Raw genomic sequence first — 72089 nt, forward strand, 5'->3', positions numbered from 1 at the left:
CAACCTGCATCCCCCCAGTCAACACTGAAATATGCAGGCCATGTGACTCATCACAGGAACTTTTACCTTTTCTGTCTAATATTGAACCAATAAATAGATAAATAATATGTTTCACACCGAACAAGAGAAGGATGAGGATGGGCAGCAACAGAAGAGTCAAAGGGAAGCAGTTGTCACAGCATTCAGTAGATAGGATACATTTGAAACCATTGTGGTACCCACCACTGTAGTAGTCCTGATTGACAGAGAATGAGTGATCATCCCTCCATCTTTTGTTTTGTGTCATTACCACATAAGAACTTGCAAGCCCTTCTCTTCTAGCTCATCTACTGGATTGACCTTGTCAGGTTAGCTTTCATATTGATTATGAGACCCTCATTGTTTTGGATTTTTGTCCTCCAGCAGAACCAGCTGGGTGACGTACTACCTGTAATTAACAGGTATGTCTGCATTATACAAACATGCACTTGCATGTATGTGGAAAGTTGAAAGAAAGAAATTATTTCTGCTCTTTCCCAATTAATGTCAATAACCATGTACAATTCAAGTGTCTAAGAAATTTTAACTCATTAATATTTCCTCAAAAAATACTGTAAGCAGGGCTGGAGAGATGGCTTAGTGGTTAAGTGTTTGCCTGTGAAGCCCAAGGACCCCAGTTCCAGGATCAATTCCCTAGGACCCACGTTAGCCAGATGCACCAGGGGGTGCACGCATCTGGAGTTTGTTTGCAGTGGCTGGAGGCCCTAGCATGCCCATTCTCTCTCTCTCTCTCTCTCTCTTATCTATCTGCCTTTCTCGCTCTGTCTGTCGCTCTCAAATAAAAAAATGAACAAAAAATTTAAAAAAATTAAAAATATATTGTAAGCAATACTGAAATTATGGTAGACAGATGCTCTTTGAGTAACAATAGTTATGTGAAGGCATAAACTGAAAAAATGTCAATGAAAAGTGTACTTAATAGAGGCTGTGTAGGAAAAAACCCCCGCAGGGGGTCCCCCACGCTCTGCCCAGATAAGGCGACACCCCAAATCACTCACGAGAAGCGGTCTTGATGCAAACTGCAAGAGGATTTTATTCCAAGCGCGCTGGGGCCCACAGTCGTACACCTCACAGGGGTAGAGGACTGCAGAGCCCCGAATGCAGGAACAGGGCAGTTTTTATAGGGTTTCTAACAAAGCCTGTGTATTAGACCAATCATTATTTAATATCAGGAGCCCCTGCAGGGTGTTAGCCAGTCAGTTTGTGCCACCCCACAGTTCCTAAGCCAATTAGTTTACTTTGCTCAAGCCCCTCATGGACCAATCACTCTCTTATGACCTTGGTCAGCGTTTGCACAGGTCCTTAGGTGGGAGTAGCAGAGTGTGGTACCAGTCTCCTGTGACCTTGGAGGTCAGCACTTGTGCAATTCCTTAGGTGGGGGTAACAGAGTATGGTATCAGCCTCCTATGGCCTTGGTGGTCTGAGGCAGGCTGCTACAGCTTATGGTGCAAGTTACTAAGGCTTACAGTGTGGGCTATTAAGGCTACTAAGGCTTACAGTGTGGGCTATTAAGGCTTATGGTGCAGGCTATTTACAGAAACTAAATAAGTGGTTTACTTTATTACTTATTTCCCATCCTTGAGGGCTATCTCATGCCCTTTTTACCTAGTTTTATATTAGGAGTGGGCTCTGATATAATGAGAAGAGGGATTCTTTACTTGCTTCTAACAGAGAGTAAAGCCTGGAGTTTGAGATATGCAGGGGGCCCGCTTAAGCTCCCTTTGGAGCGTGACAGTATTTCTGAGCTTCTGAATTCTTGGGCCTTTCAGCTGCAGAGATAAGTGAGTTGTCAAAGTGCTCTTCTCATAAGCATGAAGACCTGAGTTCAATCCCTAGTACCCATGTAAAAATGGTGGGTGAGGGTTGTGCATCTGTGATTCCAGGGATGGGGAGGTGGAGAAAGTGGATCTACAGGGGTCACTGGACAGTTATTCTAGTCTAATTGACTCATGATAAACCATGTCTCAAAGTGAAATGGACATTCATGATCCAACATGTACATATACACCCCCATACACACATATGGCTGCACACACATGGGCACGAGTACATGTTCCCACATACACACATGTACCACACAAGCAAAACTGTACTTAGTATACCTTAGTATACCTTGATATATATGGTATCTCAGAACACAGGACACTTGAGGTCATGAAGCTGACTGGGAGCTATAGCTCTTTGCTACTGTCTAGCATAATGAGACAGTTTTGTGCGACATATTACTGGGCTGTGAAAAGATCAAAATTTAACCAAGTACAATTCCTATTGAATGTGTATTACCTTTATAGCATTCTAAACTTGAGAGCTCATAAGTTAAGCTATTGTAAATCAGATATCATCTGGATAAGCCACAAAGGGCTAACAAAAGGCCTGTGTGTCATGTTCACCTTAAAGATGTCATGTCTGGGCTTGGTGGGAGAGTTAAGGGGACACCAGAGGTATTTAACCCAAAGCCAGTGTCTGTAAGGGGGAATGTATTTGGCATGTAGTTGTCATATAGCAATGTCCTAGGCATCCAAGACACCACCCACTCATAGAATGCTGCAGTGTTATGGCCTCAGGCTTCTGATGAGGCAAGCTGACCTCTGGCTGGGAGCACTAACAGGAGATGCTCAGGCTGGTGTCAAATCTCACATGGCCTGGGCAATATATGGAGAGTTCTGGCTGTTTCCTCAGCTACACAATGGGCTTTTTACTCATGAAAAGTACGTGAAGCAGTCATCTTCATGTTGCTGGTGTAAACTTCCAGACCAGGCACAATTGAGGGAGGAAGGGATTTATTGAAATTTGCAGATAAAGGGGAAGTTATATAATGGCAGAAGAATCTGGCCCACTTTCTGAGGTCCAGGTGGAGAGAAAAAACAATCACCACCACCATCATTAGTAAGCACACTTCAGGAACTCATTCAACACTCAGATACTTCTTTGCACATCTTAGGTTGGAATTCAGATCTGCCCCAAAACATACCTTAGGGATGGACCCCAGGATCTGCCCACAGTGACTGTAACAGACAGCTTCAGGTTCACTGAGATGGACTTTCAGACCAGGCACAGTTATGGAGGAAGGGATTTATTGAAGCTTACAGATCCAGGGGAAGTTCCATAATGGCAGAAGAAGCTGGCCTGCTTTCACAGGCCCAAGCAAACAAAGAGAGAGAAGCCCAAGTCAAAAGCCAAAAGCCACAGCACACTTCAGGAACTGCAGCTAGGCACACTTTGCATATCTTTAGATTGAGATCAGAAACCCATTACCACAATTTAAGATCCACCCAGTGACATTGCCTCCAGCAAGGTAGCCAGCAGATGCAAACTACAAAGAACTGAATATATTGGAGGCCATCTATTCTATTCAAACCACCACAGTGACACATACATGGCCTCCAGCCAAGTGGCTGGAGATCTAAATTGCAACTTTTAATAAACTCCTGAATCAATTGGGGATCATCCATTCTAACCACCACAGAATGTAACCCAATGCCTGGCACATAGTAAGTACTCAAAAAATGATCGTCATTACCAGCATTGTTGCTATGATTGTCTACTATGTTTCTCTCTTTATTAAGTTTTAGGTAATTATTTTTTAATTCCTTTTTAATATACTTCCATTATCTTGGAATAGGTTTGCTTCCTTTTGAAATGTGAGGATTATAAAAGTATCTCCTATTTTCCTTGGCTGTAGGAAATGAGGTGAAATTTGGCCAGTCAATATGTCTTTTTCTTCTATGAATGTTATATTCCTTCTCAGTTTGTATTTCCCTCAGTAAAATATAGATAGATAATAGATATCTAGATAGATACATGATAGAATATAACAAGTTGAATTTCAATAAGAATAAGGACAAAACTTGTATAGGGGGCGGGAGTGGGGATATAGTCTAGTGGTAGAGCACTTGCCTACCGTGCATGAGGCTCTAGGATCAATCCCACATTTTACACACACACACACACACTCACTCACTCACACATGCAGGGGATGCTGCTTTCTGTAAAATCTTAATTCATTCATGTGTTAGAAGGGTCTAGTATCTACCGAGAACCAAAGGCTTCCTTTGCACTTTGTACTTTATAGTAAGATGTTCTGTTTCTATAGTTTAAGATTTTCTCTTTGTCTTTTTTTTTTTTTTTTGCAGTCTGAACGAGGCATGCCTATATAAACTTTCTGAGGCTTGATCATGAATTATGTGGTTGGATATCTGTCATCAATATTAATTTTGAAAGCCAGGTGTGGTGGTGCACTCCTTTAATCCCAGGACTTGGGAGGCAGAGGTAGGAGGTTGGTTGTGAGTTGTGGGCCACCCTGAGACTCCATAGTGAATTCCAGGTCAGCTGGGAATAGTGCAAGACCTGACCTCAAAAAAACATTAATTTTGGAAAGTGATGAGCTACTACTACTTCTAGTATATCTTCTGCTCATTTTTCCTCTTCCTATAACTCAAGTTATGTGTACTTACACATTGTCTAAGTTTCACAAAGTTCTTGGATATTCTTTTCTTTTTCATTTGTCTTTGCATTTTAATCTGGAATGTTTCTACTGACTGTTTTTTTTTTTTCCCAGTGCACAGGTTCTATTCTCAGTCCCATAAAATCCTCTTCTAAATACATACTAACATAGCTGGGAGATAGAGTCCCACCAGGACATATGTAGAAGTCATTGTCCCCTGTACCTGGTTGGAAACAGTGTCTTTGAGATATAATTAAACTAGGGATCTTGAGACGACATCATCCTAGATTTAGGAAGTCCCTAAATCCAATGGCTACTGTTCTTATAAGGGCAGGAAAGGCATAGACAGACACAGGGAACAACATGGGAAGGTAGAGCAGAGACTGGAGAGAGGCTTCCAAAATGTGTTGGTATTCCCAGATGCTAGAAGCAATGCATGGGAAAGACCAATCACAGCCCAATATTTGATTTTGGATTTCTGGTCTCCAGAGTTTGAAAATAAATTTCTGTCATTTTAAGCCACCAAGATACATTTTATAATTTGTTAGAAATTATCAAACTAACACACAGGATTTTATTTCTAGCTTTTAAGACGTGATTTCTTCAAGTTTTCATCTCTTCACTAATGTTACTTGCCAAATTGGTGCAGTATCCTGGAATTACAGACTGGCTGACTCTTGGATTTGTTTACCCAACAATGGTCTGCTTTCTTCCTAGAGCAGAGCCTGAGAGGAGAAATGCTAACTCTTGGGTTCTTTAAAACAAGAGTAAACCTGCTGTGTGTGCGGCTGCTGCTGCTTCTGATGTTCTTGTGTCTGATGCTTCCTTCTGCTGACAGGAGCTCATCTGGTGTTTCCACTGAAAAGCAAAAATAGCCATATGTGAGTGAGTAACAAGGAACAAAAAAACTTTTAAATTCCCCCCCCCCCCAAAAAAAATTCTTTTAAACTTTTGTTAAAGTGAGGGATTTAGGCCATGATTCTGGTGATCCAGGGCACACACAGTCTTCACAAATGCAGTTTCTCTAAGCCCTCTTGTTTCTGTCAACATTTCTGTAGACCAGCTGTTGCTTTTAAGGCACATGGCTTCCATTGGGGTGGTCATCACATCTCAGCATGTACAGTGTTCTGGGCCAGGAGCACAACCAAGTCACTGAGGAAGTCGGGCAAAAAGCATGACTCAAGTTCTTGTCTGCCTTTCCTAACATTCCTTGTCAATAGTGGTCATCTGTGCTGTTCAGGGCAAGGACAAACTGAGGTAGAGGAAATCCCATTCCAGTAACTAATATTTGCTTCAGTGACAGGGCAGTAACTTAGCAAAAAAAAGCAGCATCTTGCAGAAATATTCTTAGAAAAATTACTTGTAAGGTCTTAGGAAGTACTCCCACGGTTCTTTCCCATAGTTAATTGTCATATTGTACTCTCACAGTTCCTTCTTATAGCTCTTTCCAACAATTTACTCATCTATTTTTGTAAATTATCTAGTTTTTCCATTTGAGCTCTTCAAACATTAATCATGATCATGGTGATTTTTGATTGCCAGGATGACAAATTCCAACATCTGTGTCATGTTGGAGTCTGGTTTTGCAGCTAGCTTTGTCTCTACAGACTATGAGTTTTTCCTCTTTGTTTTTTAGCATGAGTTGTAATATTTCTGTTGAAATATCAATGTGTTGAGTGATAGGAATTGAGAGAGACAGGTCTTAATTGGGAGATTTGTGGGTCCTGATAAGCTGGGTAAGGCTCATGTTTGTCGGAGTTGAGGCACAGCTTCCATGTCCTTTGTGTCCTGGTTTCCTTTCCCTTGTAGGCTTTGGGCTTACCTCAAGAGAGTTTTCAGTCTGAGACACTTTTAGCTGTGTATTCCTATCTACGAACACTATTCCTAACCCTTATGGTATAGTGACAAGGTATGGAGGAAGGGAAACACCATGTCATTCCATCATTAAGTCTTTTATTGGAACTATCTTAGTACTATGACCTTTGAATTATTTCTTAGCTTTTCCCCAACTATTGAGGTGAGTCAGGACAGCAACAAAGAGTTTAGGCAGGAAAATTGCACTTCATCTAAGTGGGATAAGCCTCTGGCAAAGCCCCTTCTGCTGGTCTGTTTTACAGAGAACACTAGCAGTGGTTCTTTCTGGCCCCTCTTTGCCAGAACTACCAGAGGGTGTGTCTCGGCTCTTCACAACCTGGCAGGGCTCCAAGGATGTTAAAATGAAGACAGTGTGGATAGTTATGGAGTCTGTGAGCATAGGAATTTCCTCGTCCCTGGGCAGTATCCTTATCCCCCAGCATTTCCCTAGTATAACCATGTAAGTGCTCCTATCAGCTTAGGACTCCAGAGGCTTCTCTTCCAGGTAGACACAGCTATGTTCCAACAATCTCCATTTATTCCCCTCTCAGATTTGGGGATGATGGTATTTTATGAGACTTCTGTTCCCCAAAGCATCTAGGAAAACAAAAAAAAATTGATTTTTTAAAGTTTTTTTCAGCTTCATGTTATTGTAATTATGGGAATGATAACTTCATTTGCTAATCTTTATTTGTTGAAGCTGAAATTGGAGATCTCCAAATGTAGAGCTCTTTGTATGCTAACTGCAAACTATATAGCTCATGAAGCCAAATACTTTTTTTTTTTTTTGCTATATTCAAGGACTCAAATTTTACAACCCTAGAGTTAATATATATTTTTCCCACAGAAAAATATATATGTATATACATATATTTAGAAAAGTTAAAATGTAGTTCAGTTTTTTCATAAGATAATGTAAGTATAACTGTTTTCATAGTACTCCCATTAGGTACAACTAAAATTCTCAGATGTTACACATAACCATAGAAAGACTACAAAGGATGGAGGAAAGAAAACAAGACAGCCAAACCCACAAGACCCACTTTTGCTCCATAGGCTTTTTAACTTGGAATGGAAAAAGCTGATAACCAGTAATATGAATAGAAGCAGAAAGAAAAAATGGTGAGCTTAAGTCTACTGTTACTAGCCCAAGGATGAGAAACAGGGAACCCAAGAAAGACAGATAAATTTTTAGATAATATCTGCTTACCCAAGCAAGATGCCACAAAACAAGGTCCGTGCTAACAACAGCCAGCATGGGAAGTATAGATTTCACTTTAAAGATGCTGATATAGAAGAAGGTATTCCTCTAGGATGGTGTCAAAGGAGGCCAAATAGCACAGACCACACTGGTCAAGGAAGCCAGTGCCATGAGCAACACTCCTTTCTTCAGATTTGAGTAGTACCAGTGGAAGCCTCATGGGGGCGCTGCAGTTCCCACCCGCACTGCAGTGTAAAACATCCCCCTCACCCTTATTTTGGTTGGAGCAGTGAAAATAGGAAATCTGGACTTTTGTTCCCACCTGATAGCAAGAAGGCAGTATTCTCATTTGCAATTATTGCTTTACCTATAAAGAAAGAAAGAAGCATTAGAAAGGAAGAGTTGGATATTCTAAAAATATAAACCAAAATTGAATTTGAAATGTCATTTTTTTCTCATTGACGTATAATTAACCAAATTTAAGATAGTTACAAACAAGAGGGTCCCCAACCATTTTATTTTTGAGTTGGTATAACCACCACTGTCAAAGACTAGAGCTAACAGCTATATTTTAATATTTTACTGTACTAAGGAAAATGTAGTTAAATAGTTGTTGTTTAATTCACATTCACTAAATTTGGAAGGGCAGCTTCCTCAATGTGAAATTTAGGGGCATTTCCTAATGGAGAGATGATATATAATAAGGATTTCTGGTAGTTTATGTATAATACTAACTCTTTTCATGTGCTTTTTAACTCTTAATTACTTGAGTTGGTGGTATGATGGACATAAAATAACATATGTGAATAGGAAGAAAACCCCTCACTAATGCTTAGAACATGAATGGCAAAAAAGTGCATTTTACATGCCATCTCCAATCAATCATTAGTAGCTTGTTACTGTATTGAGATGTATTATGAAGCCACATCTGGGATTGATTGGTTATGCCTCTAAGGCTGACAATACACAGGATAAATGTCATGTTATTTATGAGTTTTGGTTTTGGGGAAACCACATGATACTATGGTATAAGCTGATTCTGACATCAGATTCCATATCAGTTTCCTCATTTGTAAAATGAGAGTTATTCTAGATAAATGGTTTTCAGACTGTGGTGTGAGGGATTTTCCTGTCATGGGGGTAGACTGAGAATAAGAGGGAGTATATTCTGGGCCTCCTAATCCCCCTTCATCCAGAGCAGGTCTATTTTGCTTGTTTCTAACATATTGGTTTCCATGTCTGTGTTTGCTTGAGCTAGAGTCCTTTATCTAAAAGTGGCTTTAAAAACAGAATCTTAAGATTCCACCAATTGCTCTGTTTTCCTTTCTCTGTTTTGCCCACCCAGTGAGACACTTGGCAAACAGAAAACACTTTTTGGAGGTATAGCATTTAGCCCTGATGGATAAGTATGAGTTTTGTGTGAGATATAAGTGTATGGTGGTTTAGTATGTTAATACATTGGCATTTATAAATGGTATATAAGGCCAAAGCCAAAGAATTATGACTGAAAATTCCAAGTCACTATGGGTTGTTCATCTTGGTTGTCAATAGATTCATGTAGTTTAGTAGGCTTATAAAACCCTAAAGTTATTCTAAGATAATGAATGGCCCAGGCTGTCCTAAAGTCAGTTGCATTGACCAAAATACAAGTTTGTTAAATTACAGAGGATATCGTACTTTTTAGTTCCTTGTTTACTCAGAACCATTTCTCAAATCTTTGGTACGAAGTTGGTACCAGAAGTCTATTTGGTGAGCAGGGGATGGATGTTTTTCACAGAGACTTCACTGGGCTATTGCAGGCTTGTAAGTCTCCCTGCGTCAGGACAGTGGCTGCAGTTCTCCTCTGCCAGGAACTCTCTGTGCCCTGGCTTGAATAGCTAAATCCTCATCATTACCACCTTTTGCTGTCATATCTGGATGCCCAAGACTGCTTTCTTTAGCTTCATCCTCCTTTCTGTACTTGTCAAGATGACAGCTTTCTTTGCCTACAATCCAGGGCTGGGGAAACCCACCTTCTGATGACTTTTGAGTGCTTCCCGAGCTCCTGCAGCTGGGTCATTGCTTTGAATAGGACCGAGCAATCCATCCTGTGTTACTTTGACCGACTTCACCCCAGCACGGTGGTTTTATCTCTGTATCTGGGAGGCCCTTCATTGTTCCTCTGCGTTTGGTTCTCAGTCTTTCATGTTGCCCTGTTCTCCCTTCTCTGTGGAAAATCAAAAGTCAGCTCTGATCAACCGGCATGTTCATGTTCCTTTTCCTGGAAGCCCACAGAGCGCTCAGTCCCACCTGTGGTTCCAGCCGAGGAGAGATTGCATCTGATGGTGGCTGGAGGGTATCTCTGCTACCCTAATTGTTCTTGGAATTCCTGAACACCCCCTTCTGTCTCTCAGGAAGAAAAAAAAAACAACTACTCTAATTTGAGTGGTTAAATCCATTTAAAGTCAGAGATGCCTTATCAATTTTGATGGGGCTGTCTTTTCAAGGAGCTGTGTGTGACATATGTTATAAGGTGTAATTATGCAATTCTGGAGTTTGGAGCAAAAACAATAACTACCAGTTAAAAGAGAACAAGAGGCGGCTTGTGCTTGGCATAAGGCATTCTCTGACTGAGACATAGAAGACCCAGTTGGGCACTGAATAAAAAGGCTGCTTCCATCTGGAATCATGCTCAGCCCACGGTTCCTGTGGGATATTGACACCTAGCTCCATTTACTAAAAACAGAATTTCAGGCATGGTGCTGATATTGCGAAGATTCAGATAAATCAGATGGGTGTCTTCTTTTTGTGGCTCTGTGTAATGAAGGAAGTAATTTAAATAATGATTACAGTAATAATAGCTGGTACATTGACCTAATGTGAACTGTGGAAATGTATTCAGAAATAAACTCTCTTCTCTTCCTGCAACATCCATTTATACCTACTCTGTGGGGCTAATTTTCCTCTTCTTGGATGAAGACCAGGGAAAATTTTCATGTGTTTTTGTTGTGCTAAAAAGCCTCCCATTGCTTCTGGTCAGAGAAACAAGCTCAATTATTTTAACTTCTAAAGTATAATGATAAATATCCCAGCTTCAATTGACTTTGATTTTTTACTATTATTTTAGTTTGTTTTCAACTGATACACAGAAGCATAAGTTATACATATTAATGGGGGTATCACATAATGTTTGATATGTGTATACATTCCAAAATGCTTAAATCGGGTCTAACATGGTTATCTCCTCGAGTATTTATCATTTCTCTATGTTCAAAACTTCCAAGGTCATTTCTTCTAACTTTAAAAAAAAATGAACAATACATATAAAGATTAGCTTACTGGGTTTGGGCTGAGTTAGTCCAACATTGGCCTGGCTGCATTCTAGAGAGGCTGAGAACACAGTGGCTTCTCAGTTCATGAGGCTGGAGCTACAGCAGTCCAAATATGAAATCCTGAAGGAATCAGGGAGAGCTACTGGTCTCCAGTCCATGTTGTCAAGTTGAAGAAACTGGGTTGGGTTTTTTGTGGCAGGAAATATGGAACAAGAGCATAGATGTGCTCATCAGCAAGGGGCAAAAGCAGGTAGACAAAAGCAACACTGCTTGTCCTGGAACCTCTTTATATGTTGGCTGCCTCTGGAAGGAATGCCCACTTTGGGGAAGTGTCTTTCCTCCTTAGCATATAAAATTAAAAATGTCTTCACAGGGCTGGAGAGATGGCTTAGCGGTTAAGCGCTTGCCTGTGAAGCCTAAGGACCCCGGTTCGAGGCTCGGTTCCCCAGGTCCCCCGTTAGCCAGATGCACAAGGGGGCGCACGTGTCTGGAGTTCGTTTGCAGAGGCTGGAAGCCCTGGCGCGCCCATTCTCTCTCTCTCTCCCTCTATCTGTCTTTCTCTCTGTGTCTGTCGCTCTCAAATAAATAAATAAATAAATAAAAATTTAAAAAATGTCTTCACAGACCTGTCCAAGATGTGTATGTTTTTTTTTTTACTTGCGTCCTGATGCAATCAATAGAGATTAATCATCACATCAGCTTTCCTTTACTAAAACAAATTCCCAAAGTAATCAGCTTATACAAATAAAAGGTTTATTTTGATTCAGTTTTGGAGGTTTTACTTCATGATCAGCTGACCCTTTTGATTTGGGCCTGTGGCAAGACTGCATGGTAGAGAGAATAAAGTACTCACCTTGAGGCCAGGAAGCAAAAAAGAAGGAAGGGGGCAAAGGCCCTCCATCTGCCTCAGGAACATGTCCCCAGTGACATGAAGACCTCTCACTAGACCCTATGTCTTCAAGGTTCTACCACTGCCCAACACTGTCATCCCAGAACCAAGCCTTTAAATATACATTCAAGATCCAAGTTATAGTACCAGTCTAGACCTTCTCTTTCCCTCGCTCAAACTAGGGCTATGATACCTCTGAGGTTGGATTTAAAGCAAAGGTAGGGGTTATGGGTGAGAAGATTCATATTTATTGAGGAAAGTGTAGGGAGCTAATGCAGACGCCATTACAAGATAGCGCTGGCTTCCTGCCAGTCTTGAGGTAAACAATTCCTTATTTAGGCAGCGCCTTGGCGCCAACCTCGCTTGAGGTTGCGCATGCGCTTGACGCACCTTGTCCCGCGCCTATCCCGTGGCTCCTGTGGGCGGGTGAGCCTATGGCAGCCAATCAGCAGGTGCCTCGTAGTATTCTGCCCTATAAAAGCAGCTACACTCCTGCGCCCCTCGCCCCTTGCCATCAGCTTTCCTGTTAACCAAGAGTCTCTCCAATAAAGTGTGATCAAGAAGGATCTTAATCTGGTGGTCGTTCTTCTCCTGCAGGACAGGGGGCTCGCCCCAGGAAAGCACAATAATGATGGCTACAGCCTATTCCCTGAAACCTGTGACTATCTTAGGGTACATGATTGAGTAGAATTATGTTTCTGGATGGAGTTAAGGTTGCCAATCAGTTGTCTGAGATGATAAGCTCATCTTGGGCTACCCAGGTGGGCCAATGTTCTCACAAGGACCCTTATGCATGGAAAAGGGATGCAGACAAGTGGCAATGTGATGAGACTAAACTCACTATTGCTGGGTTAATATGGATGTGGGACATGAGCCAAAGTTGTTTTAGAAATTTAGGAACTAGAAAAGGCAAGAAGAGCTGCATTCTTCCTTAGAAGCGTCTAGAAACGAAGCAGGTCCTACTGACACCTTGTTGTTAGCCCACTGAAAATCATCATAGACTTCTGACTTCTAGGTTTACATATTGATACATCTGTGCTGCTTTGAGCTACTAAGTATGCAGTGATTTGTTATAGCAGCAGTACAAATTCATACCCTAATTCTGACGCAAGCTTGCCTGTGTTTGCTGCTTGGGCTTCAAGGTTTACAGCGGAGTCTTCATTTCACGGAGCTGCTGTCTTGTCACTTCCTTCTCAGATAATCTGCCTCACCTCCATGATACTGCCTTCTCCAATCCTCTCAATAAACACCTTAATTAAAGATTCCCTTCTTTCCCCCCTTTGAGCAGAGAAATGTAACTAGTTACTTGTGGGCTCCTCCCTCAGCTTTCAGGTATTTACAACTTATTTACTTGAGGTCGTTCTTATTTATTGATTGCCTCAGCCCATCTATTTGTCTGTCCTACATGTGGCTTAGACATGGTCAACAAGAAACACTTCAAGAAACACACAGGATACAGGCTAATCTGGTGGTGTCCCTCTGCACACCTCAGAAGAGAGCAGGCAGATTTTGTTCTCTTGTTGTTTCTCAGGGGCAAAGGACACACTCAACTCCTCCATGTGGTGGTCCTGCTGAATGCTTCCCCTCCAGCTTGAGGTGAATGATACCTTTTCCACTGGGAAGGCAGATTCAAAACACACCCCAATTCTCTAAACAGAAACCTTTTCCTTGGTAATGGCTTTGTTATAAATCCATCCTCACAGTGGGAGAGGCTGTTTGTAGTCTCAGTATTGGCTTGGGAATTCCTGCTCAGTGGCCTCAAAGTTCATTTTGAAAAGTGCCTGTGGTTTAGTTATCCTCTTTTTGTTTGTGCACACAGAAATAACAAAAATGGTAATACTAACAGGACGGTGAATATAACTCACACCCTGTGGTAATAACTCTCTCTCTTTTTTATTTTAACATGTGGATGTGCCAGTGCATGTGGAGGTGAGCAGGCAAGTCAAGGGTCTTCCCTGATCGCTTTCTATTTTATGGGTTTCATCTGAACCTTGTTTGCCAGTTCAGCTTGTCTAGATGGCCAACCTGCTCAGGGGCTGCTCTGCCTCTGCCTTCTGAGCACCACGCGCAGCCAGCCTGAATGTGGATACTGAAGATCTGAATTCCAGTTCTCGTGCTTGTGTGGGAAATGCCTTATCCACTGAGCCACATTCCTAGCCCAGCACTAACTCTTTAAGAACCACCTCATATAGAGCGTACTACAGCACTAAGGGTAGCCAATCACAGGCAGTTAAGTAAAAGGAGGCACATGGAGGCTGAACAACTTTTCCAAGGCTATGCAGTGAGTAAGAGACAGAGACAGAACAATGTGGGCAGTAATCACACTCCTTGCTTCTTCATGGTGAATGTCTGTTCTTCCCCTTCATTAGACGGACTCTGTCCTTCAAGTCCTCATCCAGGTTCGTGTTTCTCCTTAGAATCCTCCCTACTGACTGGAACACATGCTTTGTTCCCTCCCTAAACGTCTCTCTCTGCACGTCTGGACAGTTTGCTAATTGCTTTGTGCATATTAGTCTGGCCTCCTGACTTCAAGTGTTAAGTGCAAATAAGATTAAATACATTCCTGAACAAGTGATGGCCCACAGCCCCCATCCTCCTGCATCTAAAGGCAACAGTGAGCTGCCGCTGTCCAAACCTCAGGCCCAGTGAGGAATCGTTGTGCCCAACTCACACAATGGTTATGTCACCATAGAGAAGACCGGGCTGCACCTCTGAATGTCTGTGTGCAGGTGAGCGCGACTTTATTGTTTTCCTCAAGAAAAACTGGTGGATTTCTTGGAAAAAGATGCTTTGCAAAAAAAGCTATTTAATTCTTGAAAATTGCTGAGGCAGAAAACCTCCTGGAGTTTACAAATATGTTCCTCTTGCCCAGACCTCTGCTTCTACCGAGGGCTTTGTGTGATATGAATGGATATCTCCTACGCATGCCAGAGGGACTGTTAGAGAGGACACCCAGCAGCCTGGGCCCCACAGAGAGTCAAGGAAATTGGATTCCTTTGCCTGGCACAAGGCTCCTCCTGGCATCATGGCCTGGTGTCTGGAGAATGGCATTTTTGCTGGAGTCTTTAAATCGCCCCTCTTCCCACTGCCCCCTCAGCAGAGATATACAGCCATGAGAGAGCATCTTCCTCCTGGATAAAACTCTTTTTTACCTCCCCATCTCTGTTCCTGTGATGACAGAGGAGGGTTCTCTTGCCTTCCTCCCTCCCATTCCCCCACCCACAGCCCAATTTCTACTCCTCTTCCACCTTCTCTGGAACCTGATGCCAAGGACAGTCTCATCCCTTCTCATTTCATCCATTTCCCATCCTAGCAACCTTTCCACCGGCTTGGGAAAACAAAAAAAAAAAAAAAAACTTTTCTAGCATTAGGGGAAACCCCACAAACATGCCAGAGTAACAGACTAACAATAAACAACAACAACAACAACAAAACACAATTCTTTCTTGACCACGGCATTGTGCATCTAGTCCTGCCTTCCCCATGGAGCCCTCTCTACCCTTGTCTGGCTCCTGTCCTTAATCTCCACATCCTTCAGAGCGCTCTGTCTTAAGACCTCCATGCCACTCTGTCCAAATGATCCCCTGTTCCCCATCTTCCTTGACTTCTCAGCCCCGTGAAACTTTCCACGTCCTTTCTGTTCATGCATTTTTGCTGAGATGCCTATGGTCCAGTGTCCTGATTTTCTCCTTCCCCTTTTTCAGGTGGCCCTTCTGTTCTCAGCCAGATTTATTTGGGATTGTCTGTTTTCTGCCTCTTCTCTCTCCATGCTGTCTCATTCCATTCCCAAGACTTCTGTTGCCACTTACTTCATCAATATGTCATCATCCTAGAACCCTCTTGTGAGCTTCTCTATATCCAGTGTTCTAGTTGAACTCTCTACTTGAAGGCCTCAGGTCATCAATATACCCAGAAGTAAATGGAAACTCCTTCACTTTTCTCTTCCCATCCAAACAAATTTGTTCTCACCAGAGACCCCATCCTGGGTAACAGGCCACCACTCATTCACTTGTGTAACCTAAATAATCCAGTAGTTATGTGTCTCAACCAACTTTTCAGCAGGGAGAGAGGTCTGGACTGGATGGCTTGGGAACAACAGTATTTATCTCTTACAGCTCTGGAGTTTGGGAAGTCCAAGATTAAGATATTGGAAAAGTTGACATCTGATGGGCACATTTTCCAGTTTCACAGATGGTACCTTCACCCCGTGTCCTCATTTGGTATAAGGGGTGAGGAGTCTCTCTTTTGGCTTCTTTGGAAGGGCACAAACCTGTTTGTGATAGTTTTACCACAGTGAACTAGCCACTCCCCAAAGGCCACACCCACCTCTTAATGCCATCACTACTGGGGTCAGGAATCCTCCTGTGAGATCTGGGACATGTAAAGTTCTGTCCATGTCAGTGTCTTGTATGACTCCTTTACCATAACTCTTCATGACCAGTCTTGGAGCAAATGTGAGGCTTTTACCCTTGACATTTCTCTATCTCTGCAAATCTTTCCATTTGTTTGTCACTCTCGCTGTCATTGTGCCAATCATTTCTCTCCTGATTTTCTCCAACAGCCTACTACAATGTCTTCTTAGCCCCACCCCCTTGGTTATGCTCACATCACCCAATGGTTATCTCATTTCTTAAATGCACATGTAGTTATGCCATTTCTCTTATCTGTGCACAGGAATCCATTCCCACATCACCCATACTTAAACTAAGAACACTTCAGCACATGTTCTTATTCTAGAGTTTACAAATCCCCATATTGCCAGTGGGGACCCTGCGAGGTTGGTTTAGTGCTGAGGCTCATGTTATTTCAAGGTCTTCTTGCTTACAGTTCCTTGGATGTATTGCACTCCTCCCCTTTCTACACTCAGCCTTTACACTCTCCCTTTTCTGCTATTGTGTCTTCCTTTATATCTATGCACCACTTTCTCAGAATCCTCTCTACCTGTATCAGATCCTCCAATTGTCCCTTCCAAAAACTCATGTAGCTAACAGCATTTAACTGAGTCATTATATCCACTTATTTGTTCATAATTAATTGTCTCTACTTATACTTTGAACTCCTCCAGGGCAAAGATTGAGATGTGTTGTGGTGTCATATTATTTATCTCGAGTAGTATTTGTTAAGTTTTGCTAAATCTGTAAATGATGACTGCCACTGGTTATACCAAAAGAGAAGGGATAGATGCAGGTTTTGGGAGCTTGAATTTGGGATGTCCTTTTAAAGAAATGTAACAGATTATTGGACTTAAAAATGCCTGCATTCCCCTTGAGAGAAGCCCCTGACTCTTCATGCAAAAGTGACTGTTGGCTTAGTTGGGCTGGGTTCAGTTGCTGAGAGAGGAGGGCTTGGGAGATGGATGTTTGCAGAGAAGGGAAGAATTCTGTCTATGGATCCCAGCCAGCTAGGGATCATGGGTTAACACATAAGGATGGCTATTTGTGGCTAGAAGTGTCTTGACTTGGCTCCTGGGCAGGCCAGCCTCCACTCTGAGTGAATGGATAGCATCAAGCAAAAGGCCAAAGATGCTCTTTTAAGAGAATATTGGTTGAAGCTGAGAATTAAGTGCATGTGGTACTGAAGACCTTAGATCAATTTGGAGCCTCAAGAGCTGTGTTTGCTTCTTTTTTTGTCATAATTGCAAATCATTTAGTCATTTGCATACTCTAGTAGGTTTAATCATGGTCCTAAATGATATGTCCACATTTAGATCCCAGTAACTTGTGTGACCTTACTCAGAAAAAAAAGTTCTTTGAAAATGTGATTAAATTAAGGATCATGAAATGAGATCATCCTACATTATTGAGCTGGGCCCTTAACCTAACAACCAGCATTTAAATTATTCTCTTTGTGACTCCAGCACAGGACCAGGTATGCACTCTATAAAATAGGGTGTGTGTTAGGATGAACTGCCCAGAAAGCAGAGGAAGATGGCATAGGGAAGAGAATACAGAAAGCATTGAAGAGAGCTAGAAGTGTGTCCATTCTTTCACAATTGCTTTCACTATGGGGTTACAACAGCAAACGGAGACTTCTCTACCACACTGACTTAGGTTCACTGGAATCCATCTTCCTGTTGTTTAAACTGGCGCATCTCCAAGTTCAGTTCAGTGATGCGGTACTTAGCGCAAGTGACTCCATTCTGGTTTTGTGTGGTCTGCTGAGGTCTAAAGACTAATGCAAACCATGACCTCCATGTATTTTTCTTTTTGCATTTTTTTTTATGATGGAGAGAGAAAAAGCAAGAGAGAGTATGCATGAGTGCGTGCACAAGACAGACTTGTTAGCAGGGCCTCCAGCCACTGTAATCAAACTCCAGTCGTGTGCACCACTCAGTGCGCATGTGCAACCTTGTGTTAGCATCACCTTGTGCGTCTGGACTGGGAGGGTCAAACATGAGTCCTTAGGCTTCACAGACAGGCAAGTGCTTTCACTGCTAAGCCATCTCTCCAAGTTCTTCATGAAATATTTTTAATGCAAGTGTCACTGTACCTGGCTGTGCAGATGGAGGTAGAGACGGGAGTGTTATAGCCATAAACCAAGGAGCGCGGGAGCCCACTCACTAGAAGCTCCGTTTCGCAATAGAGTTTCTGGAGGCAGCATGACCCTGCTACACTTTGGTTTTAAACATCTTACCTGCAGAACTTCTAGAGAAGAAATCTCTCACCGTTTAAGCCAACCCAAGTGTGGTCATTTGCCATGGTAGCCCTTACAACATGAACACTAGAGCGTCTTAAATGCCAACTTGTACCTACTGTTAAAATTTATCTCTCAATCCTCATTTTTTTCCAGCGCATAAAGTAAATGCACGCGCTTTAACAAGTAATGCAAACAGTGGCTACTTTATACTTTTCATTCATATTTCATTCATATCAATCACCACTCCTAAAAGTTATTTTCCTCTGCACTCCTGCGTTTGAGGAAGAAACATTTACAGTATGTCATATAGAAAGTAGATATTCCCAGGAAGTGTAAGTTACCTGTCGCAATTCTCAAATACATACCCTGGTACTTGGGAAACACATTATCATTAATATTAATTAATTAATACCTATTAATATTTGTCCTATATTATATTATTTATATCATATATTATATTTTTATAATATTTAATCATAATTACATATGAATTTTTCTCCTATGTAACATTTGGCAATTACTGACATAAGCAGTTTAATTGCTACCTAACATGCATTTGGAATGTTTTGGCTTAGTTGGACATTGGGAACATGGTTCTTATGATGTGAAATGAGAAGATATAAACTCCTTTTGGGGGAGAAATGTGTCTGTCGAAGTCAAGATGTGAGACAGGAAACTCCTTCGTTTGCCTGTCAGGACCAGTGGGGAAAGAATGGTGATAAATCACTATAATAACAGTGGCTCTGGCTTGTCAGCTTGGTGAGGGGACCCGGATGGATTTCTCTTTTCAAGTCATCAGTTTTATGCAAATGAAAGGCCTCAAGCAAGGAGCAAAAATAACGGCTGTAAACCAAGAGCATGACTAGAGATGGGAGATGCTAATGGGCAGTATTTCCTTTTCTTACTTGCTCTTCAAGGATGACTAGATGCTGTAAAACCTCATTAAATCAAAGGTTTTACTTTTGTGGTTTCTTTTTTTTGCTCCAACAAGGGAAATGCTTGGTGTTCCTTACTTACTCTTGCTTCCCCAGCGTCTTGCATGCAATACCCATAATGATAATGACAACAGCCATCAACATATGGTGCAAGTTTACCTTCACTTATCCTTGCAACAATCCCAGGAGGAGGGTGGTCTCATTACTTCCACTTGCACAGAAGGAAAATGAAGTGCAGTGAGGCGGAGCCAGCTGTCTGAGTCACACAGAAGTGGAGGCGGCTTTGAGCCTAGGTGACCAAGCTCTGGGATCCCTGCCTTAAACAGCTTAACAAAGATCAGAAATGCTGGATGGGTGATCACAGAACATGCATTGCGCATCACTTTTTCATATCTTAACTCATTCAGTGTTAGTATCCCGAAGTTCTTAACTTTAGGCACTCTTGTATGCTTGACTTGTATGTAAGAAATTGAGCCACAGGCACAAGAACAATACACAGAGAAATGACTTCTGTCTACTTAGTGTCTCACATGGTATTAGACATGTTTAAACCATTGTGACTTTAGGAGGGAAACAGTATTGTCCACAACCCAAAGAAACTTTCCAAGGAAGCACCGGCCCCAGTTCACAGTGTAAACCCAGGTGTTTCTGAATCCAGAATCACTTTTCTCACCACTGTATATTATATTTGCTTTTCAATTTGATTTATTGAATTTGTGCTTTTTGTAGTTGATTTCCATTTTGTTGTAGAGAATTTCCTGGGGTTTATTTCTTTTCCTAATAAGGTAAGTTTTATAGGAAACTGAAGATGTAGATTGTTGTTATGGTCTGGAGAAAGGGGCTTCTTTTTTCCTAGTTATGTGTTTATCTATCACTTAGAAAATCCTTCAAGAAAAGAAAATCACCTTAAAGTTGACAAAATTAGGATAATTCCTGAGCTTGTTGAATTTTTCTTATAGTTTGTTTTTCTTTTTAGCCTCACTTATAGTCATAAGGAGCCTATGCTATATGATTTGAGGGATACTAGAGACATTTGATGGATTGTCATAAGTCTGAAAATTTTTACCAAGCCTCTGTTATTTCTCTGTTAATGCCAACATATTGCACTAAAGGTACATCTAATGCCATAGTTAGAAAAATTTATTGGCTAGGGCTACCTACTAGTCATTGAAAAAAATGAGAGAGGAGACAGATAAAATTCAGTGAAGTTATACATGCACTTTCCAATATAGTACTGATAATCACATGCAGCAACTTAAAAACATAAAATGTGGCTGGCTTGAGTTGAGACATACCATTTGTAGGTGGAAAATACACATTGGGTTTTTATAACAAAAGAATATGAATTAGTTCATTAATTGTTTTTATGTTAAAAATGTTATATTGGTTATAATGTTTAAATGGCACCAGTTTGGTCATACCAAATTACATATAAAATATTATTAAAAGCAATCATATCTTTTTTTAACTTTAACGTGGCTGTTAGAGTATTAAAAATTCCATGTGTGGCTTTCATTGTGTTTACATTGGACTATACTGCAGGTAAGAGGTAAGCAGGCAGACATACAGGCCGAGCATAGAGAGCAGCAAGGCTTGTAGAGCTGTGGCAGATAGAGTATGGAGGAAAGCAAAGAAGTAGCAAAAAAAAAAAAAAAAAAAAAAGACAAGAAAAAAGAAGTTCCAGAATTTTGTCCTGTTTCACATTTTTGCTACTTGTACAACTTATTTTGCCCCAAAGGCAAAAGCCCCTGTTGCGAATACAACCTGGTATTGAGAAATACCTTGTGTTCTTTTCTGCCATAATTAGCACTCAGACATCCCCAGGATGGAGCTTACATTCTAGCTGACAGTTAACCAGAAGTCTCATAGCCCCTTGCTAGCTGCCATGGTGTTCTGGCACTGAAAACGATGGCTGGGAACACACTCTCTCTCTTGAGGCCCTGGAGGGGCTTCTCGGGTGCAATGTGACTGCTGTTCTGATGTGATGGATGTGCTCTGGGCTGCTGAGTGAAGACTGAAGAGCTGCCTGGCCCTGGCACCCCCCAGCTCTGTGATGGAGGGCAGAGGAGAAGGCCTGGTTATGATAGCCCTGGCTTGGAAGGGTCTGACTACTGTTCCCAATCTCTTGAGTGTTCCCTGGAAATCTTTGCAACTGCCTGCTGGGACTGATTGGGACTGAGTCAGAAATGCTACACAAATTCTTGAAATAACCTGAGCTCTGCAGTTTGGGTGTGTTTGGGGGATTTTCAACAGCTTTCTGGAAGCTTTTGTCTTTCTTGGTTTTATCATAGTCATGTACTATTTGTTTCCATAAGGATAAAGTTAGGTCATGGCTATATGTGTGAGTATGTATACATATATATGTATGTGTGTGTGTGTTCTATTTAAGGAGAGATGAGGTAAGGAGATTATTATTTTCATTGACTGGTGATTACTTTCCAAAACTTTTTAATTTTATTTCTCTGACTTGAGAATTTTCATACTTGAACATAATGTAATTTGATGATGATCTTCAAGTAATACTTTCTTTTGCTCTCCTTCCCTTCTTCCCTTCCACTGGACTCCTCCCTTTCAACTAACCCATCTTCTGTTTTGATGACTATTTTTTACCTGTCTCCATCATCTGTACTGAAATGTTGATGAGCTCAATACTGTGGCGGTCCTATAGACGTAATGACATCAGTGTAAACTTATGAGGTAACAGACATGAAGACAGAAGATAGTGCCCTTAAGTCTTCCTCTCTATTAATTTGATAGCTAGGCTTCACTTAAGTAATGAAAGGTTTAGGTTCTTTTTCCATCTTCCAAACATGAGTTCTGTGTTTATGTTTTTAAATACAAGGACTGCCACAATTTGCTTTTACCCAGCACGCTGCCCACAACACCTCTGTTCTCTCCTGGCCTCTGGTGACTGTTTCCTGTTGTTGTGGATATCTGCTTGCCACTCTAGAGCTCTGGGACAAATGCTTCTGCTGATTGCCTTGCTGTTTTTATCATCCTAATGCAGCACAGAGTTACTGGGACCAAGGCCTTCCGGGTCTACCGTCATTCCTCTCAGGACCCACCACTGACTGTAAGGAGGCTGTGTGAGAGAGACTTTCAGCATGGTCAGGCGTCACACAGATGACTGTGTGGCAGGAAGCTGTCCAAGCAGTGCCTGCTAGCTCAGTTCTCCCCCTTTATCTAACCCAGGGAAAGTTCTGTGTGGTCCTTTCTTTGCTGACTCCTTTCCAAGTGGGTGAATGTCCACATTTTTATAATCCTCTATGGTACTCTCTGTTGTCTCAATATCTAAAACAATTAAACAGATAATAGGTGTTAGGCAGAAAAACATAGATAAATCCATGGTCATCTGTTTGTATATTAGATTGTTGGGGAATTTCCTTCTTTTTGCTTAGCTGGGTTTATTTTTATACAGCAATATAACATTTTGATATATCCGAAATGGAAAGATGAATTTTAGTTACAAATCAGAAAGCACTTTAAACAGAACACCCTAATGACTAAGATGTTTAGAACTCTTTTCCCCTCAGATTTATATTTCTCATTACTTCCTCTTTGTCTTTGACAGTGAGCACTTAGAATGTAGGGTGACACAAGTCAGTGTAAATGCCTTAGGATTTTTTTCCCAAACTTTCAGAACATGTCATCAGAGTAGGCCCTAATGAAGAAATAAGGACTGAGCAATGTGCAGGCATGACACATTGCACAAAGCAGTAGAATAATCAATTTAGTTAGGAAGCAACTGGAAGAAGGAAAGAGTTGAACTTCTTGGCATGTGGGAAAGGCAGAGATTGTACTCTGGAGGAAAAAAGCAGTGTAGGAATCATCTGTGGAAGAAAAACGATGTCATCTTTGTGTAAGATCCTCAGGGACTTCCCACTGGACACAGCTCTACAAACACAGAACACAGACTGAGCTCTACTTGAATCAAGAAAAGGTCTGCTTGTAAAGTTGAATGTGATATCATATTACATAGCCATTGAACTTGAAATGACAAATATAAAAGCATAGGAAACATAAGTATATGCCCTCAAAACACAACAAAACGGGCAACATTGTTGCTCCTTCTCCAACACCTGGTTTTTACTTGCTTCTTTGCATATTAATTTTTCCACCTGTGGATAAAAATGATTGAATGAAGCATGCAGAGGCATCCTAGTTTAAAGCATGCATAAATACTATTACATGCTCACTACTGTGCTGTGCACTTCTCCACAGGTTAGGAATACTTACGACAGCAGCAGTAGCAGTAACCAACCATCTACCGAGTACCCACTGGGTTCCAGATGTTGTGTTCCGCCCATGCATTCTTAAAACAACAGGCCAAACCCATTGCCTCTTATTTTATAGATGAAATAACCAACAGAAAGGTTAAGTAATTTGCCTAAGGCTACATAGCTAAGAGGAAGCCATTCTAGGACATTAAATGTAGCATTAAAATCTCCTTACCCATAGTCCTGAGATACTTCCATTAACTTCATGGTGAAACCTTCTTGATTCTGAGTATCAGATGTGCCTTTTGATCTGAGCAAATGATTTTTGCTGTCTTTCATTTTGATTTTATACTTGAGAGCCAAACTTTGGTGTAGCTGTGGTAAAAAACAACTGCCATGGATTCTGCCTACAATGTTCTTAAATTTTCCTCATCTGACATTTGCTACTAAATATCTGATCTAATGCAAACATATGCAGTGATTTTCACTTATAGTGTTTTACTACATATTGGATTTCCCCCTCTTGATCCTTGAGGGAAAGGCTGTGAAAGAGCAGCCCTAGCAGTCTGTTAGTGAGACGAAAGCCCCTGGAGGATGGATGTGAAGAGCCAAGTGCGGATTCAGGATTAGTCTGATATTTTTTTTTCCATCAATAAATGATACCACAGGAAACAAATGCCAACCCCCCCTCAGTGAGACACCCAGGGAAGCTCAGTAGAGAGCAACAGAAATGATGAAATATTTGAAAAACAAAACCCTAAGGAAAAAGTAGGAGAATCGAGCATGCTCAGCGGTTGGGCAAGAATACTTCAGGGGGAAATGAGTCAATCAGTAGGTGCTTGGCATGGCGGGTCAGGTGAGAGGAAACCATTCAGATTACAAGAGAGGACCATTGTAAATATGTGTTATATGAATAGCACACAAGTATATTGGTAACTTCTTTCTGGTGAAAATTCTTAGGTTTCTGACTTGATAGTAGTAACAGCTGACATTTATTGGACACTTACCACCAAACATTGTGGTTATAAGTGCTTCCACTATATTTATTTATTTAATTCCCAACAATATTCCTGTAAAGTAGGCATGGTGGTTTAAATATAAAATGTCCTGTATGGACTGATGTGTTTGAATACTTCATATCCAGCTGGTGGCATATTATGGAAGGCTGTGGGACCTCTGGGAGGTGGATACACTTTCTTAAGGAAGTGTATCACTTGGGAGTGGGCCTCGGGGCGTTACTGCTCAGCTCCGCTTGTTTCGACTTCCTCTCTGCTGGTGCAGAGCTTCGACATGGGCTTCCTGCTCAACCCTGTAATGCTTTCCTTTCTTAAGCTGCTTCTGGCCAGGTATTTTTTTTTTTCTCAGCAATGAAAAAGTAACTGATTAGTAACTGACTAGTCAGGGGTTATCATGATCATTTCTGCATACTAAGCCAGGTGCTGGTTTCCTCCTGTAAGAAGTGTGTTTGATGACCCTAACTAATGTGAAACGGTTATAAGTACTGAGGGCATGGAATCCACAAGTGCTACATACCCTGTCACGCATGGGACAGTTTCCTGAAAGGTAATGTTGGCCGGCTGAAAATGCCAGTAGAGTCTAGGCCATACCAACCTGAACATGCTTGATCTCATCTGAAAGTGTTAGCAGAATCCTTCAGAAACATTGCAGCTCCAACTGAAGAACCGGGCTTCTGAGAAGCACCATAGCACTCTTTCAGCCTGACATGGAGGCATTTCTGCTAAGGCACACCATTTGGATCATTCCAGCACTGAAAGAATGACCTTACTCACTTAGTTCCTTACCAATCTCAGTGTCTAAAATGTTAATGACATAGAAGTTCATTACTGAAGCTAAAGTGGCTTGGGTTTTATTTATAGAGCAATACTATGGTACTCAGATCTGACATTTTAAGAATTTCCTAGAAAATCTTGAAGGACACAAATATCTGAGTACCGGCCATGGAGAATCTGACCCAATAGGTCTGTAGTGAATAGATATTACTCCATATGAATGATTGTCCCTGATTCTTTGTGGGGACCACCAGTCCAGTCCAATCTCTCCATTATCTACTTACAAGCAAGAATGTGAGTCCTCAAGACTGTAGAGCTAAGCGTAGCCTGTTCTTTTGCCAGCCCAGAATGCTACTCATTGCTGAATGCTGCTTTCTGAGGTTGGAGTCTTCAGAGGAGACAAAAGTAAGTAAAGGATGTCTTGAATTTCCGAGATAATAGTCACATGCTGCATCCTCTCTCACAGGTCATTAATTGTGCATTTCAATCTCTGGCTCCTAGGTTTTAATGTTGATAGTTTAGACCCAAGAAAGATGACAGGCACAGGTGGAGTTTTCCACCGCCCAGGTCATTAAAGCTCATGAAATAAAAATACGGCTTCAGTTTTTGTTCTTTGTTTAATGACTAGGTGGTCTTACGACTGTCAGGAAGCAAAATGAATAGTTCATGTTTCGTTAAGGGGTTAGGTGATGTGAGAATGGTAGAAAGGGTCAGAGGAGCTACTTCAAGACTAAACCTAATGTCAACTTGAGGTAAAGGAAGTTGGTCTAGCATTTTCTGAACTCCTGAATAACTGAAGGCAGTATTAACTCAACAGGTGCTATACTGTGTGTAGTGTACTTGTATGTAGTTATGGGCATACACACAGGTGATCGGCTGGTTCTATAATCTTAGGGTGTGTGAATGACAATTTAAGAGACAAACTTGAAATTGGATATAGAGTTTGTTGCATTAAAAAAAAAAAACATGGGGGCTGGAGAGATGGCTTAGCAGTTAAGGTACTTGCCTGCAAGGCCAAAGGACCCAGGTTTGACTCCCCACAACCCATGTAAGCCAGATGCACAAGGGGGTGCATACCTCTGGAGTTTGTTTGCAATGGCTAGAGACATTGGTGTACCCATTTTCTCTCTCTATTTGCCTATTTCTGTATCTCTCTCTCAAATAAATAAATAAAAACAAAAAATCTTAAAAAATAAGGAGCATGGGTTGGAGAGATGGCTTAGCGGTTAAAGCGCTTGCCTGCAAAACATAAGGACCCAGGTTCTACTCGTCAGATCCTGTGATATCCAGATGCACAAAGGTGAGGCAAGTGCTAGGTCACACACGCCTACTAGGTGGCAAAAGCTTCTGGAGTTTGATTGCAGTGGCTGAGGCCCTGGCATGTCAATTCTCTCTCTCTCTCTCTCTGCCTCTTGCTCTCTCTAAAATTATATATATATATATATAATCCCAGCATGTGGCAGCTTGCTGAAAGGTACGGTCTACTAGAAAGATGCTAGTTATAACAGTTGGAGGAATGAACAATAAGGCACACAGCTGGTCAGCTTATAACATATACAACAAGAGGTTAAGCAGCTTGCCTAGATGAAGAGCAGGCATGGGATTTGACCCAAAGTTATCTGACATCTAAGCCTAGACTCAGAATGGCCATTTCTTCTGCCTATCCTAGCAAAACTGGCAAGCCAGGGTAGAATAAAGGGCCCATCTAAGGGCATGCAGTCTTATGTGAAGATGAAGGCCATCAGCTTGCACCATAGAACTGGGTCCTTATCTGTAGTTTCCAGACCAACCTTATTTCACGGCCATGATTTCTGAGTAGCATTTCCTTGTGCACACATATATTAATCTTCTGTTTTTGTGTAATTCTTTTTTTAACTTAATTTAATTACTTTATTTATTTGCTTGGAAAAAGAAACAGAGAGAGAGAGAGAGAGAGAGAGTAAGGAAGGAAGGAAGAGAAGGAGGGAGAGAGGTAGAGAAAGTGAGAATGAGAATGGGTCCACTTGGGCCTCTTTCCTCTGCAAACTAACTCCAGGCGCATGTGCCACTTTGAATGTTTGGCTTTATGTGGGTACTGGGAAATTGAACACAGGCTTTACAAGCAAGTGCCTTTAACCACTGAGCCATCTCTCCAGCCAGCTTTTGTGTACTTCTTTCGGCTGGATTCTTTGTCTTCCTTGTCTTGTGGGACAAAGGAAATGAGGACTTTTGCCACTGGAGATTCCCTTGGGAGTTGCTTTGCAGCCATAAGTGTCTTCACCAGGGCGAATCAGAGCTGTTGGGGAGAGTTTCTACACTGACCTCATAGTGCAGGACTTCCCTGCTCAGGCTTGAGTAATACAATAGCCACTGCTCTGATGTCATAAAGTAGCTACAGTTTTGGCTTCTGAGTCTTGTGGACTGAAGGCTTTAAGAAACTCATCAGCGAAGGAGAGATTATCAGCATAAATGTACCAGAGAACTTGGCTATGGGGACATATGAAGGGAGGAAGAAAAAGAGGCTCAGCTTTATCCTGGGCAGCTGAGGAGGTTGTCAAACACCCCAGTCATGTGTGGAGGGACTAAGGAGACAGAAAGAGCCTCAAGCCCGATGTTCTCATCTTCCTCATGGCCCCAGAATAGAGGCGGCTTCACTGGAATCCAGAAGAAGGTGCTGAGGTAGCCTCACCCTCTCAGCTCAGCATACTCCAGCAGAGCAGGGAATCCATGTTGTCACCCCCTGTCTCAGAAAGAGGAATGTTGGAGGCCAAGGGGCCAGACACAGTGGAGATGCTCCTGACTCCAGCAAGATGCAGGAACAGTGAGATCTCCCATTTCCTGGGAGGAAGTCAGGAAGGAGCAGGACCCAGACAGGACTGGCATCAGGAGAAAGACAGGCTGAGGCTACATTTATTCCTGAGGGTGGAAGACCACGTGGGGACAAGGACATGTTAGGACCCAGGTACTCTGGGTATAGTCTATGCATTTCTCTCTCTCTCTCTCTCTAACACACATGCATGCATGCATAAACACAGCCCACTCAGCTGTGAAGAAGTAACAGACCACCCACAGCTGCACCCTTTTTCCCTCACAGCTTTCACAAAGAGCCAAGTGCCTGCCTACTCTGCTACATCTTCCAGGGAACAGGTCCTAAATGGAGAAGGCTGCACAATCTGGTAAAAACACACTAAGCTCACCTCTTCTCAGGCCTAGAGACAGTCCTGACCAAAGTCACACCATATAAGTAACATGACGAGTCTCACCCAGGTGCACCTTATCCAGGAATGTCCTTGGGACTTTTCCAACATTTGCCTCAACCAGCTCAAAGTCTAGATAGATGATGTCAGCTGACCTAGGAGACAACACCTCCTTCCCCACTCTCTTACGAGGGTCCTTAAAAGAATAGACGGCTCTCCCTGGGTGTACTGAAGTTTTCCTTCAGAGCCGCAACTTTGTTATAAAGCCTTTGCCTGACAAATGATCTGACTCCCTGTCTCATCTTTGAACTAGGCTTTTGAACTGTAAAACCTAACAGACATAACTTACGCCAGAATTTTCTACTTATAACACCAACTTCATGCCAAGACAACACTGAGTGGAGGAGGGGCTTGGGAAGCTAAACCATGAAGTGAGTGAGATGATTTATTGAGGAAGTTAAGGTGATTTTTAAAGTCAGTATTTTAGTTTTGATTTTTGCAAATACAATACTCTGAGTGGAGAAGCTGTGTCCTCTTGCTCTGAGTCTTACTTTATTATAGATTTCATCCCAGAGAGCCCTTCTTTGACTTCCATCCAGGGAAACAGAGATTTTTTTTTTTTTTTTTCTGAGCTCTGGGCCTATAGTTAGTATTGTCCTTTCCTCCCATTTCTCAGTCAATGTCTCACTAGACCTCTGCCTCTCATGTCTGCTTGTGGGCTGATAGGACTTTATCTCTGCACGATTATCCTGGTCATTATCACTCCAGTTTATCTGGGGGTAATCCCAGCATGTGGCAGCTTGCTGAAAGGTACGGTCTACTAGAAAGATGCTAGTTATAACAGTTGGAGGAATGAACAATAAGGCACACAGCTGGTCAGCTTAGCATTTGACTGACAGGTATACAGACGAGAGAAATTACCGTGGCTGGATTCTCAGGCTTCAGAGGAGTTCAATAGGATGAGAAAATGCTGAGCTGTGAGCGTCCCTGGTTCAGTCAAGTTAATTGACACCAATTAGCTATTACTTGTTCAAGCCTGATGGAGAATCCATATGTACCAGGTTCTGGATCACATGAAGAGACATGGGATAGACCTATGCAGTTTGAGTGCTTAAGCTCATATAGGAATACAGGGTGATGGGATAGGAAGGTTCATTTAAATATCTATTTGAAAACTACTGAGTAGTTATTCTGCACCAGGCTGTATGATTGGCATCTGGGGAAAAATGGACAATTTCTGACTTTTAAGGAGCTTGCTATGCCTAAGGGGGAAGGAAAGACAGGTGCTTTTTTCTGGGTTTTTTAAAAGTTCATCTAATTCAGTTAAACCACTAGTCTAGGGCACTATGGCATGTATATGCATAAAGTCTATGAATGATCCCTAACAGGAAGGCTCCTGAAATATCTCTCCAGATTATCTCTAATTTTGCATTCTAGGTTATGCCCACTTTCTCCTGATTCAACCACATGAGCTTTCTTCCCTTGGTAACTTTTTATTTATTTATTTAGAGAGAGCAAGAGAGGCACCGAGAGAGAGGAGAGATAGAGAATTGGTGCATCAGGACCCCAGCCACTGCAATTGAACTCCAGATGCTTGTGCCACCTAGTGGGCGTGTGTGACCTTATGCTTGCCTCACCTTTGCGTGTCTGGCTAATGTGGGATCTGGAGAGTAGAACATGGGTCCTTAGGCTTCGTAGGCAAATACCTTAACTGCTAAGCCATCTGTGGTGTTTTGATTCAGGTGTCCCCCATAAACTTAGATGTTCTGAATGCTAGGTTCCCAGCTGATGGATATTTGGGAATTAAAGTCTCCTGGAGGGAGTGTATTATTGGGGGTGGGCTTATGGGTTTTATAGCCAGTTTCCCCTTGCCAGTGTTTGGCACACCCTCCTGTTGCTGTGGTCCACCTTATGTTGGCCAGGGGGTGATGTCCACCCTCTGCTCATACCATTGTTTTCCCCTGCCATTGTGGAGCTTCCCCTCGAGCCTGTAAGCCTAAATAAACCTCTTTTTCCCAGAAGCTGCTCTTGCTTGGGTGATTTCTACCAGCAATGCAAACTGGACTGCAACATCATCTCTCCAATCCTTAATTTTTTTTTAGTTTAAATTTTTTTTTTTTTTTTTTTTTTTTTTTTTTTTTTTAGAGAGGGTGCGAGAGACACAGAGAGAGGAGAGAGCTCCTGGTAACTTTTAATTTCTTCCAACAAAATTCATTAAAATCACTTTCATGTATTAGTACTGACTATATATTGGATTCTCAAGGTGACCCTTTCCCCATATTATTTCATATAAACTTCACACACACACACACACAAAATCTAGTGAGGGAGGAATTACTGTTAAGATACCCATCAAGGAAATGATTCTCTGACAGGTGAGTTTGTTCAAGGTCATCAGTCAGGAGGAGAAAGTGTCAGGCTATGGCATTTGGTCTTTTTCCCTCCAGTACTTAGCTGCCTTGAATGTGCCCGATTCCATACTCTGTGCTAGGCACTGCCCCACAGCATCCCACACCTTTTACCTCCCCAGTGCTCACTGTAGCCTCTGGGAACAGGAACTGTTCTGAAGATGGACAAACTGATATTTTGAAGGTTAGTAACTTGCATCTTGTTCATAGACATAAAGCAAATACCAGAAGACAGAACTCGAGCCCTGCTCCTTATGACTTAGAACACCTGTTCTGCCAGGACACACTCAGCTACCTATACCCATGGGGAAGGGAATACCCTATATTTAAAAAATTTCTCTTTCATATCAGAAGCTTTATTGTTATATTTATTTTTTTACAAAACATCTCTACTAGATAGGAATTATCTTAAACAGTAGATTCTCGGGGGAATTTTCTTTTTACCCTTAGGTTCATAGAACAAGGTACATGCAAACTTGGCATTGTAACTGGTCTATTTCCCCCTCATTAAATCATATTATTTCTGCATTACTTTTTATTTATTATTTTATTTGTGCAATAATTATGCCACTACATGCATTAGCTGCTGGCCTTGGGAGCGTAGGACTGAGCGTCCTGCTGAGCTTGTCTTGTTTCAGTCCGCTATTTCCTTGCTATCTTCCTGTTACTCCCTTTTGGAATAGGATCATTTACTCTGTGTCATTGTACATTGGAAGTATATAACCTTCTTTTTAACTTTCCTGGTGATCCCAGATTCAAAATTGCTTTTAATCTCAGAAAAGACTTTGGACTTTTTAAAAATTAGTTCTGTACTCAGTGAATACAGTCAAGTTGGTGCCGTTGTTAGCCTCTTCGCTGACTGTCCCCCTCCACAGGGACCCTCATTGTTGTGGAATATGGGTCGTGCATTGTGGGGTTATCCATCACTTATGAGTAGGAGGCAATGTCTCTGGGTAAGACTTTGGACTTTTGAACAATTTGAGAACCAGTAAGACTACAGGGATTCTTGAAGTTGTACTGATGCATTTTAAATTATGAAATGATTATGATCCCATAAGGGATGGAGATAGAATGTTCTGGCTTGACTCTGAAATGTCCGACAAAGGTTCTGTTTTGAATATTTGCTGCTTAGCTTGTGGTGTTATTTTGAAGGTGTCAGAACCTTGAAGATGTGGATCTTGCCTGGCAGAAGTAGGTCACTAGTGAAAGACACTTGAAATTTGTACCCATCCAAGATTTGGGCCTGCAGTCTGATTTCTGGTTTGCACCATGAGAACAAGTCACTGCCAAATCCTTCCACTGTCTCACACTGAGCTGCTCCCACTATGCTTATGATTCCTGATGGACTGGAGCTCCTAAAATAGTGAGCCACAAGAAAGCCTTACTCCTTTAACTTGCTTCTGTTTTATTTTGAGATAGTTAACTAATATACAAAATACAAGGTGTTGTTAGCTGTGGTGTGGACAGAGCCTACACGCTGCACTAGCTGTCCATGCATGTATGCATGAGCCTCCTCAGGTTGCATCAGGGATCTGGCCATAGAAAGTGAGGTAGGGTGGCTTCTGGAATGAGTAACTGCCAGCCTACCTCCCACCATGTCCTAACATGAAAGTCAAAGAGCGGGAAACTTGCAGATGTGAACTGGTCATGCAGAACATTGTAAAGCCACATTTGTCAGGATAGAAGGATAGAGTAGATTTTAAGTAATAGGTTTTAGGTTTTTTTTTTTTTGTAAATTCATTTTATAAATTCTAAACTATCTACAAATGTTGGCATATAGATCTTCATTTATTCCCATGTATTAAGAACTACAGTACTGGGGAAACATTTAGCACTACCAGTTATTACCCTCATATTCTACTCAAAACCAACACAGTAGTATCAGGTTTTGGGTAGTTTTGAACATAAATGACATGCATTCTTGTTTTCAATACTAGCAAATTTAGGGCCTCATGAATACTAGGCACATTTTATCCCATGAGTTACCACCTCAACCCCAAACACATGTTATTAAAGTTCATTAAATATTAATTCAAAGGGCCCTCACTCCTCTTCTACTGATTAAACAAAATACCTTTCTGTATCTTATTTTCTTGGATATTTTGCAAATGTCTAGCATATTTAATATACATCTTTAGAGCAACATCATATAAACATTTTCAGAGGTAGCTTTGAAACTGCTGGGGAACAGTGAGATTGGAGGCTATGACTTTCAGGTAGGAGGAGCCTCTGATTCCTCCCCATTAAGAGGCCAGCACCAACATCCAAATGCTCCATTATTGAGGTGCAGGTGTCACTGCCCTGGTGTTGCCTTTGACAGATCAACATTGGTTTCATTTCAGTTATTGGATTTTGATTTATTTCCAGAATTACTTGTCCTAAGTTCAATGCCAGAAAAGTACTTGGAATGATGGACTACTATATGGACTTCATTTTCTTGGAATGCCACATGTTATAATGTCCCAATTTTTCTGAGCAGACAAAGGAACAATGCTTAGTTTTATGTGTCAACTTCCTTAGGTCCTAATACCCAGTTACTCCATTCAACATCAATCCAGGTATGGCTGAGAATGTGCTTTGTAGATGTTGTTACTTTTATAAATGATAATATATTTACAGTGTAGGAGTCATTTGGTAAGACTTAAGAGCAAAACTGAAGTTTAACAGAGGAGGAAGAAGTTATGCTTTAGGAAGCAACATCAATTTCAAGTCTGCTAGACTTCCCTATGGATTTCAGGCTTGCTAGTCCTGTTACAATCATGCAAACATGTGTATCCATATATAATTTCTTCACATGTGTTATATAGAATTAACTATTTCTCTGGTAGAACTAACTCTGATTGATACAGATTTTGGTGTCAAGAGTGGTTTTAGAGAAATCAGCCCTAAAAGAAGCAATTTTCTTCTTTTTTTTAATTAAAATTTTTTTTAATTTTTATTAACATTTTCCATGATTTTAAAATATATCCCATGGTAATTCCCTCCCTCTCCACCCCCACACTTTCCCATTTGAAATTCCATTCTCCATCATATTACCTCCCCATTACAATCATTGTAATTACATATATACAATATCAACCTATTAAGTATCCTCCTCCCTTCCTTTCTCCACCCTTTATGTCTCCTTTTCAACTTACTGGCCTCTGCTACTAAGTATTTTCATTCTCATGCAAAAGCCCAGACATCTGTAGCTAGGATCCACATATGAGAGAGAACATGTGGCGCTTGGCTTTCTGGGCCTGGGTTACCTGACTTAGTATAATACTTTCCAGGTCCATCCATTTTTCTGCAAATTTCATAACTTCATTTTTCTTTACTGCTGAGTAGAACTCCATTGTATAAATGTGCCACATCTTCATTATCCACTCATCTGTTGAGAGACATCTAGGCTGGTTCCATTTCCCAGCTATTATAAATTGAGAAGCAATAAACATGGTTGAGCATGTACTTCTAAGGAAATGAGATGAGTCCTTTGGATATATGCCTAGGAGTGCTATAGCTGGGTCATATGGTAGATCAATCTCTAGCTGTTTTAGGAACCTCCACACCGTTTTCCACAATGGCTGGACCAGATTGCATTCCCACCAGCAGTGCAGAAGGGTTCCTTTTTTTCCACATCCCCGCCAACATTTATGATCATTTGTTTTCATGATGGTGGCCATTCTGACAGGAGTGAGATGGAATCTAAGTGTAGTTTTAATCTGCATTTCCCTGATGACTAGTGATGTAGAACATTTTTTTAGATGCTTATATGCCATTCGTATTTCTTCCTTTGAGAACTCTCTATTTAGCTCCATAGCCCATTTTTTGATTGGCTTGTTTGATTCCTTATTATTTAACTTTTTGAGTTCTTTGTATATCCTAGATATTAATCCTCTATCAGATATATAGCTGGTGAAGATTTTTTTCCCATTCTGTAGGTTGCCTCTTTGCTTTTTTCACTGTGTCCTTTGCGGTGCAAAATCTTTGTAATTTCATTAGGTCCCAGTGGTTAATCTGTGGAAGAAGCAATTTTCTAACCTGATTTGATTTGAAGGTGCTAATGACTTTATTGCTAGGAATCAAAGTGGCAGTATCAGTCCATAACAAGATATGACAATGGGAATATATGAAGTGCTATCATTGGACACACATAATCAAGGTGTATAAAGGTGATGTTTCACTATGACGCATTTGATACTGTATGACATCATGGTCAAACTAAGGCTTGTCTGAGATTTACTGATTTTTCCTGACTTTGTTGGTAAAAGGGGGCAAACAAAAGGATGAATTTGGAGCTTAAAATTCTCACTTCAATCTCTGTCTAAATAATCAAATATCAGGCTTCTTTAATTAACTAGCGTTTTGTAGGAAACAGAATTTATTCATTATAGTTTTTGAAGCACAGAAGTTAGGGTGCTATTAGATTTTGTGACTGGTGAGTGCTCACTTCCTGGTTCATACATGGTAAATTCTCCAGTGTTCTTACGTAGCAGAACAGGCAAGAGAGATTTTTGGACTTTTCTAAACAAGGACACTAATCTCATTCATCATAACTCTGTTTTCACGGCTTAGTTACGTCGAAAAGTCACCACTTCCTACTAATATCACATTGGATAGCATTTCCACACATGAATGGTGGGCATAAATATTTTTTCCATAATGGAGATGCTTATCTCCTATAGTCCTAGAATTGAGATTTCTGAAAGCCAAACCATGAGTCTCATCCTGGGAGTGGCTACATTACTATAAAAAAGTGAATCCTCAAACACACAAGGAAATCCCAATGAGCCCGAAGATGTGCAGCCCCTAAGTTCTTCCAAGTCTTCTTTGCTAGTGGACACAACCTTCCTATCCCTGTCTGAAGTACCAGCAATGGCCTTCTCTGACTGGTGCCTGGCAAGGTACCACTGACAATTCTCTAAAGATACAACCCACACACCTTTCCTCCTAAAATTGTAACTAGACTCAAGTTCCAGAGGGCTATATAGGTAGTGTGCCTATGAAAAGTTATGAGACACACCAAAGAGCTACATAATTGTATTTCAGTCACACAGAAAGAAATCCGGTCCATTTGTGGGAGTGGATATTAGGGCATGGAATAATAGAAAGGAACATTAAGTTAGATAAGTCCAAACTTACTGACCAAGATTCTGGATTTAATTTTTTTTTTTTTTGGCTTAATTTAGAATGAGCACCAGCAATTTGTTACTGGCTAAACCAGGGTGGCTAATACTCAGAGCAGCTGAAATTTTAGAACTTCCTTGGCATCTGTCGCAGTGACCTCAGAGCTGCTGTGACAAAACACTGGTGCAGAGGCAGCTGATGAGAGGAGAAGGTTTCCTTTGGCTTACACTCTTGAAGGGATGCTTCATCATGGCAGGGAAAAGCATGGCAGAGCAGAGGCATCATGTTTGCCACAGCATCTGGCAAGAACCAGCAAGATTGTGGGCTAGCTCTGGCAAGGAGGAAGCTGAGCTATAGCATCTCAAAGACTACACATCCTATAGCAAGGCTCCACCTTCCAAATTGCTTCCAGCTAGGCACTGCATATAAGGTTTACCAAAGAACACACAAACACACTGGGCTGTGGGTGTGTGAGGGGGGGATTTCACTTTCAAACCACCACAGCATACTTGCAAAAGAATGTGTCTCAAGACTTAGAGAGATGGGAACGTTAGAATATTGTATAAGACCTGCTCCTCTACCTGGGAGGACACGGAGGACATGCCTTCTACCACAGCTTTGAAACAAATATGTGAGAGCAGAGAGCTCTATGATTACTCTTCTTTGCAGGTCAGAAATTACAGTAAGGACCACAGGTGCCAATGCAGTAATCAGAATACTGGGTACTTAGTATTACTCATGATATGATTTTGTGAAACAGAAAAAAACAAAAACAAAAACGTCTAGCTACCAAATCAGTAACCAATAGTGCTAAGAGATGCTACTAAGGATCTAGCAGCCCCAAGTCCCCTCACTAATCAGAATCAATCACCCCTGTTAGCATAGTAAGTCCCTTCTTTTCCTCTTGGTTTACAGGCACAAGGAGCCTAAAGTGGCCACATGACAGTGTTAAGCTCCACTTAATGAAATGATTTCTGTGTCTACCTAGGAACTAAGCCTGCTAGAATAATGGAGAATAAGGTTGTAAGGATGAGAAGCGAAATGTAGCGAATCATGGGTAGAAATATTAATTTGTGTTGTGTACCTTTTAACCACTTGCTTCCTGGACTCATAAATTAGCAGAAACAAAAATACTTACTAACTGCTGACTTTGAACACATTCACATATTTGTCCTCTCGAATGTTACTGCTGGGAACTTGCAAGATATTACAGCCTACCTGGAATTGTGACTGTATCTTCCAATGTCCATTCTATTGATTTTTCTAAACCAGCTGCCTCAGGCTGATGGAGAGCACAGCCAACGTATGAACTCCATGACCATGGCCTCGCTTGTTTGTTCTGATGTCAGTCCCACAACCACATAGAATACCACTGTGGGATAAAACATTCTCTGAGCCCATGGATGGGAGCTCTGGCAGCAGCATTGGGCTTGGTGAATAGAAGCCTGTGCATAGCCTTTATCCTGCCACCACAACTACTTGGTTCACAAACACACTGGGCAGTGAGAATGGTGTCTGTGGGAAGAACCTGACTTGTATCCATGGAGCAGATCATCCTCACTGCTTGGCTAACATTCTACTCTTTTATGGTCATTCTTAAGTGAAAATTTACACAGGACACAAATATCTCCATGGGTTTGACCATTTAAGCAGGTTTATTCATATACTTTATCTCCAGGTGTCTCTGTAACCAATTTTCCATTCATTCTTCTAAGTCTCTTACCTGCCAGCAAAAATGGTGGCTATAGATCTAACTGGGACTTGTACATCTATTTTTCTTCAAGCAAAATGAACAATCACTAGCAGGATTTCTCTTTATCACTGTCTTTTAGGAATGTTCCCAGAATGACTGTAGCACTCTGGTATTCCTCTTTTACATGGTGACTTCATAGAAGAGCCATGTATAACCCAATTTTTATAACCCTCTTTTTTTCTTTGGTAGTCATCTGGCCATAGTAAACTCCCCATGAGGCCAGAGGCATAAGTTTGAAGAGATAGTGGTCAGGTGTAGAAACCATGGATATTTGGACCACTTCCTCATGTAATTTACTGTACTATCAGAGACTGCTCAATTTCTGTGTTATACTGCTTATATTTGGGAATGGAATGACACAGTCTACACATTACTTGGTATAGATGTGTCAGACAATAGCAAGTTCTGATGTGCAACTCAGGTCACAAGGAAACTTATTGATATGGTTAAATATTCAGTCTCTACAAAAACCCAGGAGCCCAGAGCAGTCTTGTTTATCAAAAGAGTTGTAGTGTACACTGCAAGCCTTATATTTGGCCAGCCAAACCACATGAGCCAATGGGTACAATAGTGGCACATCTGTTATGGGGGAAACTAACCGCCCTCTAATTTGACTGGAGACCTGCTCCATGGGAGGGAATATATCCCTGATACTGAAAACCTATAACAGGGTTAGTCATGAGCCCTAGGGGTGTAACATCTGCTGTATCTGGCTAAATGTATATACTATGCTCATCAAACTGCCCAATAAGCACTTCTCTTAATGTCCATACCCATATATTAATGCTACTCTCACTTTCGGTTTGAGAAACTTCTCTTTTCAGATGGCGGTGACCTTGGGATGAGTCAGAAGGCACCATGGTGCTGAGAGGAAGTGACAGAGGAATACTAAGCACTGAAATATCTCTATCACACCTTCCAAGGCTCAGGGTGCATTGCGGAAGAGGTGGCAGAAAGAATGTAAGAGTCAAAGGAAGGGTAGTACTCCTTACAATGTGCTCCTCTAGACACAAAATGGCCTGAATATCCATGACCTTACAGTGCCTGACACTACCTACACAAGATCATCATAATAGGAGGAAAAGATCATGACATCAAAATAAAAGAAAGACTGATTGAGAGGGGGAGGGGATATGATGGAGTTTCAAAGGGCAAAGTGGCGGGGGGAGGGAGGGAATTACCAAGGGATATTATTTACAATCATGGAAGTTGTCAATGAAAAAGTAATAATAACACAAAACAAAACATATTGTTATTTACATATTTCAGAGATGGGGGGACAGAGAGAGAGAGAGAGAGAGAGAGAGAGAGAGATAAAGAATGGCTATGCTAGGACTTCAGCTGCTGAAAATTCACTCCAGACACATGTGCTACCTTGTGTATTTGGCTTACATGGATCCTGCAAATCAAACCTGGGTCCTTTGGCTTTGCAGGAAAGTACCTTAACAACTAAACCATTTCTCCAGGCCAGGAGTAGTTTTTAAAGAATGGCCAGGCCTTTTCCAATTCCCTGGGGTCTGTTCTGTCCTGTCAGTATAATATTACCCATGTAATGAACCAATATGACATCTTATGAAGGGAAGAATCCTTTGTAGACCGAAGTGAGATTTAGGGAAGGAGAGTTGATATACTCCTGAGATGAAGGAAAATAAAAGTGTGCTACATTACTGGCTTGTCAGCTGAACTCACTTCTGATGATTTTTTACTAATGAGTATTCAAAACAAAATAAGCCAAGCCAAAACAAAACAGTATTTTCCAGCTCAGTAGATGAATATCAGGAGTATATTGACTTGATAAAGCAATGAAACCACATTGAAACAGCAGCTGCAGTTGGAGTCACCATCTGGTTAAGTTTATATTAATCCGCCATCATTCTTCAAGATCCATCTGTCTTTTGCAGAGGCCAAATTGGAGAGTTGACAGGGGATGTGATGGGAATCATCACCCTTATATCTTTCAAGTCTTTGCTGTTGTTACTAATCTCTACCACCCTCCAAAAATGCAGCAATTCTATCAGATCACTATTTTCCTAGGTAGAGTCAGCTTTCTGGCAGTTTCCATTTAGACTTTCTCATCACAGTTCATTCTCTGCTTGGTTGTGGAACTCTTGTGTGGATTCTGCCAATTGCTAAATAAAACTCTTGTAAGCATGTATTCTAGAACAGAGAAAATAACAACAGGAATGGGTCAGGAATCCACAGCACCCTCTGTGTCATGAATCCGAGCTAAAATACTGTTGATCATGTGATCTCAATAAGCCATGCAGGGCAGCCCACAGCAGTGGGTGGAGTCTTCTAAAACTAATGGCTGTTCCTTGTCAGAGCTCAGGAATCTTTACAAGGTCTGTTTCCTATTTGTCAAGTCATCAGCATACAGGTGAAAGGCCAATGGCCCCTTTGTAGAAAGCTAGGGGAAATACTAATAGTCAATGTTTGACAGAGTAATAGATGCTTTGTAAGGATTTACCTTCCCATTCATTCAAGAGTTTTGGGATCTATAAACTTGACTGAAAGATTTGGGGCTGGGAAGATAGCTCGGGCTGTAAAGTGCCACCATAAGGATTTGAGTTCATTCTCCAGAACCCACATAAAGGCTGAGGGTGGTGGTGGCACACACACGCAGAGACAGGTGGACCCCAAGGACCCACTGGCCAGCCACGCCAGTCTAAACTCTTGCCAAGATCTGGGGCAATGAGAGATTCTATCTCAAAAAGGTGGATGGTACTTAAGGTGTGACAACTGAGGTTATTCTCTAGCCTCATTACACACACACATACACACACGAATATGCACACATGTACCTGGATGTATACATAAGTACATACACATAAAGAAAAGGAGATAAAACTTATTTTAGTGCATTTTTTGTAGAATCAAGTCCCTGATCAGTTGATTCCTCTGTTTCTGGGCCTATGGGAAGTAGGTCTTATGGCAGTGGACATGGGGCATGGAACAGGCTACTCATCTCATAGAAGCAAGGAAGGAGAGAGGGGAAGAAGGCAAAGATAAGATATTGTCCTCCAGACATGTTCCCAAGAACCTATGTCCTCCAATTAGGCCCTATATTCTACTTCTATCAGCTCCCCAAAGCCCACCGAGTTGTGAACCTATCAATGCATCAGTCTCATGATGAGCTCAGTGCCTGCATGATCCAATCACCTCCCAAAAACCTAACGTTTCAACACTGTTGCATGATGAACCAAGCTCTTATTACATGAGCTTCTTGGGGAAATTTTAGATACAAACCAAAAGATGTACATTCTCTTTATGTCCTCATCTGGGCTTTCTGTTAGATCCCCCATCACTGGCATCTCTTCCTGTAAGCATAGCAGTCATCTTAGCTTAGGGCCTGACTCTTTAGCCTTAATTATCACTTAGCCTTAACTATCCTTCTAAAGAGTCTACCTCTAAATATGGTCACATTGGAGATTTGGGCTTTAACATATGAATTTAGAAGACACAGTTTATTGCATGGGGCTTCATTTTGATAATTCAAATTAGCTTTTTGTTCACTTGAGCTAGAACTCTTCTACTTATACAGCTCAAGAAAGAACTTAGACGGATGTCCAGCTATTCCTTTTCTAGGAACACCATGTTCGACTAGCCCATGCCATAGATCTCTGTGAGTCACACATCACCATACCCTGTGAATAAGGCAATGGAAAACTCTATGTCTGAATTCAGGCAATGCTACTAGTTGCCCACACCTTTATAGAATGAGGTTTTGGTTCATTGTAACAAGCCAGGAAAAAAAAAAAAAAGATGAACTGAATTTATATCGATATCAAGGGGAATTTGGAATGGTCTCTGGAACAAGATCAAGAGCAATCAGCTATAGTAATGGACCAACTTTCAAAGTAAAAGATTTTAGGGGCTGGAGAGATGGCTCAGCATTTAAGGTGTTTGCCTGTAAAGCCTAATGACCCTGGATGAATTCCCCAGTACCCATGTAAAGCCAGATATACAAAGTGGTATGTATGTCTGGAGTTTGCAGTGGCTAGAGGTACTGATATGCCTATTATCTCTCTCTCTCTCTCTCCCTCCTCTCTGTACATGTGTCTGTCTCCTTCTGTTTGAAAATAAATAATTTTAAAAATAAAATTTTATTTTTTTCACTACTTAATTTTTAGGATTATATATGTGTGTGGATATGACAATGTTTTTCTTTTCCTTCATCTTTGATTCACTTATGATCTAACATCAAACATATTATTAATGGTCACTTATGTCACAGTGTTTAAGGTACAAGAGATCAAGGTTGAGTGCTAACAGTAGCCAAAGATTCTGCATCCTCTTCTAGAAAGCTAATGCAGTCTTGGTTGTAAACAGAAGAGTTATGTCATGTTAAGTGTAAGTATTATTTGTTTTAATTTTATTTGGAGACTAAGTGCCACTTAAGAAGATGTGTATTGGTGGCAAGCTGACAAGGGGCAGGCTGATTGTCAGTTCTGTGCATTCACTGGCTAGATTACGGCTTGCAGTTATCCCCTCAGACACTGATTTAGGTGGTGTTGTGAAAGTGTTTTCTATGTGCCATCAACATTTACAATCAGTTGACTTTAAATAAAAGAGATTATCCTTAATAATCTGGGGGTGCATCTCCAGTCAATTGAAACTGAATTTTCCCTGAGACAGAATCGCTACCTCTAATTGGAACCCTAGGTTCTGCTTAGTGTCCAGCTGCCGCCCTGTGCTAGGAATTTCAGACTTGCTGGCTGCACCATAAAGCAAAGCATTTCCTTGAAAAAAAAAAAAACACCAAACATACTGAATCATATATTGTGTATATTCCATCTTATAAATATTCTATGTAAGCATATTATACATGTATCTGTGTTTGTTAGACTGACTTACAATCTAGAGGAATGATAAATTTTACTACTACAATTTATTATGAGAGAATCAGGTGGACAGCCAGATGGAGAAGTATACCAGGTGATATCTGGATGGGTCCTGAGCACAGGAGCCCTCTTTCTCCACAGGGGGACTCTCACACTCTCCACGTATGTTGATGTATTCAAAACTTGAAAACTTTCCAAGCTGCATGTTCAAGAGTTTTTATAGCCGAGTTTCCAGGCCCTTCCTCTCTGTGAGGTTAGAAGGTGAGCAGAGTTCCTGCCTCTAAACTCAAGTCTGGTTTTTCTGGGAACCAGCTCTCATCCTGAATCTGACTAGGAGCTCCACCCTAAGTCACCTCATTAGGGTACACTCCCTTGTCTTCTGAAGAGGTTCATTATGAACAACTAAAGAATTCCAAGGGATTTTAGGGTCTGTATGCCAGGAACCTGAAACCAATACCAAATATATAGTTTTTATTATACCACAGGGACATTGCTGTATTTTTTGCTTCCAGCCTCATACAGCCCCTTGGAGTTTTCCTGGTTTCTGTTTTCTTGCTAAGTATGGATATCCAGCTTTTCACTGATTGCCTTAGCAGTAGCATCCTTCCAAAGAAGTCTTGCTTTGATTTCATATCTGTAACTGACCTTTATTGCTTGCCTTTAGAGACAGCTGACACACATGTCAAGAATCCCTATGAACCTGGGTAGAATGGGGATCGAGTGCTATTTGCATATGTCATGAGGTGGGCTGAGTTTGCAATGTTTGATGTGGGTGTAAAATTCCAATTTACTTCTCTAATGAACCCTTCAACAATGGGCTTGCTCCTAATAGAGCAGTATATTATTACAGCTAAATGTTGCTTGCAACAAAAGACCTTGTTTTGACCTCATAAGGAAACAACATTAAAATCAACTGGTGGAAAGCAAAACATGGCCCAAAGTCAGGAGAGAAATTCACCGTTTGTGTTTCAGGGTGGGCTGTGTCCTTATCATTGTCTGTTTTGTAACTTAGACCTTATATACATGTGACTACTGTTTAATGTGACGAGACACATATTATTTTAAAGGGCACATTCTGTGTAAAACCTTACTTACTCTGCTTTGTGGGTGTGTCCTGTGGTTTTTGCAGCTGGAGGTTACAGTAGGCCATTTGATTAATGAGCTGTTTTATTGGGATGCAAATAATGCATAATGTCATGAGATCCATATGTTGTACATTATAGAAGCATAAAACTTACCTTGGCACAAAAATGGAAAGTTTAAAGCATTTCTCTTGAAAAAAAATATATTATGCTGAACAGAAAGCATGTGGGCATTTCTGTTATTTAAGAAACTGATGACTGCTATGCCAGATATGTTTAGTGACAACTTGTGTGTGTGTCTGTCTGTCTCTCTCTGTCTCTCTCTCTCTCTCTTTCTGTGTTCATTGGCGATAACTTTGTGCTTTGTTTCTACTCATTGGGAAGAGTCAAACAGCTGGTTCTGATAGCACATAGTAGCTATAACTCGCATGGTTGAGAACTAAAAAGCTAGAAACTAGAAAGAAAATGTAATTGCAATAGAAACAGTAATGGGAAATTAGAGATTGATTATCCATGCACCACCAGATGGTGGATATGAGAGTGATATACAATCAGCCCATTGGATACAAACAACTCTTCAGGAGTTTAGACACCGGGGTGAGACTCCCAACAGGGCTAACACAGCTTTGGTCAGTGTGAATGTTGCCTAGAATGCAACCAACATGGGAGTAAGACCAACCCTGTCTAAGGAGTCCCCCCACATTCTTACAGGGGTAACTGCTCTACTGGTCTTCAACCTCTGCTCAGGTGAAATTTCACAACCTTTCTTTAATCTCTCCCTGTCACAACAGAAACTGTCACTCATAGGGTCTCATTTGATTGTTTCCCTGGAAGTTTGCACTGCCTGAAAAGATCTTGTTCAAAACTCAATACACATATTTATGGTATGTTTCATTTTTGGAATTGAGATCCATTTCATTCTTCTTTATAGTTTTAAATTCAGATTGGGGCCTGGAACACATGAAGAACTCAATAAATATGTATTTAAAGTTAAATTTGAAAAATAGCCACTTTCCTCTCTAAGCAGCTTGTGATGAGTCATTGAGATTACCCTTTAAATTTGACAAGAAAATGTGATCACAGAGTATTCAGTAACTTCATTATCTGTACTACTTAAAATAGTAATGATGGTGATGGCAATGGAATAATTGTTACAAAATAAGTCTAATAGACACTTATAGGAAGTATTTTGACTTGACTATGTTATCCTATAACTTCATGGAGATTTTATTTTCCAAGTTCATGAACCTGGCTTAAAGACTTAATTGTACTAATTACTAATATTTCCTGCTATGGAAGTAGGAATGTGTCCAATGTGAGAAAGCGAAGACTACTGAGAATCCGGGTGCCCTGGGTCTAACACAGAAACTCTCGGAGCAGCTCTGCTGACACAGCTGAGTGCTCTTTGGATCCCACGGTCCTGTCTGGGTCTCATCGGGAACATTCATCCTCTTTGGCCAATAGGGAAGGGCTTTTTCAGACATCTCTGGCTGGGTGGAATTGAACCTTTTTCTAATTACATGACATTTTATTATTCATTTTCAATAAACCTACTCTTTAGGATGTAAATATATCAAATTAATTTTATTTACAAAGCATAGCATATATAGGTTTTATTGTTAAGCTTCCTGTAGGTAGAGTGATGGGATATCTGATCCTGCCGGATTTAAGTTTACTCTTTAAGTCAAGTTGTAAATTCATTGCCATTTCTTTTCTCCTTGATAGAATTTTACTTCCTACCCAGGTCTGTCTGGCCTACTAGAGGTAGGGGCATGGGTGACTGAAGTGGTGAGGGGTTGTAACCACCGTAAAACATCCTCTTGCGGTTCATTGCACACCAGAGCTCCCATTCACAGGTATTGATTTTCACACAGTAAGATTCTGATAGCTTCCTCAAAGGAGCTGATTTTCTTCAGATTAACAGCTGCTCTGTTAACCACAGAAGAGGTTTTCAGTCTTTTTTTTTTCTTAGACATCGAAAAGCATGTTTCAAACAATAGGCCCCTTCAATTTAAAATCAAGGGTATATAATAATAGGAAAATCATATTTTATATTAACTATCTTATTGCAATTACACATGGCTTTAGGTAATAATACTCCAGAAACTTGTAAAATGTTGATTTTTTTGTTATTTTTTTTGGCGGGGGGAGGGATTCCTACATGGGAAATAAAATTCCAATGTTTAGTGTTGTTATAAGTTTTATTTAATTTTGTTAGTGAACTAATATTTTGCTTTTTCCATTTCATTAATAAACAATGAGATAAGTAGGCATCATCACTTATATTTCATTAACAGTGTCTAAAAGGAGTCATGATGGAGAATCCATCTGAACAGAGTTCAGGTATTAGAGATGAGCATGGACATTTGATTTGCTAAAGAAGCTGGAAGCAAATAGTGAGGTTGGTGGGTTGGGGACTGGAGCCCTGGAATTACCATTATGTTTATTAAGAGAAGAGGTGAAAACTACCCCAAGCAAAAAGAGGGAGCCTACCTTAACTTAGGGGAGAGGTCAAAACAATGTGCCAACAACCTAGCTACCAGTGCTTCTGGGTGGGTAGGCTATTGTGTTTGTGTGATACAGTGTTGGTCTCCAGTAGTTTCACAATTCTAGCCTTCTTTTTGCTCTTTAAAAGTTTGAAAATCCCAAGGGAAATACTTCAGTCCCTAGGTAACTAGCTACCCGTTGCCACTTTTCTCTTGAGCTCCTCCCTGTTAGCATAATTTTTTAAAAAATTTTTGTTTATTTTTATTTATTTATTTTATTTATTTGAGAGCAATAGACAGAGAAAGAGAGAGAGAGAGAGAGAGAGAGAGAGAGAGAGAGAGAGAGAGAGAGAGAATGGGAGTGCCAGGTCCTCCAGCCACTGAAAACGAACTCCAGATCCATGTGCCCCCTTGTGCATCTGGCTTTCATGGGTCCTGGGGAATCAAGCCTCGAATCGGGGTCCTTAGGCTTCACAGGCATGTGCTTAACCACTAAGCCATCTCTTCAGCCCTCTTAGCATGATTTGTAGTTTCTTTAGTTAAATTTTTATCTAGTGGTGCAAGCAATGGTTTGAAAGTCACATAGTAAAAGGCTTATGATGAAAACCAATGGCAGAAAGGAAGGTAGCTTAAAAAACACAGAGGCACCAGAAACAAAGATGCCCAGATCTTATTCTCCTACCTCGTGGTCTTCAAGTGCTGCCCATCAGCTGGTCCCTGCCAGACAGGGGTCTGCGTGACGGACTCCGTTCTGTGCTGTGCAGGACGTAGCCAAGCCAAAGTGTCGCCTGTGTTTACAAGGCCTGTCATGAAAATTAAATGAAAAAAAAAAAAACAAACAAAAAAAACCAGAAAGCACTCAAAGGAATGGGCATATATAAAAGGCCTCCCAAATATGTTTTTTCTCTGATTTTCTTCTTTACTGATCAAAATATGCTCAATAGAAATATTTGTGGCACAAGCAGTAATCATCTTAAACAGTATTCCACCATAAGGGAAGATTCATCCAAAATATTTTGGCATTACATGCTAGTAATGCAGCGGGTGGTATTTGGTGGTGGCTGGGTAGGAAAGGGCCCTTCTTCATGCCCTAAAGTTCATATCTAGGAGCAGTCAGTTGCCTGTTTGAGCTTGACAAGTTTGGAGATTAAAGCCTGTCATGCAATGCTCAGGGCCCCCCTGTTAGCTATGCAGTAGGACTTAGGGTGGTTTTCTCATGGAAAGGAACTGGAACCGTGTGACAACAACTGCACACTCAGAAGTCCAGTTGTCTCAGACAGCTGTCCTACCACAGTGCAAATTATCCCAGTGCAATATATTAAGCTTTTGCATTTGCTGTTGCATTTATAGTGACTTTCTGCCACTCTCTTGGTGCCCAAGAAATGACTCTCTCCCTTTTGAATCCTTGTTTCCAGTCAGGACTGCCCTTGGTGCTATGGGTTCTCATGAGTGCTCTGCCGGGACTCCTTACACTTACTCTCGGTCCTTCAATGGATGGAAGTGAGGTCCCTGGATTCTTTGGAACATCTAAGTGGGCCAAGGAGTCCAAATGCTTCACTGGCAGAGTAAAAAGCTTTGCTATATTGGAACACCTGCCTCAGTCCCTGGAGAATGAGTTTAGGGATGCTGAGCTTGGAGGTGTTGACCTCTTGAAGACATTTCTATCCCCTCTAAGGTGCTAACCAGCGTAGTGCACCCGAGAGTCAAGGCTGGGGCTTGCTTCAGAGATCTGGAAGAGAGAGAAAGATAGATAGATAGATAGATAGATAGATAGATAGATAGATAGATAGATAGGGAGAGAGAGAGTGAGAGAGAGAGAGAAAGAGAGAGAGAGAGAGAGAGAGAGAGAGAGAGAGAGAGAGAGAAGTTGTGGGCAGCTCTTGAACAGCCCTTAGTCACATGAGACCCCACATACTATGGCTTTCTCTCAGGGGTTCGCTTATATCCAACCCTAATCCACTCCTCTCAGGTTCCTCATTAAAGTAAAAATCATCACCATTCTTTTAATGTGGCTTTTTGTGTTTCATTTCCTTTGTTGGTTAAAAAATGTTTCCACTGAAACATTTTATAAGATTTCTATATAGTGCATACATTTTAAACATTTTGTTCCTATTAACATAAAATATTATTCTCATTTCCTCTCGTGTTGGAAAGAAAGTAGAAAAAAAGCATTATAAAAATAAAAAAAAATCTCTGTTATGGAGATATGAATGATTTATGAGCGTCATAAAGGAAATTTTCTTTGGTCAACATGAATTTAAAAATAAGACTTCTTTTCTGATTCTTGAAATGACTTAGATGACAGAAGGTACTAACATAACAAAAGAAACCAGGTTATAATAGGAATATATTTTCCCCCAGAAGTATGTGGTATGCTTTCTACACTTGGGAAACAAAGCAGATTTGCCCCAGGTCAGGGTCTGAAGGACGCCATATTAAATAGCCTGATTCAAAATATGTCTACAGCCCACCTGTACCCTTGACAGGGATGTATTTTAAAATTCCCTCTACCATTTTGTTAAGTCCTTACAGATTACATAGCATTGAATCTTGCTGGGGGGAGGAAGAAAAGAGCTCTTGGCTAGGGTCATCTGTTACAATTTGTATGTGTCACCCAGAAGTTTATGTATTGGAAACCTAATCCTTAAATTCACATGCTAATGGTATTTGGAATTAGGGCCTTTGGGAATAAACTGGATTAGATGAGGTCATGAAGGTGGTGTCCCTAGCATTGCTTTAGTGGATTTATAAACAATCAATCAAACAAACAAACAACACCCCCCCCCCCCCCGAGAAAAAAAAAACCACAAGAAAAGAGGGACACATTCCAGTTAGCATGTTTGCTCTGTCTTGACTTGTGTGTGATGACCTTTTCCGTGTCGTGATGCATGAAGAAGCCCTTGACCAGCTGCTTTCCTAGGTTGCCTCCAGGGTCCTAGGCCTCCCATCCTCTACAACCACAAACTGAATAAATGCTTTTTTTTTTTTTTTAAATAGTGGTCTTGAGTATTTTATTATAGCAACAGAGAAATGCACTCAGATACCTTTGTTGGGATTATCTCTACTCTGATTTTTCTCCCAAGCTTTCTAAAGCCTCTTGCTCCTCCCACACCGAGATTGTCAGTAGTTCTTGGATTTTGTGCTTTTCCTGGTTATGTTCTTATGCTACTTGCCCCTTGACTCCATCAGTCCCGTGTATTAAATTCTAAACTCTTGATTTTGGTTCCCAATCTCCTAGCTTCTTGCCAAGTGACCTAGATCTGTAAGCTATAGATACGATGACGGATGTTTGACTAAAGGGCATCTATCACTTTGGTAGGCTGCAAGTGGCCTTTTAAGTGGCATTTCCTAGGTGTATTATCACTGCTTTGAGGTCAGAGCTCATCCATCATCTACGTAGACTCAGAAACCAGATCACATTGGTGCAGTGAGAATGGCCCTGTGTGGAACAGCTTGTGAGGCTAAGATTCCACTTCTGTGACTTCCTGGTATAAAACAGAGGCATCGCCATGGACACAATGTGTACTGTGGGCATCTTCCTAAAGAAACAGGTGCTTGCTGGGTAAGACCAAGACAGGCTGGCATGACATTACTAGGGTGCTAGCTGCTAGAAGTACAGATTTTCAACAATTTCTTTCTTTTTTTTAAAGGACTCAGTTTTTATTTTATTTTTTAAAAGTTTATTTATTTGACAGAGAAAGAGGGAGGGAGGGAGAAAGGGAGAGAGAGAGAGAGAGAGAGAGAGAGAGGGAGAGAGAGAGAGAGGGAGGGAGCGACTCGGTACACCAGGGCCTCATGCCACTGCAAACGAACTCCAGACATGCGTGCCCCTTGTGCATCTTGCTAACATGGGTCCTGGGGTATAGAACCTGGGTCCTTTGGCTTTGTAGGGAAGTGCCTTAATTGCTAAGCTGTCCCTCTAGCCCAACAATTTATTTCTTAAACATGTTTCATAAAAGATCCTCTTCTAAGTGCTGGAAATACGACAGTGAACAAAGCAGGCAAAAATTGCTTCCTTTGGGGGGGGGTGGGGGAGATGTGGGTCTCATACTTTGGGTAAAGGCCGCATTTGACCTTCCACTTGCTCTTCTCAGAGTCCCACAAACTCACTCTGCGACTGAAACCATACTGCCCCAATCCTTAGAGAGTAACAAAACTGCATGATGTCGGAAGCTGAGGTTGCAATCCAGAAAATCCCAGGAGCTGCAAAGAGGGTAAAATGTGTTCAATGGCTTCCTCACTTCCTCAGTTCTGCTAAACAAAGTGATGGCCCTTCCAGGCTGCTTAGAGAATGTAAGACTGAAAGAATATGTGGAGAAGGGTGGGCTACAGAAGCGGAGAAGCAGGAACGGTCGCTATGTCAGTCTGTTTCTACTACTGTAAAGAAATACCTGAGGCAAGATAACTTAAAAAGAAAAAGGGGTTTGGTTTGGGCTCATAGTTCCCGTTCAAGACTGAGGGCCTGTGGTTCTCCCTGGATCTTCGGGTCCACTGTTCCCAAGGGCATCCAGGCAACCATGGAGAGCAGGGTCTTGAGCGGCCATGAGCTTGATGAAAGAACCTCTTTCGGGAGGCAGTCTCAGTGAACAGCTGTTTATTTACCAGGGAAATGGTTTTATAAGCAGTTGAGAGTGGGAAGAGGGTCATAAGGGGATGGGTGGGTTCAAAGGTTGCTGGCAGATGCTTAGGGATGTTCATTCCAGGATGTAGGGAGAGAGTCAGGTGATCTACATAGTGGTGGGGAGAGGGTCACAGGGGGATGGGCTGTGTGAAAGCTGCTGACTGATAAGGAGTTTCCTAGGCAACTGGCCAAGGGGCACAGGGCTGTGGGCAAAGCCTAAATTCAGGTGTGTCCAGCTTGGAGAGGGAGTGGCCTCCTGTAGACTGGGGGTCCTTAGCCATGCCTGGTAGCTCAGGCCTGTCTCCTGAAGGTTCCAGCCTGTGCCTGGAAGTGCCCAACAAGGGCCTAACTCTCAAGATTACTTTTCTACTGTGAGAGTCCCAAGGCGGTGCAGGAGAATATCATATGGTAGGTGGACAGGGAGCTTGAGAGAGAGAGAGAGACAGAGAGAGTGAGAGTGAGTGAGTCCTGGTCTTTGTCTTCCTATAAAGCCACCAGCATTCATTCACAAGAACTCCATGCTGTTGGCTTTGCTTAATCCTAATCACCCAAGGGCCCCTTCTCAGAACAGCTTAATACGTCTTCACTCTTTTCATATCTCATAATGCAGATTAAACTTTAACACAGACACTCTTGGATGACATCCCGCAGGGGGAACCAATCAGTCAGCATGATCAAAAGTCCACTGGATGATGCACAAAATAGTGAGTTTGACTTGAGAGACTAAAAGCCATCATCGTGAGGAGCAAGGAACATTTAGAGGCAGGAGGAAGATATTTAAAAACAGTTAGGGTGCTTGTAAAGTGAATTTCTTTTCATGATGTTTGATGGGTTATTTTGAATTACTTTTGATTACTACTTTTGTAAAAGTCAACCAAATTTTAGTTCTTGTTTGAACCCAAATGTCCTTTAGCCTTCTTCTGTCTTCTGTCCTCATCATTCCCTTTCATAGAAAGTTACATAACACAGCCCTCCTTTCTACAGAGCTGCAGGAAGTCCGCTGCTTACTCCAATATTAACCACATTCCAAAGTGCCTCTGTTCCTGGGTAGCTTCCTGTCACCTTTCATTCCAGTCTTCTCGTGGGCCAAGTCTTTGCTACTTTAATTCAGTTTTTAAGAAAGGAATTCATGGACTAGCTTAGAAATGAAATATTAAATAACTTAATGAAAAACAGAAGTGCCCAAACTGAGCAATCCTTCTCCTACATCCCAGTTCTCCACAGGCAACTGATTTCAAGCCTCAGCTCTTGCTTTCTCACACTACCTCTGCATTTTGAAATAAACCCCTTGCTTTGTTATTTATTCTGATGTCAAGTGTTCATATTGTGAAGTAACTTTATGGTATAATAGATGATGAGGAGGACTAAGCTCTTCTTATTCCTCCCTTACTCCATCTACCTCATTATACCCATATAGCCTTATATTCATTTAAATTACATAAACACACTTTTTTTTTTCTGACCACAGTGAGGATTGGCATTATTATGACCTTGAAAAAGTTCATAGTTAAGAAATAGATCAGGGTTATGTCCATTTTCTTGTGTGATATTTTGTTTTTCATGTAATAGTTACTTCTTTCCTCTGCTTACATTTTTGTGTGAGCCTATATTTTATATTTTTCACATTTCATTGTTTAACTTACACATTCTTGTTTATTTTTTTTTTTGAGTTGTTTATGGACTCTAGATGTTAGACCTTTTGGGAAGTACAGCTGGTAAAGATTTTCTTTGAGTCTGTGGGATGTCTACTCTCTGGTGATTGATGGCTTGCTTGCCTACACAGTAGCTTTTAAGTTTCTTGAGGTTCTAGTGGTTGTGTGTTGCTCTAATGCTTTGTGCTGATACTGCGTTCTTATTCAGGAAGTCTTTCTATATGCCTGTATCATGGAGTGTTCTCCCTGATTTTTCTTCTAGTTGTTCTAGAGTTTCAGGTCTTATGTTGAGGTCCTTAATTCATTTAGAGTTGACGTTTGAGCAGAGTGAGAGAAGTGGATCTAATTTCACTCTTCTACGTGTGGTTATTCAGTTTCTCCAGCGCCACTGGATGAAGGTGCTATCTCTTCTTTGGTGTGGATTTTTGGCTCCTTTGTTGCTCATTCTTCAGTACTATTTTTCAAGTGATTGAAAAATACAACAATCTGTAAGTTAACAGTTTTTTGCCTAAGTGTTTTTCTCCCACAGGCTACCCCTCCCATCCATCCTTAGGCATTGTTGGTCTCGATCAGCTGCATAGCCATCATCTGCAGATTTGCATTTTATCTTCTTGTAATGTAGGAAATTTTCCCTTTTTCTCTTTGGTGGGGCACATTTTCCTAGGTCCCTAAGAAGTTGTACAAGGTGAAAATCAGTTACAGTCTTCCTTTTCAGAAAAAGTTATTGCTCTATGTTCATACTTGTTTGATAATTTTGCTGGGTGTATGTTGAAAGATTAGCAATCACGTTGCCTCAGCCATTTTGAAGACAATTTTAGATCATATCCTAGCCTCTCAGTTTGTTGCTGAGAAGTTGTGTATCATTCCATATCATGTGTCCATTCCCTTTCTTCCAACTCACAGGAAATTTATAGATTTTTTTTCGTTTACTGCCTGGTCCTTTGAAATTCATAACATGGAATCTAATGTTTTCTTCTTTTTTCATTCACTGTATTGGGAACAGTGAGATATTCTGTAATTTGGACATTTTAGTATCCTGTTGTTCTGGAAAATATTTTTTTGTACATTTGAAAATTATATTTTCGTATTTTCTAATCAATCTATTGTTGAGTTTTATGATTCTTTAAGTTTAAACTTTTGATTTTATCTTTTCTTTTGGTTTTATCTTTTAAGTTTTATTCATTTTACTTCCCAATAGTATTTAAGTATTTTATTTTGCCTAATAATTTTTGAATTTTCAAGTCATCTTGCCTCTATTCTTACATGTACAAAACCCTGCCTTTTTAAATGTCCATAGTATCTTTTATTATCTTTCCAATTATGCTAAATTTATCTTATTCATTATAGGAATATGACTATCATTATGGATATCCTTTTTTTTTCTGATTTTTCAGTAACTTTTTTTGGAGCTTCTCCCAAATGGTGAGAGATTTTGTTGCATTTTGGGTTCTTTTTATGTTGGACGTCTTTCTGAAATGCCCAACTGTCCATTCACATTCAATAGATGATTTTTAAAAATTGGATTGCAAACACAAGTATGGATGCAACCTATTGCTAAGTTATATTGAAACCTGTGAGTGTTGTCTATTGTATTCCCTGATACCTGCTTTCTTATTTGAGACTCCTAAGGTACTTGTAGACAGCTTTGCCAATGTTCTTGAGAGGTCTAGTGCTAGAAGCAGACATTTAAGGTAAATAAACCCCTGATTATGACTTTGATCTTACCTGGACTCTGACTAATGTCCTGAGACTTCTCTACCTGACTTATGAGTGTGTGTGTGTGTGTGTGTGTGTGTGTGTGTGTGTGTGTAGTGTAGTGTAGTATATGTGCACATGTTGGTAGTTTTTAGGATTCTTGGACTGAAGGATGAACCTGGAATCTAAGGATTCGACAAGGACAATTCTGACTGCTTACTTCTTGTGTACTATGGGAGGATCTTTGTGTACCTATAAGTATGTTAAAGTACCTCAGAATGTGACAGTATTTAGAGATAGGGTCCTTAGAGAAGTAATTATATTACCATGAATGGTCTCTAATCTAATATGATTGGTGTCCTTATAAAAAGAGGAAATTTGGGTCTGGAGAGATGGCTGAGTGATTAAAGCATTGCCTACAAAGCCCACAGACTCAGGTTTGATTCCCCAGTACCCACCTAAGCCAGATGCACCAGGCAGCACATGTATCTGGAGTTCATTTGCTATGGCTGGAGGCCCTGGTGTGCCCATTCTTTCTATCTGCCTCTTTCTTCCCCTTCTTTATTAAAGCATATTTTTATTTATTTAAGTTTTTATTTACTTGAGAGAGAGAGAGAGACAATAGGTGCATCAGGACCTCCAGCCACTGCAAAACCCCAGATGTATGCACCACTTTATGCATCTAGCCTCATGTGGGTACTGGGGAGTTGAACCTGGGGTCCTTTGGCTTTGCACATAAGTGCTTTAACCACTAAGCCCTCTTCCCCTTCTTAACTAACTAACTAACTAACTAACTAACTAACTAACTAACTAAATCAATAAATAAAATACAAAGAGGGAATTTAGACATAGAAAACTATAGAGGGATGATGGTGACGTGATTCAAAAATAAAGTGGCCATCTGAGAACCAAAGAAAGGACTGCTGAAAGAATAAACTCTGTCGTGTTCATCTTGGATTTCTTTCTTCTATCATTATAAGAAAAGGAATTTCTATTACCATTGTGTTAGCTGTCTGTCATTATAACAAACACTTTGTACGACACAGGGTTTATTTTGGTTCATGGTTTCCTCATTGTTTCTGGACATGTGGCAAGGAAGCCCATTATGGTGGGAGAAATGGGAGAGTGAGTGGCTAAGCTTGTGGTGGCTGGAAATTGAAAGCAGAATAGTGAAGAGGGAAGAGATAGAATGAGTTAGGCAAAAGATGAGAAGAGAGAAAGATAAGAGGGGAGAGAGATAGGAGGATGGGAAAGGGGAGAGGTGAGAAGGGAAATGGAGAAGGAGAGAGTAAAAAAAGGGAAGGAGGGAAGAAAGAGAGAGAGGACAGAGAGACAAGGAGGGGGAAAGGAGGGAAAGAAGGAGGGGGATAGAAGGAAGGAGGGAAGGAAGAGAGGAGAGAGAGAGAGACAAAGAGAGGGATATCATAATCCCCAAATGTTCTTTTAGGACACATCCCTAGCAACTTAAAAAAAAAAAAAACTCAACAAAATCTCCTATTAGGTCTCATATCTTAAACGTTGTCACCACCTTCCAATAATGCCAAGCCAAAGTAAGTCTTTAATGTATAATCCCCTAGGGAATATTCCAGAATCAATGATAGCAGTTACCCATTCAGTTGTATGTTAGCAAACCAACCTAATGTGTTTTTGGTTTTGTACCTTACTCTTGACTTTAACAAAATCTTCTACTTTCTTACCAACAAGTTCTATGTCTTTCAAAGGCTCTGTGGAGTAAATAATCTCTCATTTCTGGGGTACTGTGTCCTATAGCTGCCGCCACTTGTCACTGATGACTTTTCCCCTTGTTTTCTCCATTTTCCTAAAATTTGTTTAATTTTAAAAGATTGCTGTATGTTTTCCCCTGTTCTATTTATTTGTTATGGTTTTATATTCTAAATAGTTTCTTTGTCATTTTTTTTTTTTTTTTACTGGGTTTTCAGGAGAGTAAAGAGTTATATTTGGGCATTATAACAGAAACCATTTTTTGCTTTGGCAATTAAAATCCATGACAGAAGCTCTGGCACAACAGTTTCTTTCGTGGAATTCATGTGTGCTGGTCTTCACTTTCTTGTAGAAAGTTCTAGAGGACGGGTCTGTGCCTGGTTGGTGTCTGCAGCTGTAGCTCTCAGCATCTTTCTTTTCTTTTCATTTTTCTTCTTAAAAAAATTTTTTTTGTTTATTTTTATTTATTTATTTGAAAGCGACAGACAGAGAAAGAAGGAGAGAGAGAGAAAATGAGCACACTAGGGCCACCAGCCACTGCAAAGGAACTCCAGACGCATGCGCCCCCTTGTGCATCTGGTTAACTTGGGTCCTGGGGAAATGAGCCTTGAACCGGGGTCCTCAGGCTTCACAGGCAAGCGCTTAACTGCATAGCCACTTCTCCAGTCACCCCCTTTTTTTTCTTTAGTGTTTCAAGGCAAGGTCTCCTTCTAGCTCAAGCTGACCTGGATTTCACTCTGTAGTCTCAAGGTGGCCTAGAATTCATGGTGATCTTTCTACCACTGCCTCCTGAGTGCTGGGATTAAAGGTGCATGCCACCATGCCTGGCTAGCTGTCAGCATCTTGGGCTTGATTCTGGCCCCTACCAGTAGAGGGATCGTGAGGGACACGTTGGAGAAAAGGACAGTTCTCTTAGTTTCCAGTGTGACAAGCTGTGTGTACAGTGTGTAGAGCTCCAGTGACCCAAAACACTCAAGTCAGTGTGGCAGTCACCACAGAAATTCCCCGTGAGTCCTAGTAGCATCCTGATGAGGGACTTTTCACAGTGTCCCAGTGTGTACATGAATGAATGAGGACAGATATAGGCCACAGGTAGACTCTTGCTGTGGGATGTATCTTTTACTCCTTATTTGGGAGCCTCCTGTAACTAAGTGCTAACTCTAAATACTAAAATTTTCCTGTTCAAATTAATGGCTAGAATCTGTATGTGCCTGGACGTGGACTAATAATTGTAATGATGTTTTATGTGAAGACATGGCTTGCAGGACAGGCCAGCGGAAAGCCCTTGCTCTGAATCCTGCCATTCTAGGCAGTGATGAGGAGAAGGAGAAAGGCACAGTAAACAGTTTTTTAGTTAGCTCTGACAATCAAAATGACAAACAGGAGGACATTGGAGTTACCCTTTCTTCTCTATACACAGAAGGAAGTTGTGGAAAACAATTACAAAGGAACAAAAAAAAAAAAAAAAAAAAAAAAAAAAGAGAAAATTCCCTTTGATTAATTATAAACTCCAAGTTTTATAGAAATTTCCCTCTAGTTAAATACTCATTTATTTTATTTTATTTATTTTATTGTTTACATGTCTACTACATGTTCGCGATGTGCATGAGTATGTGTATGTATGTTTAAATGTGTGTGAGTGTACGTGTGCATGCATGTGAAGGCCAGAGGTTGAAGTCAGGTGTTTTCCTCCATCACCTTCTACCTTTTCTTTCTTTATTTTTTACTAAGGTAGTTTCCCCTCTTTAACCCAGAGCTCCCCAGTTCAGCTAGCTTTCCTGGCCATCTTTTCCCAAGGCCCCCTCTCCCCGCCATCTATGCCTCTTGAAAACTGGGAGTATAAGTAGGCCACCACACCCACTTGCCAGTTACATGGGTTCTGGTGTCCCAGACTCAGGTCCTCATGCTTGTAGGGCAAGTTCGATACCCACTGACCCATCTCCCTAACCTCTCACTTATTTTAATATAACTTTCCCCACAGGGTATCATCCTGGGCTGCTGTCTACCCCTGGCTGAGGATGCACGGATCCCGGCGTGTGTGTGTGTGTGTGTGTGTGTGTGTGTGTGTGTGTGTGTGTGTAAGGGTTGTATAAAATGATCCCTGCAGTGGCAGTCTCACCGTACCCCAATCTTTCCAGAGGCAGGACACATTGCCACTGATGAGCATTCTGCTTCCTAAATTGCTGTCAAGTTCCTGACTCCTGTCCCTGAGATGATTCCCATCATTTTTATTAGATATTTGGGTGTCTGCAAATTCTTCAGTGACACGTTTACAAACCGTGTTTTGCACTATGCTCGCAGATGGCTAATCACAATCATACTGTGTATTTTACTAGTTGAATTCTCAGAGGGTGACCTCTTTTCCAGGGTTTTGTTTCCTCACATATTGCCAATTCCATGAATATGCTATATGATTAAAACGCAACAGCAATAACAACACAAGGTGGCGGAGGATGCTTACCCCGTAGGCAATTGCAAAGACAAGGCTCGAGGACCTCTTGAAAATTAGAACTGCTAGAGATGTTTATGCCAGGTTCCCTGCAGCTTTTTAATTCCTGTGGTGGGCTGGGGAGAGAAGCGACATGCTCCTAGGCAGTCCTGATGTAAAAGCATCAGCAGTTGGCAAAACCTTTGCCCTCCCTGATCATCAGTTTTCCTCTTCATTATGGTACAAACAGAGAAGGTTGGAAGGTCAAGTGTTTGAAGTGATGAATTAAGATGGAATGATAAGCAGAGAGTGCCTTATTATTGGTGTCAGATATAAACCTCTGCAGGAACAAAAAGGGGGAAAGAAAAACAATTCTTTTTTCTTTGCTCACTGTAGTTGAGGGTTTAAGTGGACCTAGATCACCAGCTGAACACTTTCTACTGCCCTTCTTCCTACTTTAAACCAACAAGTACATTTTTATAGATAGATTGTGGGTCCACAAAGCATCCTGTAGATATTTGCAATGGGTAAGGTTGCCCTTTCTCTCTATAAACTGACTTAGGTCAGTCTAGACAAGTACAAAATTACCTTAGAAATAAAATGTTTTCCAGGCCAAGATAAAATAATGGATCGACTGTAGATTTTTTGACATGGGCAAAGAGAAAATATATAGAAGTTGGAGAGAGGCAATGACTGCGGAGCTCACTTCAGGAAGGATTCTCCATCCCTCTGCCTCTCTCCTGAGTCTCAACCATTAGCATCTTTACACCTATCTTCCCACTTTATTCCATTCTAACTGGACATATTTCTATTTCTAATCTTGTATCTTTTGTGGAGCTGCCCACAGAGCCGATGGTTCGAGTCTCAAACCTGTCCATTTTATCTGCTTGGCAATGATTTAATCTCTGGGAGTGAAGAAGTTAGCACCATGGTGCTTGTGGACTCGGCTGATTGGTATGTGAACCTGGAGGTGCTTAAAAATCAGTTGTCTGACCAGCTAGACTCTCATGACGATTCTACAAAATAATTAATATTTTAAACTTTTTAAGACAGATTGCTGCACATACTCATGATTTTCACTAATTGAAGGAGGTAGAAATGTGCTGTAACCATTAAGGATGAAGACTCCTATAATGAGTAACAGCATGAACTTTGGAGTCTGACAAGCTTTGGATTGAAATCTTGGCTCTTTTTCTTTCCTTTAGGACGCTCACAGACACTAAACTTGGTACATCTATGTCTACTATTTCCCATAAAGTGAGGATAACAATAGTATTTATGGAGTAGAGTTGTCATCAGGATAAGATGGCATTTGCCAATAAAATATTACAGTCCCCAAAGCTGGCCATGATGGCTCATACCTTTCAACCCAAAACTCAAGAGGGTGTGGTGGGAAAATCATTGTGATCACATTCAAGGTCAGTATGGGCTCCAGAGTGAGTTCCAGCTCATCCTGGTATAGAGTGAGATCCTGCCTCAAAATAACACCAATATCAACCAAAAACTAGTACAGTCCACAATGCCTGGCACATGGCAAACAATCAAGGACAGTTTGCTTTTATAATTGCCATCGTCAAATAACATTTCCCATTTTTAAATACCAATGTCATTACTGCTCAATGTTTAGAATGGCCCAGGAGAAACAGCTTTACTAAGTACACTTAAAGAGCTTTTAGCCAGAAAGTATGGAGCTCAAGAAGTGTATATTGAACCCCTGTGGTATGATAGGCATTGTAGCAAAAAGTGAAAACTCATACCCATTGAAGTTTAATTCTGGATAGTAATAAGTAAAATTAAAGGAAGGCAAAGACCATGTGGTCTTTGTAGGGGTCAGTGTTAATGCTTTGTTAATTTTAGACAGAGCAGCTAGGTATTTCAAATGGAACCATTATAGGGAAAGTGACATTTGAGGTGAGACTCAAACGAAAAGATGACTTTCATTTGAAATCTTCATTCAAGAGGAGGGATTGCAGTTAGTTCAGTCCAGAGGAGGGAACAAGTGATAACTTGTTCTCTAGGAAAAGGGCTAAGCCAATGAGGAACGGAAACAAGAAAATAGTATGTGATTAAAGGAGAAAGGAATTGCCAGCTACTATAGCGAGTGGACTTTCTGCTACAGTGAAGGGAACTAGTGCATGGTTAGACGTGGTGAGTCACAGGCTAGGGAGTGTGGTTGAGGGATTGCCTTGTGGTCCTCCATTGCTCTTCACTCAAGTAGGAAGATGGGTTGTAGTAGATAGCTCCCCACCATGCTGGAGTAGAGGGTAGGCCAACTAAGAGAGTCCAGTGGCTTAGGTAGATTCAGACATGGTGGGAATGAATAATAATGGATAGAAAGGGGATATGGCTTGTAAATAAAACTGATAGGATTTCTGGGTGAATTGGATGTGGAGAGTAAGAACCAGAGAGTGACCAAAGATGACTCTTGGATTTTTTTTTTTTTTTTTTTTTGAGGTACGATCTCACTCTAGCCCAGGCTGACCTGGAACTCCTTCTGTAGTTCCATTCTAGTTTCAACTCACAGGGATCCTCCTACCTCTGCCTCCTGAGTGTTGGGATTAAAGGTTTGTGACACCACACCTGCAAAACTGTTGAATATTTTTTCTTGAACAATTATATAAATTATCATTTTTTATTGAGGGAAGATGGGTGGCATGTGATAAGAGAAAATTTGAGGAAAATGATAGTAATTTTATCTGAAATATGTTTTAATTATTAGCAGTCAGTTAAGGATGTTAAGCTTTTGATTTTTACATTCAAGTTTGTATTTTCTATAAAGTTTTTAAATCCCAAAAGCATAGTTTTATGTTTATATATATTCTACCCCAGAGTTTATATTACATTTCTACCTATAATCTTTTCAAAATCTTTGTGTTACATACACACACAAAAATCGCATTATTTAAAGAGGGCCTGGCGTTGTAGGCTTGTAATCCCTGGTACTTGGGGGGAGGCACTGAAGAAGGAGGATCACAAATGTAAGGCCTGCCTAGGCTGCAGAGTGAGTTCAAAGCCAGCAGAGCAGCTCAATGATCCCAAAAATAAAACAAAATACCTATTGCTGTGCTCAAATACCTGACAGGAAACAACTTAAGGGAGAAAGGGTTATTTCAATTTATAGTTTGAGGGGACACAGTCCATCATGGTGGTGAAGACATAGTGGGGAAGGAACATGAATCATCTGGTCACATGCAGTCCATGGTCAGAAAGCAGAGAGAAACATTCTTCTGACTCTCTCCTTTCTGTTCAGCCTGAGACCCCAGCCCATGGTATGGTGTTGCTTACATGTAAGGTATGCCTTCCCACTTCAATAAACCTAATCTAGAAATTCCCTCACAGATATGCTCAGAGATTTGTCTTCTAGCTGATTCTAGAGCCTGTCGGGTTGACATTTGAAGTTAACCAGTACATCCCCCACCCCCCACAGCGAGAACACAAACAAGAACTGTAACAAAACACAACCAACCAAACAGAAAATAAAGTCACAAAACACTATTTAGAAATGTTAATTACTTAGTGAGAGCATGGGAGATCTGGTCCTAGGATCTGAGTTAATTTGTTTAAAAAATATTACTGAAGAGTTATAATTTTACTGTGAGCTTGTCAGTCCTTTCTACAGTTAGAAGTTAGAAGAGTGTCATGTAGCTGGATGCCTAATGATGATGCCTCTGTGTAAAAAGGAGCTCTTGTTTTCATGCAAATGGGGTTTAATAAATAAGAAATGAATGGTGGAAATGAACTAAATGCCATGCTGCAGAAGAATAGGTTTTCCTGAGCCCTATAGCTTCTCCAGGGATTGTTTGTCCATATGCATTTATTGGGGTTGCTAGAGGAAAACAGATCCTGTGATCACATCCAAAGAAGAAACTGTGAGATGGGAGATAATTATTTAAATAATTATTATTTTAATCATGTCTGAATGTATATATCTTTTTTCTGCCTGAGAGATGAGGAATGGCCAGGGAAGCCATTAGTGATTGCTGAGAAGCCAATACTACAAATCCCAAACAAAACTGCACACAATGTCCTATAAACACCTCATTACTCACCCATGCTCTCTCTGAATCAGCATTTTGGGCACTGCCATAGATATCCTGTAAATTATACACTTGTAAATTACCCATTTATAACATCTGTCAATAGCAGGACAGAAGCAGATAATAGGGCTTCTTTTTCTCTTGTTTTTCCTCTTGCTCAGCTCTGTAGAAGCTTATTTGTAAATTTCCATCTGATTTTTTTTCCCTGAGCATCCCTGAAGACCTCAGAACAACTGTTAGCCAGCTTGATAATATCTGGGTGTTTGGTCCAATTAATCCAGACTGCTTCTCTGGCCTGTTACTGGGAGAAACTGACTCTAGCCATGTGCAAGGAGTGGTACTGACATTTAGGGCTGCAGAGCTGAGAGGACCAATCTTTGGTTATATCCGTCCATTTTCCAATGCTGCCCCAAAATATTGGAGGCTAGGTGGCTTTTGAAGAAAAAGAAATTCACGTTATTTTAAATTTTTTTGTTTATTTTTACTTATTTATTTGAGAGCGACAGTTAGAGAGAGGAAGAGGGAGAGAGAGAGAGACAGAGAGAGAGAGGGAGAGAGAGAGAGAGAGAGGGGGGGGGGATGGGCACGCCAGGGCCTCCAGCCACTGCAAATTCGAACTCCAGACACATGCGCCCCCCTGTGCATCTGGCTAATGTGGGTCCTGGGGAATTGAGCCTCAAACTGGAGTCCTTAGGCTTCACAGGCAAGTGCTTAACCGCTAAGCCATCTCTCCAGCCCAAATTCACATTATTTTTATTTGTGTGTGTGTGTACATGCACACAACCCAAGTGCACCTGTGTAGAGGCCAGAAGAGTACACTGGGTGTCCTCCTATGTCACTTTTTATTGATATTTAGTCAAGGCAGAGTCTCTCCCTGAGTCTGAAACTGAAGTTGTTTGGGAAGCTGGCTAACCAAGGTGCCCCAGCAATTCTCCTGTCTCGGCTTTGCTCAGCACTGGGATTACAGGTATGTATGCCATACCTGGCTTTTTATGCAGAGGCTAGGGATTGAATTTAAGTCCTCATGCTGATGCAGCAAGCACTCTTAGCTTCTGAGCCATATCCCTGGCTCAGAACTTCATTCTAGAAAAGAGGGTACACGCGCTACTCCTTCTACCTGGCACATGCTACCTAAGATCTTGCAGAGGGCTTCCTTTTCTCACTCGGTCCCATCTCAGATGTTTGTCCTCAGCCACCTCTGCACCACTCATCTCCTCTTATCACACTGAATTTACTCCCTCTGTACGCCTTGTCACATGCTGATTCTATCGTGCTCATGTATCTCCTTTTATTTGTCTTTCCTTCCTAGAATATATGATCTAAATTCATTGTGGCACCTCCTTAAGTGTGTGGTGACCAGGAAGTATGAGAGATTTCAGTCGTGGTTGGAATTCCATAGTGTGGATGCTGTGATGGTGGTGGGAGGTGAATGGTGAGGATCAAAGACAGGCCACAGGAGGCTTTATTGTTTCCAAACTGTAACCTTTGAAAAGCCATCACATCTCTTCAGCCCTTCAGTTGGATAACTCGAAAATGGAATTTCTCCAGTTCAGCTCATGGATTCAAATGGGTAAAATGTGCTCATGGACATAAAAACACAAAGACCACCGTGTCACCTAATCAGATACTGAGCATTTATTGCTGTCATGTATTGAGAGGGGCTAGCTCCTGGGAATTAAGAGACTGAAAAATAGATATGTTCTTTCCCTCCAAGAATTCCACTGTCTAGTAAAAAGAAAAACATATGAAAGCCATAAAAGGATGTCTTTGAGACTGTTACCTGAAGCCCTCTCAGCCAGAGCGTCCCTCCATTGCTGTTTGTTTTTTTTTTTTTTTTTTTTTTAATTAGCTGGAATCTTCTCTAGTTTTCCCTGGCTCTTCATATCTTCCAAATGACCTATGGAGTCTCTATTATAGCCACATCCTCTGTAGGCAGTTGGACTGGCAGTTCCAGGATCGTTTCTCAAAACAGTGAGCTCTGGCATCCTGGATTCCCAGACTTTGTCAGTTGAATTTTCTTATGCATCAGGTGACTTTTTTCTTGCATTCTTTCCTCCAGATATTGGTCAACCAAGGGTCATTTTTATTTTATTTATTATTTGCAAGGAGGAGACACACACACACACACACACACACACACAGAGAGAGAGAGAGAGAGAGAGAGAGAGAGAGAGAGAGAGAGAGAGAAATACAAATACAAATGAGAATGGGTACATGAGAACACCAGGGCTTTTGGCCACTGCAAACAAACTCCAGGTGTGTGCACTACTTTGTGCATGTGGCTTTACATGGGTACTGGGGAATTGAACCCAAGCCATCAGACTTTGCAAACAAGTACCTTTAACCACTGAGCCATCTCGCCAGCACCCAAGGGCCATTTTGGTATGATTACCTCATCTTTTTCTATACAGGTATCATTCTCAGTTCTCCTTTGATTATTCTACTCATTTCTTCTGAATTCTCTTTCCTTTGTTCAAGTTTTATCTATCTTCAGTTTTTACAAACTACTTGATCCCTTGTGACTGATGATGCTAATTTAGAATCTCTGATTTGCCAGAGTTTATTCATTCATTCCCTGTGAGTGTTTCTGGCACAGTTTATTATGTCTTGTTTTTTATCCCCATGTATGTGGCAGTAAGTATGGTGTCATAGGTGTGTGATGCATGCATGTGTGTGTGGAGATGCAGTTTTATCTGCATACACATAGGGCAGAGGAGAAAGTTGGGTGTTCCCCTCCATTGCTCATCCATTTATTTCATTGAGATGGAGTATCATTCAACAATATGGACCTTGTGGTTTTTGTGAGTCTCAGTACTTCTCTTGTCTCTTCTTCTCATAGTCTGGGGTTAGAGACCTGTGTGACTACAGGTAGCCATTTATGTGGATGCTAGGAAATTTGAACTTGGGTGGTCCCAGGTCCGCTCTGGCCCTCATGCTTTCTCAGGAAGTGCACTTAACCACTAAACCATCTCTCCAGCCTTGCTATGTTGTTTCTATACCTTTATAGACCAGGACCCAAAACTCTTTTAGGACAAAGACTTTGTTACTTTTTATTCTATGCCTGGCACAGGGTGGGAGAACACTGCTCATGGGTAAGCTGTCTTGTGGACTGTGGTGATGGGAATGACTTCAAATCCAGCCTCTGCCCTTCATAATAGATAAGTGAGAACTTCACATAAATAGGCCATTTCTCCACCTCTTCAAAGCCAGCTGGGATGGTGCAGCTGCCATGAGGACCAAGGGGCAAAGAGGAGATTCTATGTCTCCCTCTCAGGAGCTCTCAAGGCTCTCATGGCTCTCTATTGGATAGTCAAGGGTCAAAGAAGGGTGAGTTATCTTCCCAGTATCTGGATAACTCCAAATTGGAACATCAGGTGGCCTGAGAGAGGAAGTGATACTGGTAGGGAGGGACAGAGCTCACTCAAGGGAGGAAGGGGAATGGGTTTTGATTAGAACAATGAAAAAACAAACTTGAAAGAAATGCTTTTTTTTTTTTTTTAAAGATTCATAACATGCCCACTCAATAAACTTTTATTTATTGCCCAAGGCTGATTACTTTTGGAAGATTTCTTTGGCAGATAGTCCATAAGTAATGGCAACTTAGAAGAATTGAAAATGTTTATGTAAAAGGGACCTTGGAGAGTGGTTGTCCTGATCAGTTTATCTGCAGAATTTTTTTTTTTCCTTTTCTGTGGGGCTTGGAGATGATTCTGGGGGGAATGAGTCCTTTTGAAAGCCATACGTGGTTGTACCGCTTTGGATCTGAGGCTGCTAGTATTAAATCTGCATTTTCCATCTAGTGATGTCTGCCTCTGATCAGCTCTTTGTTAGAAAGAATTCACCCCTCCCCTTTCCAACTACGTATCTGACTGTTCATTTATCAAAATGTTGATCAAGGGCTCTTTCTTCTTTTAATAGATGTGCCGTATGCATTCTTTCTATAATTAATAACAATAAAATATGGCTACCTGTGGAGAGATGAGACATTGAAAAAAGTCCTAGGGAAGGCACAAGATGTACCAGCAAGCGATAGCTACAGTGCTGTCTGCCTTCTGGTCTCCTTGCTCAGAAGGTACCTGCTGCCCGGAGACCCCCTTGTCTTGGGGGGGTGACTTCTCCTTGGATTCCTCTTGATGTTTTTTTACCTCTTGATGTTTTATTTAAATGAAAAGTAGGATTAAAGTATGTAGAAGTGTCTCACTTAGGAGATACAGAAGGCATTTTGTTCAGGTTTCTCATGGCATTTTTCCTTACAACCTGTGCAGAATGTAATGGTTTTCAGTGTTGATGTGCCTTGTTAACCAAACACTGAGATGCTATGTTAGAGGTAGGCACAAGATAACCTTTTCTTGTTTCCAATGTGAAACTCATGTGTGATCAGCTCAGACCCTGGCATGTCTCAGCTTCTCAATAAACAGGTACAGGATGGTAATGATGACTCTTTTCTTCTGTACCTGAATGAGAAATTCCAGCTGTTCATGATGGGTAGAAGCGAAGCTCTGCTGGCAAATGAGCCATTATGGTCATCATTTGGACATAACGTATCAGGGTTCACAGCCATGACCAGGCATCTCATCTCTTGTTCCTGTCCCTCAAACAGGAGTTTGTGGCTCTTTGACCTCTGCATTGAAGACCTATGCTGGAGCTGTCATGTTCTTGACCTCAGATGCCTCACTTTTCCTTCCAATTACACTAAGTTTTATTACAATTTCCCTGAGATAAATTGTTATATAATTTTTAAATTGATATGGCAGAATTATTTTTCCAGAACACTTCCCAACTTAGAGGTCTGTACTAATGTGCTTAAAGTACAAGTACGGAAAACAGCTTCCTATTTTTATTTTATTACATTCTCTTCCTTCAGATCAACTACCTAGGACAGGCTAAATTCCAAGTTCTAGGTGTGCTGTGGTCCCAAACCCATATTTCAGAAGCTAATGATGGTGAAGTTGTTAAGAGGTGAGGATCTAGTCACGCTGGGAGAGGGTTAGGTCATGGGGGCAGAGCTCTCATGAATGGATTTAGTGCTTATATACAGGAGGTCCCGGGGAGGTTATTTGTCTGTTTCTGTCATGTGTCACACTGAGGAAGTACCGCCTATGAGGAATGGGCCTTTGTCAGACACCTGAATTTTATGTAGTCAACCATGGACTTTCTGACTTTCAGGCCATAAGCAATAAATTTCTATTATTTAAAATCCTGTATTTTGCTACAGGAGTCAGACCAAACTAAGACGAGGTCTTTCTGTTTCAGATTTTTCCTTTGGTCACTTGGGAAGTTTGTTGTATTTTTATATAATACTAATACCTTCCATTTTGAGGATGCTTCTGCACATTTTCTTTTTTTCTTGGAAATGATAACCATAGCCAATATGTGTTGAACTCTTCCTCTAACTCATCTGCTTTCCTGGGGCACATGGATTTAACAGTTTTGGTTTCATCCAAAACACACACAGTAGAAGACTTACTATCCCTTCTTCCTCAAATTAAATGAACTCTTCTCCTAAGACTGCATTTGGTGCTCTTGAGAAAGAGGGAATTCTTTCCACCTGACTCTTCCTGGGATACTGAGTTGTTCCCACCTTTCAGACTCAAATTAAGAAGTACTCACTCGACCTTGATTTTGAGCCTGACTTGGAACTATACCACTCCATTGATGCAGACTTGAGCTTTTAGATATAGACTGCTATACCTGTCGCTGGGACTCCTGCCTCTCTATGTTTCTAACTGCTGGCTTTGGGAGGTGTCAGTACCCATTATCATGTGAACCCATTTGTTTTTAAGATATCTCTTTCCATCTACATGTACATCCTAACATTTCAGTTTCTCTGAAGACCATTGACTCATACATTGTTCTGTGTGAGAATAGACTTTAAAGGCTTATTTGTGGTTATTACCACGAAAATGGCAGACAAATGTATATTTACTATTTGATCGGCAATGAGAAAGGCTATTGCTTTGTGTGTAAAGAGGTTAGCTTTCCGCAACCAAGTCTTGTCTATTTTTCTTTATGTGAGAGAGATGGAGGGGGAGGGAAAGAGAGAGAAAAAGAAAGAGCCACTGCCACTGCAAACAAACTCCAGACACATGTGTCACCTTGTGCATCTAGCCTGTGTGAGCTCTGTGGAACTGAACCTGGTTCTCAAGCTTCCCAGGCAAGCACCTTAACCACTAAGTCATCTCTCCAGCTCACTGTCTAATTTGTGAGGTAAGAATGGGCAATATTTTCCCACTGAGAGAAACCCTAAGAGTGGTGAAGGTACTAGCACTTACCCAGTGCTCATCCAGCCACCCATACCTCTTACCTCTAATTCTCGCAGAAACACTCTGGGGAAAGGACCGATGTAACCATTGCCTTTTTCCAGCTGAGTGAACAGAGAACTCAGAGGACTCAGGTAAATTCACCAAACAAGGTTCTCTGGTTAGTTCCTGAAAAGATCAGGAGTTACACACAGTGGGTTGTCTCCAAGCCTACAGACTAGACTCATTGGTTTTAGTTCACTATATAAGACCGAGCCAACCTTAGACTTCTGACAATTTTGGAGAAACTTCTGGCTTTGGCATGCCCTAAATGCCTGACTTGGGTTGAGCTATGGAAGCCCAGCTGTACTCCTCCCCGATACCTCGTGCCTTTGGACTGTGCAGCTTTCATTCTGCATGTTCCTGCTCTTACCTCCAGTCCTTTGCATTTTCTTTCTTCCTGCTTCAGCCTGTCAGGTAAATCTGGACCTTACCAAGCAAGAAGAATAGAACCTCATTTAGGGGAGTTACCTGGCTTCTCTCATCTGCAAAAGAACATGACTGTGTTAGTCTCTTCCCCACTGAGTTATTGCAAAAATTAGAGATAAACTGTGTGGATGATTGGGTAAGCATTTACGACTCTGCCATGTGTTCCTGGCTGACCCTCTTATTACCCAGAATACTATTTGAATACCCCTACTTCTGCCACATAGCCTCCTAGATGAATGGTCAGTTCCTCCCCTAACAAATAATGCTGTAACTAGTCAAAAATCTCCTTCACAGGAGAATGTGTTACTTTTATTGGTAACTGAAATCAGTTAAGTATTCATTTAATGTTTATTTTTTAAGCTTCATTCCGGCTAGCATGTCAGGTTCTCACAGTGAAGGATTAAGTCTTTCATATGAGTCACTATTTCCTTAGTATAACAAATCAATGTCTGGTCCATGATAGAGGTTCAACAAATATCCATAAGCATCTTGACTTCATTTTATTTTCTTCTATAACAATGAGGCATATAGTGGTTTGAATGTGAAATGTCCCCTACAGACTCATGTGTTTGGACACTTGATTCCTAGCTGGTGGGACTATTTAGAAAGGTTGTATTTTAGTAAGTAGAGCCTTGCTGGAGGAAGTATGTGACTGTGGGTGGCCCTTGAGGTGTTGTAACCTAGCCCTAGTTTCTCTCTCTCTCTTTCTCTACTTCCTCCCTGTTGATGTGGCTTTGTGATGCCTGATGTCTGTTCCTGCTGTGATTTCCCTGCCATGATAGACTTCTTCTCAAAATTAGATTAAAAAACCAGCCTTTTCTTCCTTAAGCTACTACTGGTTGGGTATGTTGTTCCAGCAATGAGAAAGCAACTGATACATACAAGGTGATATCAGTAACCACCAGCATCACTATGAGGAGTTGAGGGAAAATACACAATTCTAGCTCAGAACATGGTGTTCAGTAGGTGATAGATGCTACTGTGATATTCATTGGTTACCTTTCTTTGTATTACTAGAAGCATAAAAACATGTTACACCATACACAGTATTAGACTTAAAGGGTTCCCCAAAGCATTGTTTTGCTTGTCCTGTAGAAATAAATCACATTTTTTAAAATTTAAGGGTACTGTAATGTTGTCACAGAATAAACAAAACAAAACAACTAAAAACCACCTGATTTGTTTAGCTCTATCCATCATTTCTCTTTCCACTCCTCCTTGCATCTCTCTCCCAGGGAAGGTGATAGCATTTACTGTGGGTGGGATAATCTCCACTGTGTTTCTGTCTGTCATGATGATTGATGCCTGGCTAACTGATCAGCTCCAATGGAGGTGCTGCTGTTTTTCCATTTTGCCTGTCACAGAAGGTGTGGCTGTCATGTAAACTACGAGGAAATCCAGGCAGAGCCTTGCCTGTGCACAGCAGCAGGAGGCTTCTGTTTCCAAGAACAGTGACCTGCGCTGAGACCCTGCTTGCCTGCTGCCCCACCACTGTGCCCTCTTCTCCAGAGGAAGCAACAGCATTTCTACATGCCCCAGGACTGTGGCCAGGGCACGCCTGTGCTTTGATGCCAGACTCTTTTGCATCCTTGAACCCTCGTACATCAGAATCCAGTGCAGCACATAGGTCATTGCACCAGGGATTCCTGGAGTCTCACTTGGCCTTACTGTGGCTAATTATAATAATTAAAGGATTGAGAAAAATGGGTTTGAATATTTTTTTTTCTTTGTTAAAACTGATATTTTGTTACAAACCACTAGAAGCTTCTCTGTCTTTATCCCTTTCATGCCACAATGAGGACTCTGTGGGGTCACGGTCACTCATGTGATTCCAGCGGTACCATAGACAGAATTCAGCACCATTTATGCAAATGATGATGAGCCCCAACAGGAAGGAAACCTTAGAGGTGCCCTGCACCATTAATCACTTTGAAGTACAGATGTAATATAATTTAGGTAATAAATAACTAAGACCTACTCAGTGAGAAGGCATACTAACTGTAGATACAGAAAATGGATTTTGAAATTCAGTCCAGGTGGGGGCTGGGGAAGCCATTGTCCAACACAAATGCAAGACTCCACCTTTCCCTATCAGGTCTTTCTCCTCCCACCCCTGGCACACAGGACATCCCTCCCTACAGCTTTTCAGGTGCTAACTGAGCCTCGGGCAGGTTTCTTAGCATGTCTGTAGTTATACATGGCTGCTAGGAGACAGGGCTTAAGTCAGGATTTGATGGGTTCCAAACTCCAATTATGGATAGAAATGCCCAAAGAGGGCCAGTCTTGACTCCTGATGGTTGGGTTGGGTAAGAAGTTTTTTACTCTGAGTCTTCAAGTTTTCTTCCTTTAATAATATTTGTACAGATCAGTCAGTCTCCACATAACCAGCCCAGGAGTGAAAAAGTATAATAATAATAAACCCCCATGTAGCCCAAAAGATTAGACTGTTCAAACCTTTCGCTCCATTATGATTCCGGCTTCCAAACTTGTCATCTTTATTGTGTCTAGTATTAATAAAAGAAGCGAACACCTGTCCATGGTGACAGAACAGCACACTGCAGTGTTATACAAGCTGCTCTGTACAGCCTCTTTGAGTGCTACAGAGACACAAATACACACTTTCACCATTCTAACCCATAACCATAACCCAACATCCATTCAAATTAAAGTTCTGTAACTCATTTTAAGAGTAGGAAAAAAAAATTTCTGCTGCCTTTTACTGGTTGATTTATTGTTACATGACAATATTGGGTATATTAAATTTTAATATCAGTGCTGTCTTTTCACCATAAGTCTTGTGCCGAGGAGCTCAGAAATTATTTCATTTTAAAAGGGACATTTATTGCACTATATAGGCAGGTATGTAATTCCTTCCTCTAAGAAATCCATGGAGTAGTTTTTCCTTTCAGGGTGTGGGAACTTCTGATTTGCAGTTATTGTGTCATTTGGGTGCAAAGGAAAGTGATTTGCTGTTTCCATTGGCATAAATAACGTTCTGTTTGCTTCTGCATCATTTTCTAACACCCACTATTGATAGT

This window comes from Jaculus jaculus, chromosome 7, assembly GCF_020740685.1.
Source record: "Jaculus jaculus isolate mJacJac1 chromosome 7, mJacJac1.mat.Y.cur, whole genome shotgun sequence".
NCBI classification, from domain to species: domain Eukaryota; kingdom Metazoa; phylum Chordata; class Mammalia; order Rodentia; family Dipodidae; genus Jaculus; species Jaculus jaculus.